At 38.1% G+C, this 60948-nt stretch overlaps 1 protein-coding gene across 1 annotated transcript; it reads left to right on the forward strand.

Annotated features, from left to right (window-relative positions):
• Positions 1-39278: 39278 nt before the first annotated feature.
• Positions 39279-59470, forward strand: LOC127650412 (zinc transporter ZIP4-like). The gene is made up of 12 exons (XM_052135842.1): positions 39279-39641; positions 42236-42565; positions 45315-45519; positions 45762-45907; positions 49285-49456; positions 50872-51044; positions 52211-52381; positions 52648-52743; positions 54071-54125; positions 54361-54513; positions 55312-55499; positions 57310-59470. Exons 1-12 carry the CDS (start codon positions 39441-39443, stop codon positions 57436-57438), a joined length of 2019 nt encoding a protein of 672 aa, XP_051991802.1. The 5' UTR covers positions 39279-39440; the 3' UTR covers positions 57439-59470.
• The last annotated feature ends 1478 nt before the right edge of the window (positions 59471-60948 follow it).

The following is a 60948-nucleotide window of genomic DNA, read 5'->3' on the forward strand; positions in this document are numbered from 1 at the left end:
CTTTGATTCCCACGTGAAGGTCTGTCCCCTCTCGTGCATGCGGCTAACCCAAAGCCAGAACCTCCGCTGGGGCCTTGGGATCCTATCTCCCATTGGGACAGAAACACAGATGCCAGTATTGGTTTGTTCCCCAGTAAAGCTCACCAGAGAACCCTTCAGCCACAACACACACACACAGCGACACACTCTGGGGAACTAACCTTGTAATAAGAGCACCGCAAAGATTTTATTGGTTAAAGTGGAAGTACTACATTCTCATGGTTCACTGGAAGTAGCATCAATGGAGCCAAGGAAGTCAAATGCCTTCCAGTCCAGTCTCTAAAATTTTGCTTGGTTATTTTTTCAACCCAGAATTCTGGGTTGAGTCTGCTGAATAATTTTGTGGGGTTAGTTTCAAATTTTTGGTAGTTTTTAACCCAACTTTGCTGGGTTAATTTTACCCAACATGTGTTCTGTCCGATATTAACCCAGCGCTGGTTTGTCAATTGGGTTATTTTTAACCCAGCCAATTTTAGAGCGGCGTTTATGTCAATTGGTTCATTCAGACAGTTTGTGTAAATTAATTTTGTTCAATTTAATAATGTTTCCCAAATTTAGATACTTTGTATTTGTGCCACACAATACTGTTCTGAATATGAACACTAATTATGTGGCACAAAAGCAAAAATTTACTTTTAAATATATAACTATATGTTAACCTTGTGCAACCCTGTGTCCACTTGTGTGGATGTTGTATTTTGGCTTCGCTATAAGCAACACAATTTTAATTGATTTAAACTGACTGAATACTGTTCACAAGGCTCTACACTGTCATTTAAAGGTTCAAATTCACAATGAACCTATTTAAGATTTTTTATTGAAAGCTGTTTGTTTGTAAAGAAGAGAGTCTCTAGTTTCATTTGATATGCTGCTTTAAAAATCCATTCATTTATCGTACGTCAGCGCGCTGATAAACATGTATACATATGTGGAAATTGGGACATTATTCCCTCAAAAGTTGAAAAAACTTTTAGTTATTTTGATTATCTTTCGACATTAGCACATCTGTGGGTCATTTCACTTCATTTAAATATACATTTTGTTACTGATTTATTTTGTTATCACTGTACAATATGGTTCCGTTCATTAACATTAATAAATGCATTCCTATATATTTACTGTGTATTATCACATTGAGAATACATGTGTTCATGCAAAAACTGGAAAATGTTGCTTTCAGAGGCTTTAAATGGAGTTAGGATGAAAATAAGGTGCATTTCAAACTGTTCTGAGATCAGTGCAGACAGACAGCACACTGGAAGTTAAGTCATTCACTAAATAGGGAACACTAAGCTATATAACTTCATTTCTAGAATTTCTGTTCGCAAAATTAAATATCATCTAATAGTCGTATGTTGTTCAAGCGATGTTCATCCTCAAAACGCTTTAATGTTGTTAGCTACTTTTTGTTCGTCACCTGTAGTGCAGCTAATATCTTTTTCAAAAGAGTAACTTGACTGTAGTTAAACTTCTTTAAGTTATGAGTAGCTTGTTGCTTGAAAACGTAGTTTAAAGATGCTTCCTAACACTTCCCTAACATCAGTTTAGAAAAGGTGATTTTTCCTCAAGAGTCTGTTTTACCCGTTTGTGCAGCCAGACTTTTGAATATTGGGATAAAGTCATGTCCACGTTGAAGCTTATTATAGATCAAGAACTGTCCACTTGAGGGGTGTTCACACTAAAAGCAACCGTAAGTAATTTCATTTTATAGCAACGTGACAAAGTTGAGCAGAGTTGAACTTTATTTGTAAATGTAACCGTATTTAGCACACTTTTGTGATACATTTCTTTTTTAAGGTTCTTTTGGGACAGCTGAAAGGCGTTTGTGTTTTAACTCTTCATTTGCAGTAAAGATAATAGGCAACACATGACTTAATTTTGCAGACAAAAGTTATTACTGCTAGTGGAACCTGTAGATCATCAGAGCTGCTGTTTCAGAATGATTTTATACATTTTTGTTCATTTAGCTTTGATATATATGCAACAAGAAACATCCACTACTACGTTTCATGTATTTGGAAGACTAGCATCTGTACATCTTTGCACCATTAGCTGGGTAACTCCTAGCCAATCACATGTAAGCCATTGCTTTATAAGTCTGCACACAATCGATCACATTGCTGTTTCAGTGTGCTAACATGGCAACCTCCTCCACCCCACCACCACTGGTTGAGTCCCGTCCTGCACGGGGGTAGGCTCCTCGCCCATGCCTCCTATCTCCGGCAGGATATGATGGTTCTGAGTACAACTTATTTGGACCGCCAGACGGGGCTTACGCCAAAGAGAGACATTACATTTCGGTTTTATATTTATGAAATAATTGTCATCTTAATTTCACTCCAGTCTATTTTGCACCCTCTCCGGAGCACCTGTGGCATTTTTTGAGTTGTCGATGCTCGCTTTGAGTACATGCTCTTGGATGTAATTTCTTATCATTAAATGATAAGAAGTAAATCGCAATCATAATATTTGTCATAATAATCACAATGTGATTTTTTTGGGCAAAATCATGTAGCCCTCCAAAGTTATGAAATGGTGTCTCAGACTAAAATTTGTCCTGTGACAGATGAGTTTGACTCAACTATACTCAATAAAACAACTATATGCATTGTTGCATAGTTTCAGTGTTGGTGTAAATTTGTCATTGCATTTTGGTTTTAAAGCTCTGTGCACATTGAGCCAATCAGATTGGAGCTTGTCTTTTGGAACAAGCTTTGGTTTACCCAAAAAGATGGGTCGCTGGACCCTGATCTGACCCTAACTGGTCTACACTGCAAACTCAACTTCAGCTTGGCATCAGCCATCTTGCCATTATCGTGTAACACACAAATCCATGAATAAAACAGGGAAACTGAGGGAGTCATTACTGGCATTTGCGGCATCAAGCACAAAGACTTCAAGCGATTCAGAAATCTTCAAAGCTGCACAGACGCTGCAAGTATCTGTGAGGAACTCGGCTTAAACCCTACGAGAAACCCCCACCCCACGACGCACTGGTTTGATGTACACGTTTGTTTAATCGAACAAGCAATACGAACAAAGAGGAGATCAATTGTTGATTTTAATAAGACATTGTTCACGGCTCCCATCATATTTAATTTGATGATGGAGGGGGGTGGGGGCTGGGGGGTCGTGTAAATAAGAGAGAGTGTGTTCTGTAATGAGCCATTATGCTCGGCCCTCCTGGGCAGAAACTAATTGGCACAGGATTAGCATTGAAGAAACAGGGCGACCTCGAGCTCTTCTCTCGTCTCTCTGTGTATCAATGACCAGTTAAGTGCCCAGAACACATTGGAAGCCCAATTTAGAGCTAAACAGACCTTATTTCTCAAAATTCATTTACACAGGAAATTGGGGTTTTCTTGGGTTTGGAATCAGTCCGAGTAATAATCTCTTATGGCCGATGGCAAGAATATAACCTGCATATTCTAGACAGGATATGACTACTGCTGCATTCGACACCAATAACACCTATGCATACACTGTTCTACTTTCAAATTTACTGTAAAAATAAATACAAATAAAAAAATCCAGCTGTGGTTGCCTGATATTGACTGTAAAATAAATAAATAAATAAATAATCTGTGACAACATTTAAGAAATCACACAAGGGACTTCTGCAAATGTCCTTTTACTATTAATCACCATAATTATTAAAGTCTTTTATTAAAGAAAATATATAGAATAACAATTTTAACAATATTTTATTTCAAAAGTGCATGTATTGTCTTGATAAATATATTACATAATTAATTTTCACTGTACAATATAATGTATTTCTTATTATTAACTTACAAAAAACTTTTACTGTATTTATTTAAAGTTAAAATTAATCAATCAATCAATGTAGCATATTTGTATTTCCGTATATGTATGTTTTGCATTCTTTTTACATTAAAATGACAATGTCGTTTACAATATTTTACAGTAAAATTACATAAATTGTCTTGTCTAAAAATATGTCATATTGTCACGTAAATATGAAAATTGTCTCATCATTTACTCACCCTCATGCCATCCCAGATGTGTGTGACGTTCTGTCTTCTGCAGAACATAAATTCAGATTTTTAGAAGAATATTTCAGCTCTGTTGGTCCATACAATGCAAGTGAATGGTGACCAGACCTTTGAAGTCCCAAAAGGCAGTATAAAAGTAATCTATAAAACTCCAGTGGTTTAATCCACATCTTCAGAAGTGATATGATAGATGTGGGTGATAAATAGATCAATATATAAGTCCTTTTTTACTTTCAATCTCCACCTTTGACAAGCCCTGACCAGTAGGTGGCAGAATGTGAAAACCAGAATGTGGAAATGAAAGTGAAAGTGTAGATATACAGTTAAAAAAAGGACATACATATTGTTCTGTTTCTCACCCACACCTATCATATCGCTTCTGAAGACATGGATTAAACCACTGTCTTGTGGATTACTTTTATACTGCCATTTGGGCCTTCAAAGTTCTGGTCATCATTCACTTGCCTTGTATGGACCTACAGAGCTGAAATATTCTTCTAAAATTCTTAATTTGTGTTCAGCAGTCATACACATCTGGGATGACATGAGGGTGAGTAAATGATGAGAGAATTTTCATTCTTGGGTGAACTGATCCTTTAAATGTAATACAACTGTATATTGTAAAGTTACACAAATGTACAAATATGAGACAACATTTAAAGCATCATGCTGGGAATTATGGGAATGTCCTTTTACTGTTAATGACAAGTAAGACTCATACTTTTCATTTCCCAAAAAAAACAATATTTTATTTAAAACTTTATGCATTGTCATGGTAAATAATATGTAGAATTTTTATTGTAAAATATCATGTAATTCTTAAATATTATTTGAATACCAATTTTTTTTTACTGCATATTACAGTTCAAATTAACCAATCAACAGGTTTTAAAGGAGCTTTATGTAATATTTGACTGTACTAAATCATAAAATGACCATAATATGTCATTACAGAGCTAGGAAACATGTAAAGCTGAAATATTGGCTTCTTTAACATCAGACAGAATATTCTACTTTAAGTTTCTATTCCGGGCCGGGATTTCTATTTATGTTTTGTCCTGTGTGATCCTGCCCACTGCCCACTCACCAATAGTATTTCGACACGGCCGGGTTGCCAGATTTGAACAAGTTTGCAGGTAAACAACACTGCGTGCTGCTGACATGGAAGACAGCAAACCAACTGGATCAGAGAGAAGAGATTCCACCTGACCTAAAAAGCCTAAAAAGGTGTAGTAAAACAAGGATACATATTGTAGATACATTTGGAAGATGGAGACCGCTTAAAGCCCAGAAATCGTTGACAACATTCTGGCAACCCGCATGAGCTTGGAGTCTGGGGCGGGGCAGAGAACTCTCCAATATTTTGAATTTGGACTGCAGTACCCATTTTAAACGCTTGTTGTCAATCTAACATACAGCACCTTTAACTGTTGGCTTTTGTTTTATTAAAAATGTCCTTTTATTTCAAATGACAATGTCCTTTACAGTATTCAAAGGTAAAATGACATCAATTGCGTACTTAATTGCAATACAAATTTTCAGGTTTTTACATGTTGAATGATGTACCTTCATTCAAGCCTATTTTGCCACGTTTATTGGCAGGACAGTTGATCAAATGGACCAAAAAAACACAGGAATCTGAATATGTCAATTCAGATTCGAAAGGATGCCTTCCACATGAGCACCACGGCTCAATGTGTCAGCCCACTAGGCTATGGCTCCAATGGAGGTAAAAGGAAGAGACTGTTATATCATCAATCTAAATGTATTCTATTTTGTTAATTGCATTTGTTCATAGTATTAATAAGTGAGTGTGCAAGCAATGAAACAGGTATCAACCAACCTAATCACAACACCACATGCCGACCCTGAAACCACACCTTAACAAATGAATCCAAACATACACACTCTCTGTTGGAGATTCAGTTTAAACACTACAGTGATTTCTACCGTCTCTGAAAAACACAGTTATTAAACATGGAACAGCTATGATGTGTCATATTGAGTAGGCACGGCAGATCTCTCCAAACAGATGTTCGTGGAGCACCGAACTTCATTTAAGTAGGAAGAAATATGTTTTTAATTATCCGACCACCTGGGGGTTGATGGACCCTGCAAGCTTTGCATGAAACAGATGTAGCCATTCTCCTTAATTAAGTTTGATTTCCATTTGACAAATTAAAAAGAATATTCCCCGCACTGCATCAAGGTATGGCAGTAAGCATTTGCGAATGTTGTCGAGTCATTTTACGGGAAGTTTGTAAACAGTTAATTTATCATTCTCCTAAAGCGCACGAGATCATTAACTCGTAATGAGAGCGAGAAAACCAGCGTTAATACTAATTTCCCATATGGGGTAAAGATCTGCCCGGCGAGTATAAAATAACAAACATGTTGTGCGTTTGATATCTGAATTGTTAGCTAAGAGAAGCGATTGGCCAAGGTGAGATTAATCACAAAAGACCTTTCTATTTCAGATCTCCATGATCTCTGAGGATCAGGCGAATACAAAACACAAGCCAATTAAGGGCATGAACTTACTCGAAACCCCGTTATTTAGTAAATGATATGGATTTATGGAGTTCAGAGCAGTGTACTAGCATACTGCACAGTATACACTGATTACAAGGCCATCCAAGTATTCCATCCATGCATAGAATTATTACTGTGTGTGTTGTGCATAGTATGCATACTTTTTGTATGCATAGAATACATTAATCACCTTCCACATTGGCTAAAATGCGAAGTTTACAACCAGTGAAGACTGTGTGGAATGTACTTTACCTTTCATTTCCAGTAGATGAATGAACCGGAATTATCAGCAAGGATTTTAACATCTCCTTTTAGACTCATTATTTCATCTGACAACCAAAAGTTCAGACATTTATAAAAGTAAACGGACAAGCTATGCGGTCATGTGGCAACAATGTTGCATACTACAGTTTGAAATGCATACTGTATACTGCTTTTTTAAACCGTAGGCTCTGTTCAATATACTGGTGTTTCTAGGCAATTTTATTAAAACTAACAGATTTAATCTAGTTTTTATTCTTCTTCATTTGAAGTTCTCACTAAAAATGACTTGGAAACTTTTCACCAGGCCTTAGATACTTTTCAAATGTCTACATTTGACTGATTTAGTAAATGTTTCCCTTTTTTCACCCAATTTCGAATGCCCTTTTCCCAATGTGCTCTAAATCCTCGTGGTGGCGTAGTGACTCGCCTCAATCCGGGTGGCGGAGGACGAATCCCAGCTGCCTCTGCGTCTCAGACCATCAATCCATGCATCTTATCGTAGTTTGTTGAAGGCATTGCCACGGAGACAGCCCGTGTAGAGGTTTCACACCATCCACTGCGGCATCCACGCTCAACTCACCACACGCACCACCGAGAACAAAAAACACATTATAGCGACCATGAGGAGGTTACCCCATGTGACTCTACCCTCCCTAGCAATCGGGCCAATTTGGTTGCTGTAGTCACTCAGCACACCCTGGGATTCGAACTAGCGAACTCCTGGGGTGGTAGCCAGTGTCTTGACCACAAATCTCAGCTGTCCTACAGTTGTAATGTAATTTCCACCACACTAAACAATTTTGGTCCTAATGAAATTTTGTCAAAAGTTAGTGTTCTTGTTAACCAACTGGTCTAAAGTGTCAGTGAAGAGCACACATGAAACAAAATATGAGACAAATCAAGAGAAATATCACATATTTTTATTGGGCATAATCTTCTAATCAAGCTGTATTTTTGCCAAATCATACAAAAAGTTTTAAAATATTATTTATTATTATTATTATTAATTGTATGTTTTTAGTATCTATCACTGGCCCAACTTGATCCACCCCCAGAGCTGGATTCAATCAGGCGATCCTCGACATGGAAGTCGGACGCCCTAGCAAGGAGGCTAGAAAAGCCATGGCCAAGCCTTGGTCGCTAGTGCATCAATTAAAGGAAGCTAGTTTTTAAAGTTAATAACATTTTAATTACCTATTACATTTTTACACAAACCTATGGGTTTGCTTCAGAAGACATTAATTGACCTACTGGAGTGTGGTTTAATCTTAAGCTGCCTAAATATGACTTTTGGACCACCAAACAGCCAGCAGCTTGATGGCACCTGTTTACATGCAATACATTATAATACAAAGAGCCGAAAATGAGCATCCCCTTCAAAACTGTCACTCGACTCTGAAATCTTCCTATTTCTCTGGCAGTTTAAAACAGCCGATTGTTGACCTATCAGAGGCAAACGAGACACGCCATCTGCACTGTGCCATAACGGTACCATAATATTCATCACTGAACGCACCTTTTGCTGTAAAATGCACCTTATCATCTCTCGAAACTGCAGAAATATCCCGTCTGGAGTGTACAGGCTTCACAAAGCATGCTAAAAATATGCAAATTACGGCTCTTAAGAGCTTGCACAGTGGTTGGTTCCCAAGTCAAATGCTAACGATTATTAATTTGGAGGTTTTTAATCTCAATCACATGGAAAAGGGACTTTTCTGTGGTCAGGAATGTTGATTGGATTTTGGAACACACACACAAAAAAACACACATTTCACATTAGCAAAATAATAACCCAATGACATGGGTCGATTCGTTTTCTTTTCACATATTAGATCAACCATGTGAGAAATTGGAAAGAAACTGTTCAAGTGTATTTCAAGACTGCTCAGCACTGATAATGAGTCCGGACGCTAATCCGCGAGTCCGTTCGGGTGTCCGAAGTTCAAATGCACAGACGCTTGGGTCACATACCCTGATCTGCTCCAGAACATTACACACTAGAGTTTACACTTTGTCCTAAAACCACCTTAGACTAGTTCAAGGTGATCTAGCTAGTCTTCCATCCATGTCAAGCTGGTTTTGCTGGTCTGTTTTAATGGTTTATGGGGATTTTGGGGCACTAGATCAGCTGGGAGACCAGCATAAACCATATTAAACCACCTAAGACTAGCAAACCATTATAGGCTGGTTTAAATTGGTCAAGCACGGTCACATAGTCTGACCAAAATTGTTTGGCTGGTCTATTTTGATGAGTTTAGAGGAATTTTGGGGACTTCTTAAATCAGCTTGGACTAATATAGGCTAGTTCAAGATGGTCTTCTATCCACTTCAAGCTAGTTTGCTGGTCTGTTTTCATGGTTTAAGTGGGTTTTGGGACACTTGGTCTGACTGGGAGACTAGCACAAACCACATAACCATATAAGACCAGCGAACAACCATAGGCTAGTTTAAGTTGGTCTAGCATGGTCTCCCAGCCTGCCAAGCTAGTTTGGCTGGTTTGGTTCAGTGGATTCAGAGGGATTTTGGGGACTCATCACCTGATCAGGCTGGAAGACCAGCTTAAACCACCTTAGACCATCGTAGGCTAGTTTAAGATGATCTAGATGGTCTCTCATCCTGGCCATGCTGATTTCACTAGTCTGTTTTTATTGTATAAGGTGGTTTTGGGGCATATGTTCAGGCTGGGATATCAGCTAATACCATGATAAACCACCTAAGACCAGAAAATCATTGTAGGCTGGTTTTAGTTGGTCTAGCTGGTCTCCCAGCCACATCAAGCTGGTTTTTCTGGTATTTTTTAAAGGTTTAAGGAGGTTTGGGTGGACTTGGTCAGGCTGGGAGAACAGCATAAACCATTTTAAACTACCTAAGACAAGTAAACAATTGTAGGCTGGTTTAGGATGGTCTAGCATGGTCTCCTAACCTGGCCAATCTAGATTGGCTGGTTTGTTTCAATGGATTTAGAGGGATTTTAGGGGTTCATCACCTGGCCAGGCTGGAAGACCATATTAAATCTAGCTTTTCTCCCATCCTAGCCATGCTTGTTTTGCAAGTCAGTTTTGATGGTCTATGGTGGTTTTGGGTTATGTGGTCAGGCCGGGAGCTTAAACCCTGTTAAAACACCTAAGACCAGCAAACCATTGTAGTCCGGTTTTATTTGGTCTATTATGGTCTCCCAGTCTGACCAAGCTTGTTTGGCTGGTCTATTTTGATATGTTTATAGGGATTTAGGGACATCTTAAAGCAGCTAAGACCACATAAGGCTATTTCAAACTGGTCTAGCTGGTCTCCCATCCACGTTAAGCTAGTTTTTCTGGACTATTTTGATAGTTTAAGGAGGGTTTGGCACTTGGCCTGGCTGGGAGAACAGCACGAACCATTTTAAACCATGTAAGACCAGAAAACAACATTATGCTGGTTTAAGTTGGTCTAGCATGGTCTCTCAGCCTGTCCAAGCTAGTTTGGCTGGTATCATTCTATGGATTTAGAGGGATTTGGGGGACTCATTACCTGGTCAGGCTGGGAGACCAGCTTAAACTAACTCAGGCTAGTTTAAGATTGTCTAGCATAGTCTCCCAGTCTGGCCAAGCTTGTTTGGCTGGTCTGTTTTAATGTATATAGAGTAATTTTGGGGTGTTGTGATCTGCTCAAGCTGGGAGACTAGCTAAAACCAGCTAAGACCAATTTAGTTTATCTAGCTGGTCTGCCACACAGGCCAAGCTGGTTCAGCTGGTCTGTTTTGATGGTTTAAATGGATTTTGGAGACGTTTTATCTGGTCAGGCTGGAGACCATATTAATCCAGCTAAGACACCTTAGGCTAGTTCAAGCTGTTCTAGTCTTCCTGTCTGGCCAGGCTGGTTTGTCTGGTCTGTTTTGATGGTTTTAAAGGGGTTTAGGGCACTTGTCTGCTAGTCAGTCTGGAAGACCTGCTTTTAAACCACCTCAGACTATCAAACCATATTTTTTATCAGGGAAAGAGGAAAACGTATTGTGGAAGTGATGTTCTGTCATGCAACGAGCAGTTGAGAACATTTTGCAATGCCTACAGACGTCTGTCTGCCATATGTATGTAAACGAACAATTAAAAATAGCACAGAAGTAACACAAGAACGCATCCTGTGTTAACGGCCTCAAAGTGATTTTCACTGTGTGTTTGAATTTAAAAGGAAACTATATAATCTATAATGTAAGATAAACATACAGTATTCTGATTTATGTATTTTGAAAAGTCGCAAACATTGATGTCGTACACAGCTGTTAAGCGGGAACTCTCCTGTCCAATATCCCAGCAGTCCTTAGTGGCTGAACACGAGTCCCCACAGACAAACAGTCATTCATCATGAGCTGTCAGGACGCTCGGAGCGCCGGTGTCACGCTGCTGTTGATTTAACAGGAGATCGGCTGACATGCGGAGGCCTCATCTGCCCGTACAGAACAACTAGCCAGATTTACAACACACAACCTTCCTCTAGATCACCCATTATCTCCTGTTATTAGTCTGTCGTATGTTACAGACTATCACTTTCACCCAGAACAGAGCAAGAAATATCTGATCTGTATAATAACTTTCTTTAAGATGCACTAACACACCAGTGAAAACTCTGACTTGGCTAAATGCATTTTCATGGTGTGGTAAGAGCCGGGTCAGTTTGAAAACAGGAATATCTGAAACCCAGTTAATAATTAAATGATAATATCATAAAAGAGTCTTCATCTTTGCATAATAATAACTACAAACTGTAGGTAAAGTTTGTCAAGACATGTTGATGGATGGATGGATGGAATAGATGGATGGGTTGGGTGGATGGGATGGATTAATGGATGGATGGATTAATGGATGGATGGGTTGGGTGGATGGGATGGATTAATGGATGGATGGATTAATGGATGGATGGATTAATGGATGGATGGATGGATCAGATGATTGGATGGATGGATTGGATGGGAGAGAGGGAGGGATGGATGGGATGGATTGGATTGGATGGGATGGATTGGATGGATGGATGGATGGATATGATGGATTGGATGGATGGGATGGATTGGGTTGGATGGGATGGGATGGATGGATGGATTGGATGGATGGATAGATGTGTTGTATGGGGATGGATGGATCGGATGGATCGGATGGATTGGATGGATCGGATGGATGGATGGAAAGATGTGTTGTATGGGGATGGATGGATCGGATGGATTGGATGGATGGATGGATGGATAGATGTGTTGTATGGGGATGGATGGATCGGATGGATTGGATGGATGGATGGATGGATGGATGGATAGATGTGTTGTATGGGGATGGATGGATCGGATGGATTGGATGGATGGATGGATGGATGGATGGATATGATGGACTGGATGGATGGGATGGATTGGGTTGGATGGGATGGGATGGGATGGGATGGATGAATGGATTGGATGGATGGATGGATGGATGGATGGATGGATGGATGGATGGATGGATGGATGGATATGATAGATTGGATGGATGGATGGATGGATGGATGGATGGATGGATGGATGGATGGATTGGATGGAATGTGACTACAGTTCTTACAGTAGATCTGTTTCATCAAAACATCAACTTTGTCTCAAATGTTTCTTCTAAAGTTCAGTAGGAGAAATAAAAATAGATGCAAATGTGTCAATTGTTGACATACAGTTGAGTATAGAGCTATAAAATGAATGTGGATATTATAGCTCAGATCATTAATCTCGGAAGAATTTGATGAGAAATGTTTGAGTTCATATTGAGATCAGTGACGTAGCCACGGGCGTGCCACCCAAAACGTAAGCTTGCACACCTTCATTTTTAGTGCTTTATAGTATGTAGAGGTGTAAAATGCATCATTATTATACTGCAACTTTAATGCATTGATTATGAAATGTGTTAATCAATTAAAATGACTATAATAATACCAAATGTGTTACAGAGGCTGTCTCAGATTACACACGCACTCTTGCAACAGACGCTGGGTGCACACTTTAAATTAAGAAAGTTTATGCTACTGAGTTCGGATTTATGCCTCATTATTCATAATGGCATGTGTCCATACAAGCAAAATAAGTTAACTGTTGTTCTTTTTTCCCCCAGTTACAATATATTATGCATATTATGGAATATTTGGTGAATATGCTTGAAAAAGTAGGCTATACTGAACTATGTTTTTACTGCATTATCTTGGTTCAGTAAATGTTCCCCTGATGATATGCAAATCTATTACGCATAATCAGCGGTCTACTTACCATCTGTTATGAAATAATATTATCCTTTTATTTATATTGGCTTAATAATGAACATAACAACCATATTATTTTTCTTTTTTTATTATTATTAACCAAACCTCCCTGTCTCCATAAATACAAAGAATGTAAAAAAAAAAAACTTCTAACAGCTGTGCATGCTTCTGTTCAGCACAATGCATAACTCATTTATCAACAATTACATTTTTACACCAATTAATGTAACTTAAACCGGGTGTATTTTTATACATTTATCAGTATGCATTTTTATCTAATTTCTATATAAGAGAAACTATTGAACTATTGTTTTTTCTCTCTTATGTGCATATAGAGAAAGGCTGTTCAGCATCCACCAAATTTGTCTGAATGCTGAAAGAGCAAAATGCATGGAAAGCAAGGAAGCAATGGCAAGAATCTATCACCACCAACCGCAACATGAACTTGGATTTTACACCCGAAGCACCTTAAATCATAAAATCATTTTATCTGCTGTGGAGTTGAGACAGAAAGAGAAAGACTGAAAGTTTCATGTGCGTTCCGGAGGGAAGAGAGCACATCTCTCCCAGGAATCGCACAGATTAATTCCGTCTTTCAGTTCCCCAAACAAATGCAGCACCACCGCTGACGATTTCTAATCATACACTCTGTATAGTCTCCTTCTCTCTGATTACTCAATTAAGCCCATTGTTTACCTAATCGCTCGGCTAATTATCTTCCCGTGTCAGCCAACGGGTCTAATGGGTGCGCAGGACATGTCAGATGCTGAGAGACACGGTTCACAGGGCGACAAGATGATGAGAACGCGTGGTAGCGGCCATACTGTGGAATGTTTTCTGGAGATATGCATCTTCTCCACAGCTATTCCCAAACATATTGTACAGAAGCAGAGCACGCTGTGACCCAAATAGCAAACTCAATAATCTTCCGAAACAGACCCGGCAAGTGCTGCAAAAAAAACTTCTCTCACTAAAAATACTGCAGGGAATGTTGCACTAAAGCTGCAGGTGAAAAAAACAACAACAAGACAAAACAGAAGTGAGATAATTGAATTCGGTTCTTCGACAAAAACAGTTCTTGGCGCTAAATTGTAAAAAAGCTTGTGATTGACAAATTTTCCTCCCAAACAAAGAGTTTATCTGCAAATGCTTCATAAGAACTAGAACAAGTTGAGAACTAGATTTTTAAGTGTTTTAAAGAAAATTGGCCAATTTTGAGGTATCTTACATGTCTGTAGTAAAAACAGTGCAGGAGTCCCAAGCCACACTTATATACTTAAGGTTAGGTTATATAACCTAAGTATGTGCAATATTATAAGTGAAGCTTGTCTTGGCAGACACAGTTAATTATTTTTTAAAGGTACACTTTGTTCCAATATTCTGGACAGCAATGCACCAACAATCTGTTTCTGAGTGCGATCAGACTCGTTATGAGTCAAAGGGCCTGTAAACTTTCATCTTCATGCTGGTTGAGTCGGATAATTAGGAAGATAATGAGGTCAAATGTTAAGAGAACAGTCTGTCAGCCACTCAGGGGAAACTTCCTCAGCTCTCCAGTGACTTGCTGTCGGCCGATACATTTGAGAGGCTGATTTTACTATTAGAGTGTTTTCAGTTTTATTCTATTAAGTTCGATTCCACCTCTCTCTTTCTGCTTGTATGTTAATAAGAGACCAGGAGCATGCATGAAAATGTCTTTCTAAACATGTATTCTGTTATTTATTTCAGTAGAACACAAAAGGAGATTGTGGCAGAGGGGGCATGGTCGAGCGCCCGTCCACTTGTCATGCGGCCAGCCCCAGATCTCCACCGTTCTCTCAAACAAATCGTAAAAGGCCTCGGCATCATCTTCCACCCCCTTCTTCAGGAGTGTGGGGGAAGTCAGCAGGCTGCGGTGGTCTGGGGCCATGGCACTCTCTCTCTCCTGGCCTGAGCTCGCAGGATCTCGCAGGATCTCGAAGAATCGACTTTCCTGGTCTTGGCGTAGCTCAACCCGGGATTGGTGGTTGGATTGATGCAGGCTGGCGAGGGACTGGAGGATCTCGGCCACCTGGGAGGACTCCATGGGGCGTACTTCAATTTTACTGGGTTTCGGCACCAGTGTGAAACGTTCAAGGAAGGAGGGCCCAGAACAAAGGTACTCTAAGAACACGTCACTTTTATTAACAAAAACACGGGCTCCACGGCCACACTGTAAATCCAACTAAAATACAGTGAGTCAGTCCTCTTTTGATAATGGACACATCAAGCGTGTCTTCTGACTCGCTCTCTATCCCTTCTGGTGGTGGCATGGCTGTTTATATCCTGCTCTACCCATGCTCACTGGAATTAGAGACAATAGAGATAATTTAGCTCAACTGTAAGCGCCCAGGCCCGCATTACCCAATGGGCATTATGGGCACGGGCCCAGGGGCCCATGCGCACTTGGGGCCCAAGCGAGGGGAAGATTTATTATTTTTATTTTTTACAAAAATTCATTTCCGAAAACAGAGCGTATATTTGCACTAGGTGCCGGCCCGGTGCCTGTCTTTTTAGCAAAAAGACGCTCGACACAAAATAACTACTGTAGCGTAAGGCGTGAGGTGCATGATGGTAGCTTTTGACGCGTTCGGCCAGAGTTCGAATCCGCCTTTTGAAAAAAAACTCGCTATTCTCCCTTTTCCCAACACATGCAGGTACTTACTGCTGGTGGTGACACGTACGCGTTCATTTGAGCAACACTGGCAACAAAACTATCACTAGTGTAATTGCTAAATAAGTTAATTGTCATTATGCAACGTTTTAGAAAAGTGAATTAGCAGAATATCCAGTGTTATGAAAACAGTAGGTCAACATAACTACAATGCATTCTTTAATTCCCTGTCTTATTCTGCCCTCTGGCATATCGAAATTAATACAAACCTTAACATAAAGAGACGGACAGTGTTATTAACAGACAGTAAAAATCATACTAATAATACTATGTAAAAAAAATCTGATGAGCCCAGAATATAAACTCAACGTGTTTAATTACACGTTATAAGCATTGCCGAATACACTCAAATGAGATCGACTCAGAAAAGACGTCAATAAATGCACGCGTCACCTGCTACAACCTCTTTGTTGCATGCGCAAATTACGATCACTAATACAAAATACAACATTTTATTCACAAATATGTCTCTATTTGTAGAAATTGCTGCACATTCGTTGAATTCTGAATTTTGCACACATAAGTTGAAAGCAATTTGTTTGTGGATAGTAGTACAGGTATCCTAGAAGAACATATCTGCAACATTTATCAAGTTCACGGATAATTGTGCGTGCATCTGATCTATTAAATTAGTATTATTAATCATTATGATACTAAAATCATAATAAAGTATGTATACTACAAAAAATCAGAAGAGAGAGTATAAAGAAGAGTAAAAAAGTTGAGTTAAGATGACCTATACTGTTTGCATCCTTTTCATCACAGGAAGAGGAGAGGGGGAGAGAGACAAAGAGCGGCAGCCCCTGTAGAGCCGAGGAGTAGAGGACAGGAGAGGAAGAGAGAGACAGACAGGAAAGCTACATTAATGGGTGTGTGTACGTGTTTGTGTGTTAATTATGGAAGAATTTGATATCATATAACTGGATTGGTAAAGGTGAGGCACTATGTGCTTGCATATGCCAGCTAGTTGCTCGCTATAGGTGTTACCAGCAAATAGTATCCAAAAATTCAATAGCTTGATTGTGTGGGTGGGGTGGGGTGGGGGGCCCTACAAGACATTGTGCCCAGGGGCCTCTGAATTCTTAATCCGGGCCTGTAAGCGCCCTTACCATATTCTCTCTCTCTCTCCGGACGGGCACTTGACAACAGTTCTTATTTTACGTGTCTCTGGAATACTCGATTCTGATTTGTCAATCGCGCCATCCACTATCTGATATTCCTGAATAACTATCCCACATCTGGGGATAAAGTGATATTTCACAGGTTATCCAGGTATTGCGAGTCATTTTTTCTACTTCTTGTATCACTTCGCTTTAATTACAAGTAAGCTAATAAAATAAATTCCATTCAAATTAAGATTTCAATGTATTTATTTGGAAAGTTCACTTGTGATAAGTAGAATAATGTGCAGTCTGACTCTCTTTTTGTGCATTTAAAGACCTTACAGAACAACAACACAAACTTGAGGTTGAATTCAGTTGTTTCTGGAGACTCTGCAGTCCCTTTCGTCTCATATAATAAGGTAATTTGAACTCTAATCAATATTTCATGTCCATTTATTTATATATTTGGTAGCCATGTAATAAGCAGGAAAATCAACAGTCAGCTGGTCATAATCGCAATATAAACCACTTCACGGTGATACAAGGACCTTCCTCATTACCCTGAATATGAAAATAAAGTTGATTATTATTAGCAGTAATGACAAGAGGGGGAGTAAATAATGATTTAATTTTATATTTTTGCATGAACTATTCCTCAAAATGTTGATAAAAAATATCATGCACAGTTTTACAGACAATCAGAGAAATGGAAACAAGTAAACTTTTGGTATTCTTCAGCTCACAGAGCCTTAATGATAATCACATGAGGGCCAAGAGAAGAAAAATAAATATATAAGAAACAGATAATTAAGTAAAGTAAGACACACACAAACACACACACAGAAGTGAGTTAAAACCAGCTGCTCGGCCCAGGGATGGGATGATAGGGGGAAGCGGTTCTCCTCAGGTACCCCAGGCAGACGAACACAGCCGCGCTAATTGCAATAATGAGTGCCGCACAGACGCTAATTAAAGCCTCGTGTTGGATGGTGGTCTGCAGCACAGGCGAGTGCTGACAAACTTTGACAGTGCATGCTGGCATACCTAACAAAGACATAATATCAGGTCCCAAATAAATACAGCAGGAAAGTAAATATTTCCATGCAATCCCCATGCTGACCATATGGCATGGTGGTAATTACAAGGCCTCCTTTCTCTACATCTCGCCATTCTTTGAGCAAAGCAGTACATGCTTATCTGGGTGGGTTTAATTGAACCGCTTATGCAATTGCTTTAATTATACACAGTAGCCGTAGCATTTGCAACATGTGGAGTTCCTCATCCATTCTGTTTCGCTTGTCATGCTAACGTTATGCTTGTGTGTAAATGCGGCGTAGAGTATGTTGCCGTATCTTGACAAGTTTATATATTGTGGATAAAAATATTCCAGTAGCCAATTAACCTCCTTCCTCTATGTCTGTTGGGGTTTCTAATTTGGCAGATGTAAACGTAATTAGCTGATATCTAGTGACGATACAATTACTAACCAATTCAGGTCAAAATGTTGTTATGCTTCGAAAATTAGATTGGTATGTTGAGGAATTACAGGATTACTGTTCCTATCAAAATGCTGGATTGATTGTACATCTTGAAGTTTTGTTTTATTTCCCAGGAAATCATTGTGCTAGCAAATCATAGCTCATTTACATTTAGTAGTGTTTGCTAAGACAAGCATCTCTATAATTATATAGCAAAACCCCATTAAAAAATATTACAAAAGGGGACTGATTATTTCAATACTCTTATGAACCTTTTAAAGACGGATCTACCGTGTGCTCTGAGGTTGTCAATCGATGATATATGCTTTTGTTGAAGCCATCAGTCTGCATTATTTCAATATATTTTTTTTAAAATCTTCTTTAATAGCAGAATAGCAGAGGAAGAACTACACTACCCATGATTCTGAACACTTAAAACTAGTTATATATTTGTATATATCTACATAATTTTAAATGTTTGTCTCAGATGTCGAGATCTCTGTTTGGCCTTATTGTTTTCATAGAAATAACACAAAGGAAACATGTAAATTGTCCTCTATGGATGAAGTGGTAGGCAATTATCATGACTTGCTCTACTGGTGACCCAAGCACAGGTCTTCCTGTCCCAGCGGGCTTCGTTTTAGATGTGGTCTTCCAACAGAAACCATTTAAGGACACTGGCAATTAAAGGGTTCAAGTAGCGTTTAATCCCATATAGGAAAGGGGGCGATTCCTCATTAATTAAAGCTACATTAGGGTGCAGGGATTCAGAATTAATATCAAATATCAGCTGATAAGAACCTTACCAGATCACCCACATAGGTTATTTGTAATCTATTTTGGGGTGTTACATTTTCACAGTGGTGAATGTAATCTGTCATAACAAGATTAATTAGTTCATTTGGCCTGCTGGTGATGCGTATAGGACTGAAAACTGGAATTTTCCAATAAGTTCTGAGTTGAAAAATGTGAGTTCAGAGATACAACCTGTAAAACAAAGTGAGAAACCTTCCAAGATTTTACAATTTTAAGCTGTTTAGAAAAACACTTATGGGTAATTCCGTCAAATCAACCAGAGGCTTAAACTGGGCTCGAATGTTTTGTTTTTGATAAATATATATATATATATCAAAGCCAAAATATTAACTGCCATGAATCATCTTTTACTGAACAATGCATTATTTTGTTGGGGGATCATACCTATAATTTTGGAGCAAAACTACAGCTGAAAAAAATAACCATAGAAAGATGACAGCATCATGATTTTATTTCTACACAGAGATAAATATATATATTACTAAAATCAGTTGACTTCAGCACCACTGGTTGCATTATATGTCAATGGTGTGAGTCCAAAACATGGGAAAAAGCACTTTTTTGTGCCATTTTTCCTCAGTTGGAGTGCCTATAACTCCAGAGGTGTTAAAGATAACTTAATATCCTTTTAGATTCTGGTTCAAAGCAAACTTTCATTTTTGTATCTTGATTTGCAAGGCCCTACATAGTAAAATCCTAGAGATATGAGGCTCTCAATATGGCTCCATGCCTAAATTGTTCAATTTTACCCATTTTCAATGGTCGAAAACGAAATGTGGGTCACATTGTATGAAGATACGTTTATGGATTGTGTTTTCCAGCCTCTCACACTTCATCCATCCATCCGTCCATTCATTTTCTCCCTTTTCTGACCATCTTTGGCTTTGACACGTTAGACAGTAGCACCATTAATTGAGTTAATCACGCTCTCCAAACTCACACACACGAGAGACTCTACAGCCAACAGCTGAGCTCTCACTCACACAAAGAAGTGGGACACATGACGAAAGAAAAAAGAAAATGTAGTGTTTGAAGTTGGAGACATTGTTGAGATCTCTTTTGAAAGTCAGGAAAGTCCATTTGCTCTCCATTTAATCTCTGAGAAACAATTGAGATATTGAATCTACTTTGTGATTTTTCTCTCCTTTGAGAATAGGAAAGAGGGAGAGCTAAAGCTTCAGGCAGATCTTATCTGAGAAGCTTCCTGTTCAATGCTGACTTCAGGGAAGAACACTTGGAAAGACCTACAGAGATTACCAGTGTTTTATTTTTTATGTTTTTCTGGAGGTAAAAGCTTCATGTGAAAGCACAGCAGGGTCTCCAGCTTCAATCAGCTCAACTAGTGCTGGAAGACAAGCTCCGTGCTCTTCTACTCGGCCATGCTCGCGGAAAAACAGAAAAGAGAGAAAACACTTTGCAAAAGACTAACCAGATTAGCCGTCACGCTTTATTTTAGTGTTAAAAATACCATCTTCGCAAAAGAGACGAGCGCAAAAGCCGGACGGCTGATGAAGATGTAAAAATACAGGCATCGTGAGAATTTTGTCACAAAGACGATGCATGTGACTTATTATCCTGAACACTTCAAAAGCTTTTGCCGTGGAATCAGTGCAGCTTTGATCTGGGAGACTGAGGCCACGTCTGATTGGCTTTGCTGGCGCTCAGTGACAGAGAGGAAGATGGAAAAAGAAAGAGGGGAAAGCAGGTCAGCGGACGGCCGCCTCAAGGGGGTTTGTGTTTGTTGGTGGGGTGAGATGACGAGAGGGGATTAGAAATGCCAGACTGACCACAGCAAGTTGAGGTGAACAGATGTCAAGAGTCCCACGAATCCCAGGGGATGGAGATGGAGACTGCACAGGAATCCCCCCCCCACACACACACACAATGGATGGAGTCACCAGGGAATCAAGCCCGGATACCCTCAGCCCTCTCTGGTTATGTTTTCAGCTAAAGGATTGATGCTCTTTTAAGTATCGAGGGTCTCTTGTGAGATACTGCCTCAGAGCATCTCATAGATTGAAATATATTCTGCACTCCTCCATACAGCATCACACAAACAAACCTACAGACCTTGACAAATATCTACAGAAAGCAGTAGATAAAGGCACCTAGAAATTATGTCAATTATTGTATCCAGTAATCTCAAATGTGTCTCCTCTAGAGTTTCTGAAGAGATCTCAACAATGTTTTAAACTGTGCTCAGATTTGCCAAGATTTGCGAATAGGATAGAGGGAAGCAAGTCTACAGGCAGATCTTATCTGAGAAGCTTCCTGTTCAATGCTGACTTCAGGGAAGAATACTTGGAAAGATCTACAGAGATCACCAGTGATTTATTTTGTATTTATTTATGGAGGTAAAAGCTTCATATGAAAGTCAAAAATGTCAACTTGGTGTAACCATCCAGAGACGGTAAAAAAAGAAAAAGGGAGGAGGAGGGATGGGCTGTCGTTCTCTCTCTCTCTCTCTCTCATATATATATCAGTGGGGATTTCTTTAAGACTGCAAGGGAAGCTCAGCTTCCCCTATAATGTCAAAAAAATAATGGTCAAATATGTACTATTGTGTAAAAAATGTATTGACTAAAAATGCGTTAGAACACGTTCATCTCGAAGACGAGTTCGTTCAGAATCAGCTACATTACATATAGCAGGTCGGCTGACTCGATTTACTTCTCATACATTCCCGTAGCGTCAGTGCATTTCCCTGTTGAAGCCGAGCGTCCATTGACTTCAATGGGGCTGCTATGAACAGTTTTTTTCAGTGCTCTGAAAATAGACGGTCATTGGATAAATGCTGCGATTATGTCCGCCCACGGACGCTCAGCGTCTCTGGGGGTGAATGAGGAGTGGGCTGGCCCGGACTCCGGGCTTCCGCGTGATGATTGGAGGATCTGTCGAAAGACTGCGTCTCCTTTTGATTGACAGCGAATCTGTACTATAAGAAGTCACTGAAGCTATTTCAGCTCAGTCCCATCGCGGATTTCTCAAGTGTAGTCGAAAGACAAACTGCTGCAACCTATTTCTTTATATTTGTTTGCCGAAATTGCTAGTCAATTTGCATAATACATTTCACACAATTATACACCACATTCCTTGTTTCAGTTTTACCAAGTTTAATATATTTTGTTGTTCGTTCGTTCGTTCGTTCATTCATTCATTCATACAGTAGGCTAGGCTAGCGTCGTACGGGTGAAACTGCGCACGATGGCAGACGGTGCTAATATTGTCGACCTGATTTTGGCGAAGCCATTTGAAAGTCTTCCTTACGAGGAAAAAATTTGAATTAAACAGCAGGGCAGATCAACACCTAAGACTGATTTAGTGCAAATAATAGGGTAAATAAGTTTATAATGTAGGCCGAAAATGAGCTTCCCCTCTTTGAAAGACCAGCAGCCGCCACTGCTATATATATATATATATACACAACAGTTAGTTCCGGTCCTCGAATCTGACTGGACGAGAGTCGTTCCATGAGCACTAATGGTGTGACAGCATAAACCAAAGTGTAAGAGCAGTGCAGATCTGTTAAGAGTTACTGTATAAGTGTCTCTTACATGTATTCATTTTTGACATAACATATGTTTGCCAGCAGGTGGTGGAAAAATATAATTTTTGTGTGTAATATGAGCCAGTTAGGTGACGTGAAGTGAATCCGTGTCAGTCATTGTTTACACACAACAGCTCTTCATGATCGCTTGTATTACTACTACACTACTAAAGCTAGAAAATAGATTTAAATGGCTTTAAACAAACAACTTCAGCATTACGGCTCATCACAGCTGAGAGGCACAACAGACAGGCTCAATGGTGGAGAAGACTGCGGTTTCTATACTGATCGATTCTTGCGCTCCATCTACAATGAAATGGGGAGAAATACCCCCTCTTGGACGGCTATATTTCCATTGAGAAAGCTGATCTTCAGAAAGCTGACAGCATCTTTTCTTGGGAGTGGCAACAGGTGATTGCACACGGTCTGTCTCACTCTCTCTCTCTCTCTCTCTCACACACACACACACACACACACACACACTCTCACATCCATCCTTGTTGATCGAATAACTTGTTAGAAACAGCACAAGCCGTGATACTTTTTCTGAAGTGACATTTCTGAATTACTAACGTAGGCTTGGACACATTTGTTTTGAACCAGCAACGGCAGATTCTGATCGGTCACGTAAGAAAGTAGTTCCGTGCACAAATGCAATTTTATGACCGTTGTCAGTTTTTCCTTATATTTTAAAATTTACTTGTTCATTGAACTGTTGTATATAAGCAATATCACACTCGCAATCGTGCTATATGGCCCTTCATCAGCACTGCTGTCATTACCTACGGCACTCGACCTGCGGCCGAATCACAGCAGTGCTGATGTAGGGCCATATAGCATGATTACGGGTGTGATATTGCTTAAGTATATATATATATAGTACATATTTATTTAAAAGCAGAAATTCTTACACAAGCCTTACACTTGTTTCACCTTTTCTTTTAAACTTTTCTGATAGTATCTTAAAAAATAAGCAGTGAAACAAATTTGTTTTAAAATATGATGATTATTTGACCTTTTGTCTACCAAAGTCAGGTAATATAAACAACATACAGGTTTCCTTTTTGTTGTTATGTGTCCAAACATTCAGTAAATAAATTATATAGTATTGAGTTTTTCAACAGCCTTATTTTGTGTGTCAAATGGAGTAAAAGAAAACTTATTGATTTTCGTAACTGAAAATAATTATTATGTTTGTAAAATATATAGATATATATATATATATATATACAGGTGAAACTTGAAAAATTAGAATATCGTGCAAAAGTTCATTAATTTCATTAATTCAACTTAAAAGGTGAAACTAATATATTATATAGACTCATTACAAGCAAAGTAAGATATTTCAAGCCTTTATTTGATATAATTTTGATGATTATGGCTTACAGCTTATGAAAACCCCAAATTCAGAATCTCAGAAAATTAGAATATTGTGAAAAGGTTCAGTATTGTAGGCTCAAAGTGTCACACTCTAATCAGCTAAACACCTGCAAAGGGTTCCTGAGCCTTTAAATGGTCTCTCAGTCTGGTTCAGTTGAATTCACAATCATGGGGAAGACTGCTAACCTGACAGTTGTGCAGAAAACCATCATTGACACCCTCCACAAGGAGGGAAAGCCTCAAAAGGTAATTGCAAAAGAAGTTGGATGTTCTCAAAGTGCTGTATCAAAGCACATTAATAAAAAGTTAAGTGGAAGGGAAAAGTGTGGAAGAAAAAGGTGCTCAAGCAGCAGGGATGACCGTAGCCTGGAGAGGATTGTCAGGAAAAGGCCATTCAAATGTCTGTTGCTCAGTGGTCCAAAGTCCTCTTTTCTGATGAGAGCAAATTTTGCATCTCATTTGGAAACCAAGGTCCCAGAGTCTGGAGGAAGAATGGAGAGGCACACAATCCAAGATGCTTGAAGTCCAGTGTGAAGTTTCCACAGTCTGTGTTGGTTTGGGGAGCCATGTCATCGGCTGGTGTTGGTCCACTGTGCTTTATTAAGTCCAGAGTCAACGCAGCCGTCTACCGGGACATTTTAGAGCACTTCATGCTTCCTTCAGCAGACAAGCTTTATGGAGATGCTGACTTCATTTTCCAGCAGGACTTGGCACCTGCCCACACTGCCAAAAGTACCAAAACCTGGTTCAATGACCATGGTATTACTGTGCTTGATTGGCCAGCAAACTCGCCTGACCTGAACCCCATAGAGAATCTATGGGGCATTGCCAAGAGAAAGATGAGAGACATGAGACCAAACAATGCAGAAGAGCTGAAGGCCGCTATTGAAGCATCTTGGTCTTCCATAACACCTCAGCAGTGCCACAGGCTGATAGCATCCATGCCACGCCGCATTGAGGCAGTAATTAATGCAAAAGGGGCCCAAACCAAGTACTGAGTACATATGCATGATTATACTTTTCAGAGGGCCGACATTTCTGTATTTAAAATCCTTTTTTATTATTGATTTCATGTAATATTGTAATTTTCTGAGATTCTGAATTTGGGGTTTTCATAAGCTGTAAGCCATAATCATCAAAATTATATCAAATAAAGGCTTGAAATATCTTACTTTGCTTGTAATGAGTCTATATAATATATTAGTTTCACCTTTTAAGTTGAATTACTGAAATTAATGAACTTTTGCACGATATTCTAATTTTTCGAGTTTCACCTGTATACTGTATATATATATACCTCACAAAATCTTAATTTTTTATTAATAATTAAGTTGTGTGCACTCATGTGTTCTCAAGAAGTAAGAAAGTATTCGAATACCTTTTACTTGATGGTTACATCTCTTGATGCTTTTTAAGTTACTGTTTGTTATATTATTATTTAAATTTTTGGGAAAATGCAATAAATGTTTTTCATAATTTATAGATATTTCTCATTTTCATCATCTCATACAACCTTCTTGACAAAATCTATCACTTCAGTTGATACTTAATGGAGTATTCCGGGTTTAAGCTCAATCAGCAGCATTTGTGACAATGTTGATTACCACAAAAATGAATGTCTTAAAAAAAAATAAAAGCAAAAATCGAGGTTCCAGTGAGGCATGTATAATTAATGTTCAGAAATGTGAAGCTTATTACTTTATAAAAGCACTTACATTAATTCTTCTGTTAAAACTCATGTATTATTTGATCTGTAAAGTTGTTTAAATCACAGTTTTATGGTCAGTTTAGGATTTAGTGTTCTCATCACATCGTCATGGCAACATAGTTGTAAAATTGTCTATAACTTTATTGATTTTATCACAGTAAAGTCATTTTTATGTTTTAAGTGAGTATTTTAATGTTTACAGATTAAACCCCATTGACTTCCATTGTAAGTGTCTCACTGTAAACGCAATTTTTCTTTTTTAAAGAAAACGAGGGGCAAATCAAAATAATTCTAGTGGTTCAACGTTCTCGGGTGAGCGACATACAAATTACGGCATACCTGAGAGCCCTATTAAGTCTCTGGTCAATTCACTAATCCTACATATTAGTGATAGTAATTAGCGACTGCCTGAGCAAACGTCATTAATAATGGTACAGATTCACAGAGGAAACATCATAGTAGTATCAAACTCACAGCCTTCTGGGTATTAAACTTTGTGTCCAATAAATGCCACAGAATGCTACAGCATAACCCAGAGCTCATCTCCAGTTATCACTGCTCAGATATCAACAGGTAACCCAACCTGTATACAGTACCTGGACGTGACTGTCATCTCAAACAGCCACTTTGCCATCGAAATCAAACACGTATTAGAGCAACAAAGCTCTTATGATGATAAATTGTCATATTTTGCTCTTACAAGCACAATCTCTCAATTCATTTACTGTATAAATAATGAGCGCGTCTCATGTTTATGCAGTCATCGCTGTTGCTGTCGATGTTATTAATGCTAATTAATTCATACGAATGCTCTGCCGCTGGTTTGACAATCACAGCGGTAAAGCCTTGTTGATTTGATCTGATTAGATTAGAAAGCCAATGTTAGCAGGAATGAGAGAGAGAGAGAGAGAGAGAGAGAGAGAGAGAGAGAGAGAGAGAGAGAGAGAGAGAGAGAGTGTGAACAAGCGAGAACGAGATGTTAATTTGGTCAAATGGTGTCCGGGGTAGAGCATTAATCTTTCTGCGTTGTTCATCATCCAGTAGCCGAGTTATTCGTTCAGTCACGCGGCCTCTTACTCCAACAACAAATCCATCATCCACATGGCTGATTGGGACAACAATAGTTGTTATGCTATAAAACTTATCATCGTGAAGTTAGCCGCCATAAATCTTGGTTTAAACAGACAACGAAGCCTGTGGAAACTAATACGACTTGGCCTTTCCTTACAGGCAACACAAGATTGATGACAACATTGAGTGTGTACATGCTCAAGTATGTGAAAGTTGTCCAATGTTTGAGATGTATTCAAATAGGGGTGCTTGTGCTGTTATTTTGCTTTACTTACCATGCAACAATTTGTACATCAGCCTTCAGTGTAATTCATCTGTGGGTTTTAGTGTCACGCTATTGTAAACTATTAGAATAATGCAGGAAATACGGAACGCCTCATCCACACATTCAGCTGGCCAATCAAAGGCATGTTGACTGTTTATTTTGGCACCTCAAGTTGAAAGTATATGTTCAAAGGTCTTGTGCACCGGACCAATGTTAATGACCTAGCATTAGTAGGTAATAGTATGTAAATTGTGGGTTTAGTGTGACCGGTCTCCCTCCACTCTCTGAGTGTAATGAATTAATGATTCTGGACACAATGAATGCTCATCAAACAGGCCTTTTCTTTATACTGCAGGTATAAAAGCGTGTTTTCTTTCATCAAAAACATGAAATTCTGTGCTCTTTTCTCCAATATACTCTCCAACCTCTCTTCGGTCGCATTACTCACAAACTCAGATACATTTGAAATGATATAGGATTGCATATCAAATCAATTAGGCCTACATATAACTTATTTTCCAGAATTAAACCTTTTAAATTAACTCAATAACAATAATCCTAATAGAAATATGAGTGCATCAAATGAGCTTCTGTGGTCTTTATCACCCCAATACTTGTGAGTCATCGACAAATTGTTGGTTGTCTGAGGTGATTAAATAAAGAAATCTTTTAAAATGTTCTTTTATAACACATGTGTCAAGTTCTTAGAAATGTAATCTTTATGTCCAATTTGGTAATATTGTGTAGTTTCCCTCGTGCCACCAAAACAGCGCCAACCCTCATCTCTGAGTAGCATTCAGACACGCTATTCTTCTCAGCACAATTGTACAGAGTGGTTATCTGAGTTACCGTAGACTTCAGTTCAAACCAGTCTGGCCATTCTCTGTTGACCTCTCTCATCAACAAAACATTTCCGTCCACAGAACTGCCCCTCACTGGAGGCCCGGGACCGGTTGGCCATGAGCAGGAATCAAACTCGGGTCACCAGGGTCGTAGCGCAGCATGCTAACTGCTACACTACCGCTCCTTTACCTGCATAATTTATTCAGTTGTCCTGCAGTGCTCTATAATTCAGCAAACAGAAAATAGGGGAAATGCATGTATTTGCTCCATAGGCTAAATGAGAAAAATGGCGCCATCTGGTGGAAAATATTTAAACATTTCATTGTGTTGCCAGAGCTCTGGAATGAAAGCAGTAATATCATAGAATTCATGATTTTATGCTTTAATGGCACTGGGATCAAATATTGCAATGGGATTGCATTGTTTTAATGGGTTTCAATGGGGACATTTTTGTCCTGAAGGTCCTGAGTGTAACTATTTTGTGTACACAGTGTATTATAGATGTATTATAGGAACTGAGGTTGAAATATCAAAATTCCCCAATAAATACACACCTTTGACAAAATGTATGCCATTGGCATTAACAGACAAAATTATAAAATAAAAAAATGAAAAAGACAAAAATGTCCCAAAGGTCAATCAAGGGTTAAAATAAAATACATCAATTTCAATTGGGCCTGCAGCAAAACTCACCTCTCTTCAGTCACATTACACACAAATATTTTCAAAATTTTTCCAAAAGTTGCTTGTCCACACTGGAACATCTGAAAACATTCAAATCCCCTTGCTGCAACCATGTCTCATAAAATGAACATTACTATAACTTTATTTTTGCAAACTGACTTATACGTGCCGCTCTTTACGTTTTTGGTGAAATGAACACTAGAGGCGCTACAACAACTGTGCGCTTAATTCACTTTCACACAAATCATGACTACAACGGCTGATAATAGCTTTATAAACACTTATTTTTCACACTGTTACTCACACACTGCTATGTTATGATATCAAAACACTTTTCCTCTAGCGCATCATTTGAAAAACGATACATTTCAATGCTTCTTTGACATACCCACCTATATTTTCAAACTTATTCCAACATGATTAGCTTCTGCAGTAGCTCACCTGATAGAGTTTTGGAATTTGGACCTGGAGAACTGCAGTTTGAGCCCTGCCAAACACTCAAGCTGAGACGTGAGATGAGTGTGTCATAGAAGTGGCATAAAATTACAAAAATTTTCTTTTCGTGCGCCGTTTGCTTTTAGGACACTACTGGTTTGGTTTCGGTTAACGTTTGAGATTAGCGAGGTCTGTTTTACTAATTAAAATGTCCATCTAACATTCACTTTAAAAATGTGTCTGATTACGATATTATTTCACTTGCTTTTGGCGCCCCCGCTGGACATTTCACTTCGACGCTGCAGAGAAATGTGTAATAATGCATGGAATTTAGTTTTGCAAAAATATTGCCACGGTCACATCAATTTCATGCAATCAAGCTGCCTTACTGTGCATGCAAAATAAATAAATAAGAATCATGGTCATTGTGTTCCGCCGCTGGACAACAATTTCGAGTAAACTTCCCATCGCATTTGAAAGAATGTAATGTGAAGGTTGTACAAAGTATCATTAATCTTTAACAACGCTATCAAAGTGGATAGCAGGCACGACAACTTTGCAACAACATGGGCCGCCATCTTGATATACTGCGTCACATGGAGAGTGTTTTTCAATAATCAACATAAACACTGTCTAAGTGTGGACAGGAGGCCAAAACATGGACTAGAAAGATGCATTCTTACATTTATTTGGATTAATGTGGTCGTAGTCTAAACAGGGGCACAGAGTCTTTCATTTGGCAGGTTGTGTGTTTAATTTTTAACAATGATGTTACTTACATAGTTTTGACTCTGAACTGATTCTGAGTTCAAAACTGTTCTAAAAGGGTTATATACATTATAAAGCATATTTATATATTAAAGTTGTCAGGTTGCAATGCCTTTCAACATAATGTGCTAAATACTGGTGTTTAGAAAGCCATAGTTTTTACAATGCAAATAGCCATCGAAGCTAGCATGGCAATAAGAAACAAACAAATAAACAAAGCAAAACATAAAAGCAATAAGCCATGCATTACAGTAATTAAACGTATGATTTGATGTGTCATCCATATCACAAACGGTGCATGCTGATTCACACAGAAAGTAAATACTTATGGGGTTTGATGTTTCTTTAAATCACTGGTTTTACCTTCCCAAAAGCACTTTTCCTAGAGCTGTGAAGAGGACATTGTGAAACAGAGGCATCGTTGCTGTTTTACAGGGGGCGGGGCTTATGTTTGCCCCATCTGACAGCGCAGCAGACAAAGGGTAATATTTAATTGGCTGCTGAAGTGTTGAGGCTGAGACAGAAGCTGATGATAATGCAGTCTCAGCCATTGCAATCCTTTTGTGTAAGAAACTATCTCTCCCATGAGAACACGGCTATATGGTTCTTCATTTAACGCTTCATTTGTGACTGCTCTCAGGCCAGATCTGTACGTGTGAGCATGTGCCTGGGTCAATTTGCTTGTGCAATTGAGTAGGACACTTGTGTGTTTGTAAGAAAGCAAGAAAAAGGTAGATGCACGTGTGTTTTTGTGTCTACGTGCTCATTTTGTGCGTGCGTGTGTGTGTGTGTGTGTGTGTGTGTGTGTGTGTGGGTGTGCGTGCGCACAGGCCTTCTTTTTAATACATTTTACTGATAATTTTCCCCTCACTCAAAGTTCCAACGCAGTCTAATGACAAATCTTAATAACTCATATGGGATGGTGAAATCGTGAGATATTTGACATGGCTTGTAAGAATAGTTACATCTTCTATTTCCAGAGATCAACCAATCAACAAACAGATTGGCATATCAATACAATACAGACATCAAATTGTAGCCAGCCTCCTATCCAACACTTTGTAGGGTTAGGGTTTGGGTAAAGGGTTCGATTTTGTAATAAGATTGTTTGTTGCTTTGTTTGTTAGTTTGTTTTTTAGTCTCAATGGGAGTACAAACCAACTTGTACTATTTATTTTGATTCATCTGATCTCGTACTAACTATAATGACTTGTGACCAGGTTGGAAGTTCTCATACCTTGGGATTGCTTTCAGGTTCAGAAATGTGCCAGATTAAAATGCTGAATGGAGAATGAGATTTTAAAGCTACAGATGTGGTCACTATGAACACGTGTTGTATGAAAACAGCTGCGTAAATACAGTATTATTTAAAAAATATTCTCATTTTGTGTCCCGCGGTTGAAAAAAACAGCATGTGGGATTTGAATGACATGAGGGTGAGTAAATAATTGCAGAATTTGGGGTTTTGGATGAACTATTCCTTTAAGTGTGCATGCACGCATGTGTTTGGTCATTCAAATCAACACATATCTGTTTGTGCACATGTGTTTGGTCACTCTCTCACATCTGCCTGAACGTGTGTGTGTGTGTGTGTGTGTGTGTGTGTGTGTGTGTGTGTGTGTGTGTGTGTGTGTGTGTGTGTGTGTGTTCAAGGGGAGGGTTCATCACAGAGGGCTGTGTGATTTGAGGGGGAGTTAATGTCTCCCATCTCCCTCAAATCTATCCAGTCACAAAGACGGACCCCATGTGGGATGGGCCCCTCTTCACTCCCGACTCCTAAAATGATCTTAATATGAAGATCATTAACTAGAGAGAGAGAGAGGGAGGGAGAAATAGAGAGAGAGAGAGAGGGAGGGAGAAATAGAGAGAGAGAGAGAGAGAGAGAGAGAGAGAGAGAGAGAGAGGGAGAGAGAGGGAGGGAGAGAGAGAGAGGGAGGGAGAGAGGGAGGGAGAGAGAGAGGGAGGGAGAGAGAGAGAGAGAGAGAGAGAGGGAGGGGGGTCTGTCAGGAACAGCCCACACTATCAATCTTGTCATTTACACAATGCAAAATCAAATCAGCAGCAAAGAATAAACTGCTGTAGACAGGCAAGAGGTAACATAAATAGGCCTTCTGAAACTCATTAAAAAGACATTTTACATGCAAAAAAGAAAAACTAAAACAGTTGTGTCATTGTGATTCTTTTCGAATTTGCTTGCACACATTAATGAATTTCCTGTAACTCTGCAGACTACATACAATAGTGACTATCAGTATTCTATGCATGTATTAAAGTACACATATTGTTTTTTATTTATATTTTATGTTTATATAATATCTACATGTATGCATACTTTAATGTGTTTATATAAATGCACACAATATTTGTAATAATTTTTTTTATTTAATCTTTTCATGCATGTATATATTTATTTATTTACAGAACTGCACACAATATTTGTTATTTTATTTTTATTATATATTTTTATACTTTCGTGCATGCAAACATTAATATATTGATATAAATGCAATATTTATTTTTAAGTGATATGCATGCATTTATAATGTATTTATATAACTGCATACAATATTTTTCTTATTTTGTATTAAATTTTTATGTATTATTTACATGCATATGTTAATGTATTTATATACATGCCATATTTCTCATTTTTACTCTTTAATTTATTTTTATTTGATGTTATCATGCACGCATACATTCATGTATTCATATACATACAGTACACACAATATTTCTAATTCTTATTTTATTTGAATTTATAGTTACTTAATTTTCTCTTCCCTTTTGCTCCTTCAGAACGCAACAGGGTTCTATAATTCTGCAAAATACATACAATGATGATTTCTGGCCTTCAATATTTCCATGCATACATACTGTATGCAATAAGGCCGAACACTCTTTATATGCATGTGTGCTGATATTAAAAAAGAAACGTATTCCCTCATATAAAACTCAAATTACATGCTTTCTCTGCTCATAAAAGTTCCCATCTGCACAGTCTAAGTAACCCTGTGCTCATACACCCATCCAAATTGTTCCTAAATAGACTTCGAGCTGCTAATAAAGTATATTTAACATAACAATAGAAGCCAGACCCCGTCTCAGGACAGCTGAGAATAAGATAATAGATCCAGGAGCCAATCAGATCGCTCGGATTCTCTGCACGTTGTTTGACTGTCTTTTTCTTCCAGCAGATCTGAGATCAATATCATGAGCACTCCCTCTCAGTGATGTGCACAGACCTTAGCAGGGATGGGGTGGAAGGATAAAAAAGGGCAATGTTTTTTTTTTTTTCGTGCATTTTTGGAATGAGTAGTAATTATAAATGCTTTTTGAGTATTTAACCATTTTCTTGTATAAACAGTATATACTGTAAATATTTATTTTTTCCATTTTTCCTTTATCACAAATAATAGCCTATCCTGTTATATTGCTCATATAAAGCACCATAGTAATACACTTGTTTATTTATTTATTTATTTATTTTCAGATATGGTCAGTGATTACCCCATGTTTATGACATGTGTCGTAGTAAAACCATGGTATTTTTTAAAGTACCTGGGAGTACCATGACAGTATCATGAAATATGAACACGATCAATCATTCAGTACCCTGGTTACGTGATGCACGGTGTGAAGGCGCAATGAGAAAGTGCAAGCGCAAGGTGATCAACTGTGTTCTGCGAATGCTACAGGGTCCTTGAATAACACATAGCATGCATTTACATTTACATTTATGCATTTGGCAGACGCTTTTATCCAAAGTGACTTACAGAGCCCTTATTACAGGGACAATCCCCCCGGAGCAACCTGGAGTTAAGTGCCTTGCTCAAGGACACAATGGTGGTGGCTGTGGGAGTCGAACCAGCAACCTTCTGATTACCAGTTATGTGCTTTAGCCTACTACACCACCACTCTCACCACACCACAGCATACGAGTAAGGACAGCCGGAGGAGTTTCTGGTGCCCCCCTAGGGAGTTGGTGCCCTACGCAGACTGCGTAATATGCGTATAGGGAGCTGCGGTACTGTGGTAGCATAATGTCATTTTTCTGAAAGTGATTAGTTGTAATGGCTTATTAGTTTCAACAAAAACAAACAGGCTTTAGATGAACCTGACCGATCCTTCAGTTCATGTCAATAATCTATAAAAGACTCATTTCATTTATATCACTGAAAGCGACGCGACCGCTCCCATTATAATTATTAAATCTGTCTACACTAATGATACGCGATGTGGGAAATGCGGTAGCAATCGAATATTATTCTTTTGATGAACTGACAACACAATACATGGAGTGCACTTTTTATCTGGCCTGTAACTCGTCTGAGGTAACGGCACTTCGATGCTCCGGGACGAATTCAAAACTGCATTTTTTTGCTTCCTTGAAGGACACTCCTGCGGGAGGGGACGCCACTCGAAAGTGGCGAAAGTGGCGTCTTGGAGGGCCCTTCCACAAGACTGTTAGTGAACGGTGCATTCATACAATAATGCCATGTTTCCTTCAGAGTACCCACTTCAAGGGCTCTGCAGTTCAGAGTGACTATAGGGCATAGGGAGGAAATGCGATTGGAATCCGCCCCCGATCTGCAGTAGCGCACGGTCTTAAAGGCATATCTTTAATACACCTGTGATTTTCTGGAAGACCGAAAGGGCACCTTTAGACTTTTTAACGAAAGGGGCAGGGGCTAGCGTCCCCTCTGCGCCCGTTCTGTGCACGTCAGTGCTCCCTTTCATCCTAAATGAGCATCTCAATCCTCTTCACTCACTGCTACACTTGAGATCTTGCTGCGGTAGAGAGCATGTGGCTATCTTTAGCAGTAATGGGAGCTGTTTGTAATAAAGGAGGTGCTTAATATCTGCGTGTTGGCTTTCTCTGCGTGTTTCTCTACTCTCAGGGGCTACACTGCTTTTATTATTAGCCGTGTAAAAGCGGCAGCACCAGTGTGCATTGGTGAGGGCTTATGAAGCGTCGATCTGCAGCCCTCACTTCACCTCAACGGGTTGCTACAGTAAGCAGAATGTTATATTAGAGAGTTTTATTTAATTGACGGTAGGAGAGGTCTCGGAAGATTTGGGAATGGCCGATATTTGAAACTAAAACTGATGAATAATTCATCTGTGCATGCTATTCCACAGGAATAAAAGTTTGTCTTTGTAATCTTCCATCAAAATATAATTACTTGCTCCGCCTCTGAATCGACATTCCTTTCAGGATGATGTCAGCAATCTACCAACAAACATTTTTCACCATCCGATCCATTGCTGATGGACCAAATCAAGTCCCACCCTACATTTTGGCCATATTGCATAACCTCAGTAAATCTCAAGTACGTCACAGTACGGAAGTATAATAGTTTGCGAATGCTGCTTCATGTTGACTTTAATATGACCCATCATTGTTCTAAATTCATTTTTTGCTATGCTTAATAAATTCTGATTACTCTGCTGCATCTTCTCTCTCGTCTCTGGTGAATCTGCACACTAGGACAGCTAGTTTAGTTCTTGCATTATCAGAGGCAAGGACGCCCTCCTCTGGCCAAATCTCAAAAAAGGAGGCTCATCCAGAATTGTGAGATTGATGGTTCACAGCTATTGTTAAAGACAATCCTCAAGGTTTTCTCTAAACATCAGATGAAAACTGAAATGATCATATGCAATAACAGTGAATGTATTTGCATTTGAGGGTGAATAAGAACTTAGCACTGATATGGTTTCCTCTCACAGCCTACCGGAAGTTCCAGGTACTTGAAAAGGTACATCACGCAGCAGGTGTGACTTTTCATCTTCTGCAAGGAAGTCCTGTAGGAAGGTAGAATCACAAAAGATAACTCTTTATATCTAAATTGTTTCTCCTAGACAGAAATTTGAGACTTTCACTGAAGCCTCATGCTTCTCCTGAGAAAAGGTAACCGGAATTTCTTTTATTTTTAAAAGATAAGAAGGGACGAGTTGAAGTTATTCATTTATTTAATTTACTTATTTATTTTTGTGGAATACTGTCGATTGAGCTCAACTTGAATTTAACATGAAATATTTCTTAATGAAGAGCCATATGATTCCCTTCATATAAATCACAGCTCAGCCAGAGATATTTAGCAGAGACGGGACACTTCTATTAAAATTAATGGGAGAAATTGGAATGCTCAACCAAGGAGCTCTAGTGCCCAATTGTCATTGGATGTAGAAAGGAAGTCCTGCCTTACAGTTAAAAGAGACAGTCACCTTTTAGATACAGACATCAGCTGTCAATTAAATGTACAATGTGAAATGGTAAAAATAGTATATGCACTTATATAGCGCTTTTTTAACCTTAGAGGTTACCAAAGTGTTTTACACTGTGTCCCATTAATGGCAGAGCTGCCATGCAAGGCGCTAAAGCCATTGGGAGTAACTTGGGGTTCCATGTCTTGCCCAAGGACACTTCGGCATGTGGAGTTGTGTGGGCTGGGAATCGAACCCTGTGATTAGTGGCCAACCCCCTCTACCACCTGAGCCACAGCTGCCCCAGACCAAAAGACCAATGTGCATGCACATTAACTATACAAGCTGGGAAAATTTTGTTTTTTAGCGTAATGGTGGTGAAGGAGCACAATTTATGATTCCAGTGTTGTCATAATTGATTTCTGATTAAAATATGTTCTTTGATCGTAATCTTGACCAACCTTTTTTGAGATTTTGGTCTTTCTCCATTCAAGTAAATAGGAGCTGCACTGGCATGACAGGAAATTACCTCCCGAGAGCGTTCCAAAGATATCCAACAGTGGACTGACTTGCTAGAGAGACTTTGGCTCAGCACAATCTCATCTTCCTTTTAATTGTCACAAAGTTCTGAACTGCGTAAATGAACTCATTCTATTCACCAAAGTGCAAATAAAAAGAAAGTTTCCACAGAGGAACAAAGCAGTGTGGCTGTTGACTTTTCACTCTCTGCTGAGATGTCGGCCCCATGCAGATCTTCAAACGGGTCGATGTTTGCTGTGGAAATAGGTCACATCCTGCCCTGTAATCCTCAGAAAGCTATTGAATGAACAATCTTACACCTGTAAAACTAAGTAAATAGTAACCCAGTATTAAAGCCAAACAAAGCCAGCACTAACAACCCAACATGATTACACAGGAAATCGACATGTTGCTACTGAATTTTCCAGTCCCCTGAAATGGATCCCTTTTACCAGATTACTGACAAGCACCATCTCCCATCAGACAGTTTTGCATCAGTACTTTTTCCTGCGGTGCTCCTGATGTGACATGTGTTTAGTCCTATGGAATCAGGAAGTATTCGCGTTTACATAATCAATGACAAGCGCAATTCAAAGGTTGCATTTTTGCTCTTAGATTAAATTTGTACTCCACTGACGTTTAGGTTTAGGGTTGTTTTTTGCGTTAGTGCATCTGGTTTACTGTATTACATCAACAACTCAAAACAACTCGCTTTTGCCGCCACCTTGTGGACATTTCACCTGGAAACTAGAGCTCACATCCGCCAAGACCAGCACACTCTCACGGTGAAATCGTCAGAAATAGTTTAGGACTTTTCTAAATTTGGTTAATTAGTATGCTATCGCGTGACTGCACTCGTTTGTATTACTACGACTGTCACTACAGCCAATGACGTTGCTGGACATCGTTTCCATACAATTACTTGCTTCTGTCACACACAACAGCTTCCTATCATGTTTACACACTCTACTGATTGGTTAAGTTTAGATAAGGGGTTTGAGGGCATAATATTAATAAGTATGTCCTTAACGCCTCGTGCGCAGAACTCACGCTTCTGCATTAGACATCCGGGAATTTGCACGTGATGAAGTCGTACGAGTTCATGCGAACAACATCGAGCGAGACTTTACGAAATAACAAACTCATATATTATGCATGACTTTTCATGAGATCGGGTCGGCTTCACGCAACACTTCCAGCTTCGACCACTGGGGGGGGGCAGTGCTTTAAATTTTTGGTACGCACAGACCGATTTCAACTGAAGAACTTTGGACGTACAGTCAGCGAATTCACAGTGAGATCAGTCTGACCAACCAGCTCTGCATTAAATGCACAAAATCTTTCTAAACCCCAAAATGTATTATTATGTTTTACAACTATTATAAATATTACCAGAATATTCCGGGTTCAATACATTTACATTTACATTTATGCATTTGGCAGATGCTTTTATCCAAAGCGACTCACTTATTACAGGGACAATCCCCCCCGGAGCAACCTGGAGTTAAGTGCCTTACTCAAGGGCCCAACAGTGGCATCTTGGTGGTGCTGGGGCTTGAACCCCCGACCTTCTGGTCAGTAACCACTGCCCAATACAAGTTAAGCTCAATCGACAGCATTTGTGGCATAATATTGACTACCACACAAATTAAATTTGATTTGCCCCTTCTTTTCTTTAAAAAAACAAGGCAAAATCTGTGTTCCAGTGAAGCACTTACAATGGAAGTGAATGGGGGGGGCAATTTTTGAACATAAAAATACTCACTTTTTCAAAAGTATAGCCACAAGACATAAACAATATGCATGTAAACATGATTTTAGTGCGATAAAATCACTTCCTAACTTTTTCTGCGTAAAGTTATAGCCAATTTTACAACATTGCCATGACAACGTAATGCCAACAACACCTAAAACCCTAAAATGACTGTAAAAATGACAACTTTACAGCTCAAATAATATACGAGTTTTAACATAATTAATGTAAGTGCTTTTATAAAATTTTAAGCTTCACATTTCTGCTTTTAAACCCTCTAAAAATAGGTCCCATTGACTTCCATTGTAGGTGACTCACTGTAAACCTTCGTTTTTAAAAGAAAAATAGGGACGAGTCTAAATTAATTTTTGCGGTAATCAATATTATGACACAAATGCTGTCGATTGATCTTAACTTGTACTGAACCCGGAATATTCCTTTAAGTGAATATAAATATTCTTTATTTGAATTGTTTTATACATTATAGAATGGTAAACTAATCAAAATTATGAAATAACTTAACACAAATGGTAATTGTAGGAATTATCTAGTGACCAATATTATGCAATATTAAGTCTAAATCTAAAAGTATTTAAGCATTAGCCTTTTAAGATTTTAAGATTACGAAAAACACAAACTCAGTCAAGTGAATCCAGTGTTTGACTGGTATATATGAGTATATTACCCATGCAAGGCCCATTCTCAGAGGGATTTTTGGTGTGTGTAGCATTTAAATATGTTTTCTCCCTGCTCAGCTCTCATTTTCTTTCTTAAAAATCTAATATTTGGCACTACCTGGAAGACAGATGCTGGAAAGCCCTGAAACCAGATCTCCATGCAGGGCAGCCCCTGTTCGAACCCCTCAGTGCAGGTGAACGGAAGAGGCTTCCCTCCTTTATGAGAGGTGATTGTGAGCAGGTGGAGACGTGACCAATCAGAGGGCAAGAAGAGCTTCTACCTGAGCAGGTATCACTTATGTGAAGAACTCTAAATCTCCTGTGTATGTGTGTGTGAGGGCAATCTCTCGGACCTGTCTCACCTGAAAGACCCTCTTAATAGAGAAAACAGGGGCCAAACACATCGATCATGGAGACTAGAGGAGTTCTCGCGCTCTGTTTCACCTGTCTCAGCTTGTTCAGCGGAGCGCGTGGCGGTAAACGGGACATTTTCGCGAAAGTTGTGGATTTGGTGTCTCCAGGACAGGAGTTCCTCACAGAAGATGCGGTTCGCTCGGTTTTTGAACGGCTGGAGGACCGTGTGCAGTGCTCCGGTGTGTCGTGTGGAAAGGTGAGATCTATTCGAGGCTCTTTTGGAGAGGTCGAGGTCCAGCGCGCACGCGGCGGCTGTAGGGTCGTGCGCTACACCTCATAAGGCAATCTCACTGAACAATACACGACTGTAATATAGGCTAAATATTGCTCATGCCAATGCTTACAAATATATTTTGGGGGGAACGACTTTGGGAGAAAATAAAACCTGTTTACAGTCAGTAAGAGAAAGTGAGGTAAATCTCACAAGGGTGCAGTTGATAGGCTATAACATGTCCATTAACTGCTCAAAATCAAATAGCTTGTAAGGCTTTACACTTTCCCAGTATCAAACTTTCCTAGAAAGTTAATTCAACACACGTTAACCCCTAACAGGCATGTTGTCACACTGTATGGGGTAAGTTGTCACAACAGGAATCTGCTGTTTGTTAACACTGATTTGAGTCAAATATATTTTAATGGGATTTGAAACACTAGTAAACTGGTGTCATGAGTTATCACCAGTAAAAAGACTGCATAAACATGCATTTCAAATGAATTTTAGGCTAAACAAATTATAAACACAGAAAAAATTATAACAATAAAAAAGACAAATGCAAAAAACGTGTGTTTTGGCCAACAGATATTGTAATAAATGAGTTGTAGCCGATTAAATGGCAACATTTAGCAAAAACACTTAAAAGTTTGCCAGATCATGTGTTCAGCCTGACTTTTATGGCAAATACTCTCGTCCTGAGAACACAGTGATTCTGTTCAAATCTACCTCATGACCCGTATGAATGTATGCCAGTGTGAGTTTCATTGCATTCATTTGTTTATCCAAAATGTTCCCAAATGTGTGATTTTGTCATTTTGAGAATCAGAATCAGAATTAGCTTTAATGCTAAGAGTTGTCACGTACACAGGGATTTTATTATTATTTTTTTTTTATTATTTTTTGGGGTGATAGGATAAACAAGTGCACACAGGACATTACAGTGAGACAGTATAAAAGAAGAGTATAAATAGATCAGATTTAATTTGGGGGACAGAATGAACACTGATTTACAATTTGAACTTCAAAATCACTGAAAATACAACAAACATTTTTGCAGTTGTACTTTAGTCTCTAAACCATTTAATAACTGAGTTATAGCTGCAACATCCCCATTTGGCAAGCCCTATCTGTACATGTGACATATGTGTTTATTATATACAAAATTCTGTTTACGGATGATTAAATATCACACATTAAAGGAAGAGCATGATATTCTGTCAGGCAGTCTGATTACCATGTTAAGGTGTTGTGAGGGTGTGTTTGTGAAGTGAACTTTGTATTTCTTTAAAGATTAATTATTTTATTGATTGGAGATTCTTGTCAGTCCAAAAAGTTGTTTTGAAACTTGTCAAAAGGTTACAAATGTACTCTGTAATTTTTTTTATGAGTATTTCTGTTGTATGACTTTTATATTTTTAGGGCATTATAGCAATGACTTGCCACAAGAAAAGGTTAAATATTGTTAGAATATATTTTGGGTTTATTTATTTTTTTACTTTGTTTCTGGTCTCTTTTATGTCTGAATTTTCTCAATGTCAAATGAAATCTCTTTAAAGGGACAGTACACCCACAAATGACAGTTCTCTCATCATTTACTCACCCTCATGCCATCCCAGATGTGAATGACTCTCTTTCTTCTGCTGAACACAAATGGAGATTTTTAGAAGAGTATTTCAGCTCTGTAGGTCCTTACAATGCAAGTGAATGGTGACCAGAACTCGAAAGGTTCACAAATCACATAAATGCAGCATAAAAGTAATCCATGTGACTCCAGTGGTTCAATTCATGTCTTCTGAAGTGATATGATAAGTTGGTTGAGAAACAGAACAATATTTAAGTAACTTTTTCCTGTAAATCTCCACTTTCCCTTTCACATCCAAATTCATCCCCCTACTGATTTAAAAAAGTAAAAAAGGACTTAAATAATGATCTTCTCATCTAGCCCACTATATATATATATATATATCACTTCATAAGATATGGTTTAAACCACTGGAGTCTTATAAATCACTTCTATGCTGCTTTTATGTACATTTTGAACCTTCTGAGTTCTGGTCACCATTCACTTGCATTGTAAGGACCAACAGAACTGAGATATTACTTCTAAAAATCTCCATTTGTATTCAGCTGAAGAAAGAAAGTCATACACATCTGGAATAGCATGAGGGTGAGTAAATAATGAGATAATTTTCATTTTTGGGTGAACTATCCCTTTAACATCTCAACTGTTTCTCATAGAGGCCAATGATATTTAAATGGGGAAGTCTCCTGCTTCTCAGATATTTATCCCCAGAGATTTCACATGTCTCCTCAGAGGAGATCCCAACAATGTCTTAAACTGCTCACACATATTGAACACAAAGAGCAAATGATCTGAGCTATACTATCCACATTCATTTGATATCTCTTTATTTGACTGTATGTTAACAATTGACAACATTTTATTTATAGATTTCTCCAAAGGAATTTTAGGAGAAACATCTGAGACAAAGGCGAACAACTGTAGTTGGCTTTTCCGATGTTTGTAATGTTTGTAATGTTGGTATATCTGTTTGTTTGTTTCTTCTTGTTTAAAGTGCCTCTCTGTGGAAAGTTTGCCCCAGCTGTTGAGTAACTACACCAGCTCACAGGGGCTGCAGATGGAGGACTTCTTCACGATGGCCCTTGGGTGCTGCTTGTTTCTGAGCGGGCCACTTCACACCTGCGGGGTCATTCATGAGGGCCACTGGGGCGAAGAGACCGAGCATTTCATTGAAACAATCTTAGGCCAAGGTCACCATGATGACCATGACAACAGCACGCCCACCAGCCATCCTCCCCATGGTGATATCAGCACAACAGAATATGAGGGTTTAGAGAGACTGTTTCATGACATGGAAAAATACTATCAGCCCGACACACATGAGGTCAGTGCAAATAATTGAGTGTCTGGGCTTGAGATGTTTTCAAATGGCTTACCCCTAATTTGAGCAATAGTAATAGTGATGCTTCCCTTAGCATGTTTTATGTTTGAATTAATTGTTATCGTCACAAAAGTGTCTAATCAAATCAATCATAAAACATTAATGAAATGATAAAATAAGAATTAATTTTCAACAAAATATTGCTGTTATTTTTGGTCAAATAACATCCCGCACAATAGAGCTTCACAGTATAAATGAAATCTTCTTATTATTATTAAATATATAACAATTTTATGTAAAATTGTTATCAGTAGTAATTTAATATTATCTTTTATTCTATACGGTAGTAATTGCACACCTGCAGATGAATCAAGCTTTTATTTTGGCAGAAAACTGAGTGAAGACTCATTGATTCAGAGGCGTGTAGCACATACAGACTATATATTTAAATAATTAAATGACATAATTTTTCAGTTTAATAATCACACTTGGCCATGTTTCAATTGAATTATTATTTATATGAAAAATAGTAGTGGATGTTCCCCAGTGGCGGTTCTAGCTTGTATGGCGTCCTGGGCGAACCCCCACTTCAGCGCCCCGGGAAGCTCCCTGTGCCGACCCACCAACAATTTATGTTACCGGGTGCTGAAAGGGGTGTCCGTGCCACTAACAGCAAGATGCCACTCCATGTCGCCCATACCTAAATCCGCCACTGATGTTTCCCACTAATGAAAACATCCAGGCACTCATGTGGAATTTATATATTTAAAAGCCTTTATTATAGGGGCATCCTGATGAAGGCCTGTTTGGGCCAATACGCGTTGGTACTTTTTAAGTTGTAGCCACTGATATATATATAGAACTGGATCACTGACGCAACATTAAACTGCCAGCAGGAGGTAAAGCCACCGGTAGTGTTCAAGTGGCCATCTTGGTATGCCCAAACCTTCATAGAGTGTTAATGACCGGCAGGCGAAAAAGCCCCCGTTTCACTGTCTCTGGTCTCGGGACACAGCAGTTGCATTTCGCCCTCTAGAGACAATCATCTTTAAATTTTAATTTCTCGTTATGGATAATATTCATTATGATGGAGAAGATATACGCAGATCGCGATGTCAGAGCATCACCTGCCCCAGTGTTCAGCCTATCAGTGCAGCACAATGACCACCAAAGGAAGCAGCAAAACTGTCCACAAGTTGTATTGTAAGGTCAATAGGGACATTGGAATATTTGGGCAAAGCAATATGGCGGCACATTGTCTTCACTGATATGACGTCATCAGCAATCCAGTTCTATTTACATATCAGTGGATGTAGCTCCTTTAATAGAGGCTTTTAAATATTGACATTCATGAGTGCCTGGATGTGGATTCATGTGTTCATTATTGGAAAACATCAACTACTATTTTTCATGTATTTTTGCTCCCTTCCTTGAGCACTTGTAGCATTTTTTGAGTACCAGATGCAATTTGTATGCAAACATGTAATTTCTTTCATTCATTATTAATTATTTGATTGTTAAATTGTCATTTATTTCATCCCAAATTTGACAAATTCCGTTGTGTTTTACTCTTAATGCAATAATTTGTGTTCAATTTAAGTAAAGCTTAAATGACCACATTTGTGGTATTATGTTGATTACCAAAAAAATTGCTTCAAATTAATTTTGACATATCCCTCCTTATCTTTAAAAAAAAAGCAAAAATCTTTGTTCCAGTCAGATACTTACAATGGAAGTCAATGGGGCCAATCCGTAATCGTTAAAATACTCACTGATTCGGGGGCCTGGGTAGCTTAATGGTAAAGATGCTGGCTACCAACCCTGGAGTTCGCTAGTTCGCTAGTTTGAATCCCAGGGCGTGCTGAGTGACTCCAGCCAGGTCTCCTAAGCAACCAAATTGGTGCGGTTGCTAGGGAGAGTAGAGTCACATGGGGTAACCTCCTTGTGGTTGCTATAATGTGGTTTGTTCTCGGTGGGGCACGTGGTGAGTTGTGCGCGGATGCTGTGGTGGATGGCGTGAACCCTCATATGCGCTATGTCTCTGTGGCAACACGCTCAACAAGCCACGTGATAAGATGCGTAGGTTGACGGTCTCAGACGTGGAGGCAACTGAGATTCATCCTCTGCCAACCGGATTGAGGCGAGTCACTACGCCACCACGAGGACTTAAAATGGGAGAAAAAGGGGAAAAAAAAAAAAATACTAACTGATTCAAAAGTATAGACACAAGACATAAACAATATGTGTGTTAACGCTTACTAAAAATTTAAAATATTTTGGCCTTTTTTTTAGATTTATTAATTTAATGAATTTTTTTAAATCCATCCAAAAGAAATTGTTGCCATGACAACGTAATGACATAAACCCTAAAATGACTGTGAAAATTATTATTTAAACAACTTTACAGCTGAAATAATACATTAATTGTACATTAAAAGTACTTTTATAAAATGTTAAGCTTCACATTTTAGCTGTGTTTAAACCCTCTAAAAATTGGCCCCATTGACTTCCATTGTAAGTGGCTCACTGGAACCGTTTTTGAAAAGTTGGGATGAGTTGAAGTACATTTTTTGTTGTAATCAACATTATTGCACAAATGCTGTCAATTGAGCTTAACTTATTTTAAACCCAGAATATTCCTTTAATTTCATTTGTCTGACTCAATTCATTCTGTCTGTGTTTTCCACAGTCAAATATGATTGATATCTGATATTGACGGCCACATCTATCATGTGTTTATCCTCATATTTAGCCATGTTTCTCTCTGAACGACATCCTGGAAGAGAGCAGCGATGATCACGGAGACCACACGCATGTCGAGCTGGATGCCGTGTGCGGAAACATCGTGTTTCACGCTCTGCGTGGAGACTGTATGAGGGCACACGTCCTGCCTGAGCAAGAGTTCTTCCTGGATTACATCTTCAACCTGTTTGGCTCTGATAATCTCACACTTCATGGTATGAATGTTTGATTATCCTGCAGGAGATTCCCACCAAAGGATTTCCATGACATTGTTGGAGGTTTTTTAAGGATCATTTTAAAGAGATTGCACTTACAAAGATTCTTTTCTAGCTGATGAATCATCATGAGTCATGGGATCCTCGATGTTTTAAAGACTTTAAACAGTGTTATGTTGCAGCAATGTATTATTTACTTTAAATCAGTGCAGGGTTTCTTTAATGTTGTCATTTTTTGGCAGATTTTGAAGAGCTCCTGAAGACCTTAAGCCTGGGCGGAGAGGAACACGATCATGATGAAGACCATCTTGATGCTGAATCCCACCACAGAATGACCCACAGAGAAAGTCATCCAGAGGGTCACCATAGCAACAGCAGCTGGGATGCGGTAACCATTCACATAATAATTAGATTAATGGTGTGTTCACATACAACACAAAGCGAGCGTTTCGCACGGCACGATTACGTACAAAGTCTATGCAAAGATACGAATAGACGCAAATAGACCATAATGGTGCGTTCACACACAACGCAAATAAAAATTTTGCCTGGCATTGCTCATGCGAGTTTGACCGCTGGATTATTTATGTGTGTTTAAACTGCCGTTCACGCAACTAACTTGAACCCTCACGTATTCCCCCTTCTCTTCCGGAAAAGGACAGGAGGAGGGGCTTTTACGACTTGGTTCACAGTAAAGTTCAACCAATAGCTGGAATCAAGCAGACGCGCATATTTTCAGAACTTTCAGCACCATAATAGTCCAGCCTGTTCACCTGAGATGTTGGAATAATAGTATGAGATGGCAAAATCTCAAGAATTCATAATACGACTTTTAATCCAATGAAGAAAAATAAACAAACCAACGAACAAAGTTATTGTAAACTTTCCTAAGTTTAACCCATAGCGTAAACTTAACCATAAAGTGTCACTCGTCACACAAACCCTAAACCAACTAAATAATGTATTAGATTTCTAATGTGTACCACGGATGAAAGAAAACATTGAGTTTGGAACGAGACAACGGAGGTGTTTTACAGGTTATTGACAGACATTAGTCATTTGCATACATAAATATGTTGAGATCATATTTTGTTGATTGGCTGTAATAAAAGTTGCAGCTTATCGAATACAAGCCAAGTCGTACGATATCTTACGATTTCACATTATGTATTAACAGGTGAAACTCGAAAAATTAGAATATCGTGCAAAAGTTCATTAATTTCAGTAATTCAACTTAAAAGGTGAAACTAATATATTATATAGACTCAGTACAAGCAAAGTAAGATATTTCAAGCCTTTATTTGATATAATTTTGATGATTATGGCTTACAGCTTATGAAAACCCCAAATTCAGAATCTCAGAAAATTAGAATATTGTGAAAAGGTTCAGTATTGTAGGCTCAAAGTGTCACACTCTAATCAGCTAAACACCTGCAAAGGGTTCCTGAGCCTTTAAATGGTCTCTCAGTCTGGTTCAGTTGAATTCACAATCATGGGGAAGACTGCTGACCTGACAGTTGTGCAGAAAACCATCATTGACACCCTCCACAAGGAGGGAAAGCCTCAAAATGTAATTGCAAAAGAAGTTGGATGTTCTCAAAGTGCTGTATCAAAGCACATTAATAGAAAGTTAAGTGGAAGGGAAAAGTGTGGAAGAAAAAGGTGCACAAGCAGCAGGGATGACCGTAGCCTGGAGAAGATTGTCAGGAAAAGGCCATTCAAATGTGTGGGGAGCTTCACAAGGAGTGGACTGAGGCTGGAGTTACTGCATCAAGAGCCACCACACACAGACGGGTCCTGGACATGGGCTTCAAATGTCAAACGTCTTACCTGGGCTAAAGAAAAAAAGAACTGGTCTGTTGCTCAGTGGTCCAAAGTCCTCTTTTCTGATGAGAGCAAATTTTGCATCTCATTTGGAAACCAAGGTCCCAGAGTCTGGAGGAAGAATGGAGAGGCACACAATCCAAGATGCTTGAAGTCCAGTGTGAAGTTTCCACAGTCTGTGTTGGTTTGGGGAGCCATGTCATCGGCTGGAGTTGGTCCACTGTGCTTTATTAAGTCCAGAGTCAACGCAGCCGTCTACCGGGACATTTTAGAGCACTTCATGCTTCCTTCAGCAGACAAGCTTTATGGAGATGCTGACTTCATTTTCCAGCAGGACTTGGCACCTGCCCACACTGCCAAAAGTACCAAAACCTGGTTCAATGACCATGGTATTACTGTGCTTGATTGGCCAGCAAACTCGCCTGACCTGAACCCCATAGAGAATCTATGGGGCATTGCCAAGAGAAAGATGAGAGACATGAGACCAAACAATGCAGAAGAGCTGAAGGCCGCTATTGAAGCATCTTGGTCTTCCATAACACCTCAGCAGTGCCACAGGCTGATAGCGTCCATGCCACGCCGCATTGAGGCAGTAATTAATGCAAAAGGGGCCCAAACCAAGTACTGAGTACATATGCATGATTATACTTTTCAGAGGGCCGACATTTCTGTATTTAAAATCCTTTTTTTATTGATTTCATGTAATATTCTAATTTTCTGAGATTCTGAATTTGGGGTTTTCATAAGCTGTAAGCCATAATCATCAAAATTATATCAAATAAAGGCTTGAAATATCTTACTTTGCTTGTAATGAGTCTATATAATATATTAGTTTCACCTTTTAAGTTGAATTACTGAAATTAATGAACTTTTGCACGATATTCTAATTTTTCGAGTTTCACCTGTATACTGTATATATATATATATATATATATATATATATATATATATATATATATATATATATATATATGGATTGGATGATTAAAGTTATCTCTATATGACTGAAATATATATGATTGACAAGTAAACAACCAAAAAGTATAACAAATTCTTCTCAAGTATTAAAAAGTTTTTTAAATGAAATTAGAGATTTTTATTGCATTTTTTTGCATTAGGTTTCTTTGCAACACTGTAAAGAGATTTCTCTTTATTTCATTAGCAAAATAAAATTGAATTTTATAATGTATTTATTTTCATTTTGGGGCAATATATGATCTGTACATCTTCGTGCAACTGTGCTTTAAACTGATCTTTAATCAGTTTTCTACACTTGACACTCAGACCTTAATAATAACAAGCCAAACTCCACAGCAGCTCTCAGAGCAGTGTAACAGTGTCTTTTATGACTATGAGAAGATAGTTCTGCTGTAGTTATGTGAGGCACGCAACCGAAATCTAATCATTTAGCCGTGACACTTTTGGTCTGGATGAGAAATGATTTTGAGTCCTGTAACATGAAGTGTCAGCGGCGTCCGGTAATGTTTATCTCTGCTGATGGATGTTGTGACATACGCTGTGATCTGAGACCGCAAAACATGTTTTCATCTGTCTGTAATAATAATCAGAGTGAAATTTAGCAGTGCATGTGCTGTCTGATATCCGGCTCGTTTTTAATCATGATGAATATTTCCAATTTCTTTAAGCTCACACGCCGTCTAAATAAGGCCTGTCGTTTGACATCCGTGCAATTTGTAATTTTAGGGAATAGTAGCCTACATTAACTAAACTCACGAGTGTTTCATGCATGAAATAAAATATTAATGCCAAATCTAATGTTTTCTGTTTTATCCTTTTTTACATTTGCATCTTTCAGTAAACATTTAAGCAACATCACAAAAGGAAGAGTGCCGTTGCACTGCAAATACAGTAGACAAAAATACTGATTACAAAAATATGTTTTGCATTGCAGAAATAAATTATACTGTGTTTCATGTGCAGACGTGTTTCAGTGCTGAAGATCTTCTAAGAATCCACCAGATAAACTCCACAGCACTGACCCGAGATCAGTTCAAACAGCTCAGTCCTGCCCTGATTCAACAGATTCTCAGTGGAGGCTGTTCTCAGATCAGCCCCAGTCCAGTGACACCCAACTCGCTCAGTGCTGTTGAGAGTGAGTAAACTGTTCCTACAACATCATATGATGAGCACTTTAAAACTTCATACATTTATGAATTACATTCAGTTACAGTACATATTGAAATGTTTCATACTTAATAGATAACATACAGTATGCACCACATAACACCACTTTAACTCACCTACTGTAGTCTACAGTGTCTGGTAGAGTAACATGACTAGTTCACTTACCTTAATTAAAGGGTTGTTGTACTGTATGTGCGTGAGTAGAACCGCACTCTTCATCTTCGTCAGGTTTTAGGTTTTAGTTCATAACTGATTTCCGCATATGCATCTCTGATGATGCAATTACACGTTGACAATAAAAGTGTAATTGTTCACATTTTGGACACTTGATTTTGAGGTTAATGTTGTTATGAGTAGTTATTATTGTTTACTCATAGTTAGTTAGAAGTTCTCTGTGAGGCAAATAAATTCAGTGAATACTGATTAGCTAACACTACCACAGTCATCAGTTCACTATTACTTAATGATTAGTTAATTGTGATTTTATATACTGTAAGTTAATAGTAGTAACTGAAGTGTTAATGTAGTTCTACTCATTTGTCCTGTATTTATCCCTGCAAAGTTACCCATTAAGTATAAAACTGCATTCTAAAGTGTTACCCAGATTTCTTATTTCACAATTGTTTTTCATCCAGCAATGGGATTAAAGGGAGACTTTCTGTCTGAGTTTCCTGGGTTGCAGATGTTTTTCCTTTAAACAAAATGATCCTAGTAATCTTTAAAAAAGTTTTTTTTTAATTCAGTAAAGAAAAATCACAAATGAGATTTCTCGATTGTTTTAATTAGACAGTAATGCGGTTAAATTTACACTTTTGCTAAAGCTTTTACAATCTTAAATTGTGCTCAGATCTGCCAAGATTAAAAAATGCATGTGAACATTTCTCAATTTAATTGTATTGTATTTTTATTTTATATATATATATATATATTTTAATATATATATATTATGTTTCTATATTATATTATATTATACTATTATATATTATATTATTATTATATTATATATTATTATATATTATATTATATTATATTGTATTATATTATTATATTTTATATTATATTGTATTATATTATATGATTATATATAATATTATATTGTATGATATTGTATGATATTTTATTATATTATATTATATTGTATTATATTATATGATTATATATTATATTATATTGTATGATATTTTATTATATTTTATTATATTATATTATATTATAATATATAAACCTGGCACTTTCTGAAAACTGGTTTTCTGATAACAAACCTGATTCTGCTAGAATCACCTGTTACTGTTCACAAAGTGCAGTATGAATGGCATACCTGTGAATCACGCAAACACAATGCCGTCCTTCATTCAGCTCTATCAATGTGTTCTTTGTGCGCAGAATATGGATACGCCACCCTCGCCAACCTTATCATCTGTCTGATGGCCATGTTTGGGATTGTGGTGCTGTTGTTTTCCGCCTGTACTCAAGTGTTTGAGCTCTGCATTCAGTTCTGCATCAGTCTCGCTGTGGGGTCGCTGACCGGTGACGCGCTGTTGCATCTCCTGCCTTCGGTGAGCAAACTACCATCTGTATTTAGAGAAATTAATAAGAACAAAAATCACTGTTTTATCTCATTATAACCATAAGATGGGTGATTACATATTACAAACCAGCTGGGATGAATGTAAAAAAACAAAAAACAAATACAATTTTAATTTCACTGTGTATTTTGCCAATTAAGCCAAACGGAATTACAAAAATAATCACTGTGTTCTGAGAGATTCCCTGTCCTCCATTGGTCTCAGAAAAAGATGTAGGTGTCAAATATATAACAAATATAAAATTTAGTACATTTAGAAGTATCGAAACATAGCAACATATTCATATAATGTATATACAAACAAATAAGTAGTTTGACAGTGTAGGGAGAGCGAATTGATTGTTTAATTCACACTGCGTCTTGGCAGTGGGCGGAGCTACAGAGCTCTTTTGGTGCACTTTGTTTGCAGCGATTCTCTGATTGGTGAATTTCTCCTCTCAGGATCATGGGTAGTGTAGTTCTTTATCAGAAAGTCTTCTATTATGCACAATTTATTGTGGACTGATAACTTCAACAGAAGTACATACCATCGATTAACAAACCTGGAGCTCACAGTTGGGCTGTTTTTAAAGGTCTGTAAGTTATCATTAAAAAAATTAGTCTATATAAAATAGAAATGGGATTTTTACTTCTGGAACCAGACTGTTGTGCTCCATCTTACTCTTTCAAAACACATGTCCAACACTAAGTAAACAAAACTCCACACCATTCCAGATATCCCTCCGATAGCTCTAGAATCCCTTTTTTGAGCAAGGAATCTCCCAAAAACTTTTAGAAATGTTGCCTTTTAACTGGTCAGAATTGGTCATGGCGCATGGCACCCATTATTTTCCCCGGGCAGTCGCTCATACAAACATCGCCCACGTTCACTCATCCGTTTAGAAGCATGACAACATAACTACAGCCCTGTCACACCATGTCATCGTGCAGAGTGGAAAATAACAGGATTGCTGAGAAGAAACCAGAAATAAGGTCTTGCTTATTGAGCGCAGACAGGGATTACTTCACAGTGCTGCGGGGAAATCAAAGCAGATGACAACGTTTTTGATTGGGGTTAATTTCATTGGCAGGGTATGGTTTCATTGCTTTGTGAGTCCTTATGTCTGTGAACAATTGTTTGTGTGTCTGTTTGTGTAGTTTTTGGGCCTTCATGTTCATGACAATGGAAACAATCATGACCATTCAGAGGACAATCTCGACTTTGTGTACAAACTCCTGGTGCTCATTGGAGGCATCTATTTCTTCTACGTGATGGAAACCATCTTCTCCATCATTACTCGTGGAGAACATCACCACCATCATGATGGAGTGAGTCTTCTGTGTTATTCAGAAATTATATTAAAGGGATAGTTGTCTTCCAAAACTCCATTGAAGAGCCATAAAGTAGTTCATATAGAACTCATGCACTATAGTCCAAGCTTTCTAAAGTCTCAAGAGAGCTTTGTGTGAGGAACAGACTGAATTTATGTTGTTAATCAATGAAAATACTTTACTGAAGATTTTCTAAGAGCTGTGAGAGAGGTCGATTATAAATCCATTCTCAAATCAATAAATGTTGTTGTCTTGTGTTGCAGGAGGAGTCGGATCTTCATCACTGTGACCACGGCAAAGTTCTGCAGATGTTCCAGAGAGACAAAGAGAACAAGCACTCAAGCTCACAGGCTGATCTGGTGAGACAGTCGGTCCATGTAAACATTAACGAACAACTGGAGAAAAATTATTTAAACTGTGTCATGCAGGACGTTATGGAATCGGAAAGAAAAATGAAGAACTATTAGACTTAAAAATGACCCATTTGGAGAATGCTCTTTCAGTCTTTCCAAAGTTTCCCAAAAACTCTCTGTTAACTCTTTTAATTTGCCCTAACAAAGGGTTAATAATCTGAACAAACCCCAAGTATTAAACTTCAACACACTGCAAAAAAATTATAAATGAAATAAAATGTAAATTGTAATGCAGTTCAATGGAAAGGAGGAGGCGAGAACTGGCTTGGCAATATAAATATTATTTTAATGATAAACTTAAACAAAAGACACACACATGACGGTCAGCTGACCATAAATTATCTCTCTCTCTCTCTCTCGCACCACCATCCGCAGTCGGCCTTTATCTCTCTCTGAGGCTTAATTAGCCTGATAAGGGACCGGGTGTGTATAATCACGACTCCAATGAACCAACCAAAAAGATACAAACACACACACACACGGATGTCGGGCAGCTGCCCATAAATCTCTCTCTCTCTGTTGCACTGCTGTCTCCAGTCAGCCCTTATCCCACTCAGGCTTCATAATCAGCCTGATTAGGGCCCCGCCCTCTGCCCTGCCACAAGAGAGAGAAAGACCAACATGGAGTGGCAGTGGAGAGAGAGAGAGAGAGAAAAATACACTTACTCGCTGGTTCTCCGATACGCCATAACTTGGTCCTCGGCCACTCCTCCACCCTCTAATGGACGACAGCCACTCCTCCTCGGGCGGATCGGGGCAGTCCTCTGACCCCTTTTGGACGGAATGCCCCACCATGTTTTTGGTGGACAGTAGGGGTCTCCCCTGCACCTGGCAGCAGTAACCGCTCCAGGTGGTTGGTTGGGAGCCCCATCATCCCCTTGTGGTCGGCGTCCGTTCCTCCACTTCCAGGCGGCCAGGCTCCTCCATCCTCTGGCAGATGGCAGCGCCTGCTCCTTTGGGGTGGATGGTAGCAGCGAGAACTCCACTATGGCGCATCCCTTATATATAATATATAAAAACAATTTTTTTTTTATAGAATGTCTCTTACTTTGTTTATTTTATAAAGTTAATAACTGCATTGGCAAATGTTTTCTTTATAATTGTCAGAATTATGCTTAAAAAAAGAAAGTTTACTAAAAATACAAACGTTATTGTTTATGGATGTTTTTATTAGAAAATAAAAGTACTGTTTAGGAAAATTACTTTTGCTGTGCACATATTTATTCCAACTATGAGTTTATCGGTTGTAAGTGAAGCTTTCTATTGATTGTAGGTGAACACAGAAAAAAACGAGAAGTCCTTCCTGGAACCTGCTGTCCAAAGCAGAGGTGAGACGAACCGTACCTGATTATTCCAGCAGTCCATGTTGATTTCTAGACTCTGTAAATGATTATTCACCACTTAGAGTTAATCACATATTTGTGTTAAGCACCTAAATAACACATGACGTGCAATAAATGAACCGGTATAGCTCAAATGACCCAGACTGTTGTTATAACTTGAATAAAATCCAAAGAGGCCACTTGGTAAACATTTTTGTCTTTTTTTTTTATTCTCTTTCAGAACAGCGTTTGCTTCCCTATATGATCACCATTGGTGACAGCATACATAACTTTGCGGACGGTTTGGCCGTCGGCGCTGCGTTCTCCGTGTCATGGCGATCAGGACTGGCCACATCACTGGCCGTACTCTGTCACGAGCTGCCACATGAGTTGGGTGAGATATTTAGTGCTTGTATGACATTAATAGACGTATATAATCACACAACAGAGATACACTTATTTACAACTGCTTTATCCTACAGTAAGTGAAATTACACACTTCACAAGCGGCACACAATAAAAGCTCCACACAAAAGCACATGGAAGACTCACAATTGTTTCAAAAAGAGTTCGTCATGTTACTTCAATATTGAACATAAAGTAAGCTTGGATGAAATGCAGTTTGATAAGGACAGGTCACACAGCAAAGGTGCTCTGTTGACTCGTTTGAGTGTTTGTTCAGCTACTAAAGACAGTATGAGGAAACGGTTCAACATGTTTCTCAAAAACACGTTATGGTCACACTTCCTCATCACAGAGTCACAGAACATTCCAGATAAAGACACATTGGATATTATTAACTGCTGCATGCTGCAATAAAGCATGTAGATTTTGCCTTGAACATTTGGGGTGGATGCAGCCAGAAACATTTCCATTGTTTCCATTGATCATGGTTTAAATAGTGTGTGTGTGTGGGGGGGGGGCTTGTTTTGATTATTAGGTGGGTTAATTTCCTCCCAATCCCCATTCCTAAGTAAAAAAAATAGCCTCAAATGAGACAATTTTTGACATTAAAATTAAAGAGTTATCAAATGATTGTGGATAGCACAGCTGAGATCATTTGATCTTGGGAGAATCCAGTGGAGTCTTTTTCTCAGTAGAAACATCTTAGAAATAGGAGACTTCAGCAGAAAAGACTTCAGCAAAAAAGACTTGAGAGATCTGATTTGTGATTTCTGTGTTCTCATCCCAGGTGATTTTGCGATCCTCTTACACTGCGGAGTGTCGGTGAAAAATGCCCTGTTGTTGAATGTGGGCAGCGCTCTCACCTCCTTCATTGGATTGTACATCGCATTGTCTGTCTCAACGGAAACTGTCGCCACGGAGTGGATTTCGGCTGTGACTGCTGGCCTCTTCCTGTATGTTGGTCTGGTAGACATGGTATGTTGCAGTTCACTTTACTCTTAAGTCTTTTTAGGAAACGTTTAGTATCTTGCTGTGAACCATTCCCGTTTGTCATTTCCTACATCTCTCAGGACATGATAATTAGTCAAAAACAGCAGCAGTGTTTGAAGTCGAGTCATAGAAACCACCACATGTTGAGACTCTGAATTTACTGTGTGGCTTTAATTTTCCTTTTACTGGCTTTTCTTCCAAAAAGATTGTCATGTTACTGTTATGGGGTCATGTGGTAACGCCATTGCACTTTGGTATATTAACATTTTCATACTTAATACATAGTTGTGGATGCTCTAGCCAACAACATGTATTAATTTTATATCTCAGTAACTGTATACGCTCTGTTGGCCAAAAGTTTGGAATAATGGACAGATTTTGATTTTTCAGAAGGAAATTTTTACTTTAATTCACCAAAGTGGCATTCATCTGATCACAATGTATAGTCAGGACATTACTGATGTAAAACAGCACCTTCACTATTAGAAAGACCATTTGTGGAAGACCAGATGTACAACTAAACAAGAGGATAAGTACATCAGAGTCTCTAGTTTGAGAAATAGACACCTCACATGTCCTCCGCTGACAGCTTCATTGAATTCTACCCGCTAAACACCAGTTTCATGTACAACAGTAAAGAGAAGACTCAGGAGGACTTATGGGGAATAACTGCAAAGAAAGACACTTTTGAAACAGAAAAACAAGAAGAAAAGGTTTGAGTGGGCAAAGAAACACAGACATTGGACAACAGATAATTGGAAAAGAGTGTTATGGATCTAAACCCCATTGAGCTTTTGTGGGATCAGATAGAGTGCTACAGGAAGTTGAAAGGTGAAAGGTCACCTGAGTATCTGGACAAACTGACCGCTAGAATAACAATGATCTGCAAAGTCATGGAGGATTCTTTGAAGTAGTTTAAGAAGTTCTGAACCTTTTTTCAAATTGTAATAGTAATTTTTCATATTATAATGTCCTCATTATACATTGTGATCAGTTGAATGCCACTTTGGTGAATAAAAGTACCAATTTCTTTCCATAAGAGCAAAATCTGTCCATTATTACAAACTTTTGGCCGCCATATATAATTTATATAAACATTTTGTGTAAAGAAAATGACAATCAAGGTTTTTTTGTATTGTGATATTATTTTCAGGACACTTAAGCACATTTCACCCCTAACTCTTATTACATTAATGTATCCAGATGTTTCACTTTTACTATTCCCATTTTTTTCAGTGATATAAATCTCATTAATGAAGTTATAATTTTTTACTGTTCATTAAAAATAAATTGTGCAATTATTATTGTTATTATTTTATTAAAAATGTTTGTGAAAATGAAAGACATAACCAAGGGAAAACTACTATGTGTATAAATACTTGACACTTTAAATAATCAAATCTTTTTTTAATGATTACCATCTTTTATTTATTTTATTTTTTTTGCATTGCGGTAATGAGCTTTGAGGTGTGAAATGTGCATAACTATCATGAAAATAATGTCAGTGTAAAAGAGCTTTCATTTTCTACATTCTACATTTCTTATTTGTTTCTTTTTTTTTTTTTGGAGTAAAATATAACCAGGACATTCTCTTGACCGGTTTCATGAGAATCATCCAACTGATGTTGTAAAATCAGTCCTGCCGATCGATCACTGCATGCTTTTCCCATCATTTTAATTGTAATACTTTATGGTACATCTAGTAAGAGTTATTGCATATTTTCAAATGAACATAATGCTTTATTTCAAAGTTATCAGATACTTCACAAAACCCTCTCTCTGTTTATCTCGACAGCTTCCGTCCATGGTTCACGTAGACAGTAAAAGACCTTGGATGATGTTTCTTCTGCAGAATCTGGGACTTTTGTGCGGCTGGGGCATTCTGTTGTTGCTGTCCTTTTATGAAGACCAGATCGGGGTCTAAAAATACAACCACATTTGTTTTTATTTGTGCCTTATTCCTATATTTCTCTTCCTAGAATATGTTTTGTATGGTAGTTATTGGAACATGAAATATGTGCAATTTTGTTCTGCCCTTTCTTACGTGTTTTCATACAGAATATTTTTATATTTTTTAAATTGCATCTACGCTTGAGTGGAACGGCCTGCGGTGTAAAAATCAACTGTGTGCTACTTACAGCACAGAAAACTACTAAATCTAAAACAAGCAGCTTTTGCACATTTTCTGGACTCATTATTTGTATTCATTAATAATGATTAATCGTTCATTCATCACAATCACATTTACGGTACTGTTCATGGCCATAAGCGCTCTGGATATGATGAAATGCTTTAATGTTGCACCTGTCTTTGGATTTAAAAGTATTTTATATTAGTCAATAATTATCTGTAATGTGTTTTTGAATTGTAATATTTTTTAAGTTCAACATCAGCCCAGAACAGAGTATTGAAAGCATACTTGTATAGTGTGTTACACTTAAAGGAATAGTTCACCCAAAATAAATAAATCAATTCACTCACCCTCATGTCGTTCCAAACCAACATGACTTTCTTCATTTCTTCAATGCTGAATTTTAACAGCCTGAGACACGAGCGTGACTGCTGTGTACATTTTCCATTTCCCTTTTTGATTGTAACTAGTAGCACCTAATAAACAAGCAAAAAAATAAAACAAAACATTTATACAGCAACTAGTTTTCCTAAAAACTGATGTCCACAAATGTGGACAGCGGGACTAAGTTGTGAAGTAATACCAAGCTATAGAAAGCCAGATGTTTTTTTCATCAAATAGTTTATTATGTGTCCAATTGTGTTGATTATTTATGAGCCTTTACAGATATTACAGCTGATTTTATATAAAGCTGAATAAATAATTCTGATTAAAAGTAACGTCCAGCATCGTCCAATAAATGCCAACCATGTGAAAATAAAATATACATTATAAATGGTGAATCTATGTACTGATTATCATATCCCATGTGTGTCAAACATGTCGAGTGATCCAAACATCATCTGCAGCCTGAAACTGAACTATTGACACTTAACTGCATAGAGAAATATAGGATGCTCCCTTACTCCCTATTTAGTGAATGACTTAACCTCCAGTGTGCTGTCTGTCTACACTGATCTCAGAACAGTTTGAAATGCACCTCATTTTCATCCTAACTCTGTATAAATCCTCTGAAAGCTACATTTTCCATATTTTGCATGAATACATTAATTCCCATTGTGATAATACACAGTAAATATATAGGAATGCAGTTATTAATGTTAATGAATAGAACCGTATTATACAGTGATAACATGATATATAAAATATAACAAAATGTATATTTAAATGAAGCAAAATGACCCACAGATGTGTTAATGTTGAAAGTTATTCAAAATAACCCAAATATCCAAAATAATATGTTTTCAACTTTTGAGGGAATAAGGTCCTAATTTCCATATATGTGGACATCATGTTTATCAGCATTCTGACGTGCGAAAAAATTATGACTTTTTTAAAGTAGCATATCAAATGAAACTAGAGACTCTCTTCTTTACAACCAAACAGCTTTCAACAAAGAAAATTCTAAAAAAATATATATTTCTTAACAGAGGCACTTTTGTTGGTGCTGTGCCCGTAGAAGCACTTCCTGGAAATCAACATGATGCTGGTTGTCACGTGACATGGTGCACCAGAAGTTTAACCCTTAAATGACAGTGCAAACCATTTTCAGTCAGTTTTATTTCATTTAAATAATGTGTTGCATATAGTGAAGCCAAAATTGACTCCCAATCTCAGCAGGGTCACACAAGGTTAAAATATGCATTAAAGGGCATAAGACAATATCCACCACTGCCAATGTATTGAAAATAAGGACAGAAACTTTTGTTAAAACATCTTTTGTGTTCTGGATAAGGAAGAAATTCCTACGGGTTTGGAGTGATATGAAGGTGAGAAAATAATGACAGAATTTTCACTTTTGAATGAAACTGTTCCTTCATATTTAAATAAAACCTGTCAATCTAAATAAACACATTGTGTCATATCTGTTTCTGAGAATATGAACTCTTAGATATCACAATCGGTCTCTCTCAGCATTCACTGTACAACAGTTATCAATCTCGGCAGTTTCATAACTGTTGTGCAAGCCTTGAGATGTCAACTCAGCATTATAAAGCTCTTACGTGTGTGTGTGTGTGTGTGTGTGTGTGTGTGTGTGTGTGTGTGTGTGTGTGTGTTTATTTGCCAGTCAGATTGTGCTGATTATGGATGTGAGACTGCATTACTGTGACATAATGTACCAAGTTCATGAGGTTTATCAGAACTGTGCATCAACACTCGCTCATCACAGCTGCAAGAAAATTACAGGTCTCTTTCAAAATAACCTGAACTGTGTTTTAAAATACAGTGCATCATCTGCAAACCTCAAAAATAAAACCCATTAAAACTGGACGTAAATAGAAATTAGCTTTTTTTGAACAGTTCTGTTAAACAATAAGTTAATATTGTGGAAATGACATTTCAGACACGCTGTTTCATTTACTTTGACCAGTTTGTGTCTATATTTTGCCGTTTTTAAGTCACATTAGCATTTCAGTGATCATACTTGACGTCTTCTGTAAAAACGACCCATTAACACAAAGTTCACACTCATTCAACTTGTAAATCTTATTGCGCATCATAAAACTCGTGTCTTTCAATGTTCACATGTTCATTGACTGACACAGCGTCCCATGAGAACCCTGATTGTGTCCTACTGTAAATAACAGCCTGAATCATGAACCTCATGGATTAAATAATTACATTTTAATATTAATACTCTTAAAATGAAATGTGAATATTGAAAAGAAAATAACTCCAGTAAAATCATAAGTGAGTTTCAGAGATGTCAACAATGTTTCAATACCAATCAATATCTAATCCAGTCGTAATACCTCAATATTTCACAACACAGTGTAGGGCTGCAACTAACAATTATTCAGATAATCGATTATTATACTATTTGGCGATTAATGCAACGATTAATCGTTAGCACTTAACCAATTATTCAGCTTGTGCCCCGACATAAAAGATTGTATTAAATGTGCTTACTGTCAATAAAGAGGACAAAATCATATTTTAAAAATACCTCTAAATGACATTCACTGAATTAAAGGGAAAAAATACATTTATTATTTTTAATTCCATAAAAGAAATTCAGACTGCACAAAAATCCTATTGTTATCAAGTGTTTTTGTCTTGTTTTCCATTTTTGTCTAAAAATCCTTAAAACAAGAAACATTTACTTGAGAAGCAACATATAAGATATTTAGACTTGCTTTAAGAGAATGTATCTTAAATATAGTGTAAGTTTATTTTATATGTAAGTGTATTTGTTCACTTGGTTATACTTCTGTGAGTGCAGTAAAGACAAAATATTCTTACATTCAAGATCTATTCTCTAAAAGCAAGTCTAAATATCGTATATGCTGCTTCTCAGGTGAA

This window comes from Xyrauchen texanus, chromosome 10 (genome assembly GCF_025860055.1).
Source record: "Xyrauchen texanus isolate HMW12.3.18 chromosome 10, RBS_HiC_50CHRs, whole genome shotgun sequence".
NCBI classification, from domain to species: domain Eukaryota; kingdom Metazoa; phylum Chordata; class Actinopteri; order Cypriniformes; family Catostomidae; genus Xyrauchen; species Xyrauchen texanus.

Excerpts from the sequence above, each read along its gene's own strand:
- LOC127650412 (XM_052135842.1), top strand. The coding sequence starts at position 39,441 with ATGGAGACTAGAGGAGTTCTCGCGCTCTGTTTCACCTGTCTCAGCTTG. Across the intron at positions 45,908-49,284 it reads GCAACAGCAGCTGGGATGCG|ACGTGTTTCAGTGCTGAAGA; the intron begins GTAACCATTCAC and ends TTTCATGTGCAG. Across the intron at positions 54,514-55,311 it reads CGAGCTGCCACATGAGTTGG|GTGATTTTGCGATCCTCTTA; the intron begins GTGAGATATTTA and ends TTCTCATCCCAG.